Source organism: Mus musculus, chromosome 3, assembly GCF_000001635.26.
Source record: "Mus musculus strain C57BL/6J chromosome 3, GRCm38.p6 C57BL/6J".
NCBI lineage: Eukaryota > Metazoa > Chordata > Mammalia > Rodentia > Muridae > Mus > Mus musculus.
In genome coordinates this window covers 81,712,950-81,785,038 of record NC_000069.6, presented here as the reverse complement: position 1 = coordinate 81,785,038, position 72,089 = coordinate 81,712,950, and positions in this window count along the sequence as shown.

Sequence of the window (72,089 nt, the reverse complement as noted above, 5' to 3'; positions counted from 1 at the left end):
CTCTCATGACCTTTCAGTTACCATGTCTAGGCCTTTATTAACCTTAACGATTTGTTTGGGATAGTTGCTTCTCATGGATGTTGGCAAGGGTCTCCACTGTTTGCTAGTGGCAGGGAGCTCAGATTTCTCATTGTCTAATGCTATAATTTTCCAGTTCTTTACCAGGTTCTTGAGGTTTGTGGGTTAGTCGCAAATTTCTCCCAGCTAAGTCCATGTGTTATGAGTTTGGGTTCCAGGTTGGCCTGTTGAGAAATGCTAAAAATAAAATAACAGGGCCTAGCATGATCTCCTGAAGTCACTGACTGCATATGTCTAAGAGTACTGTGGGATTCTCATCTTTCCTTGCTTCCTGTCTTGACCAGAAAGTATTCGAGTCCATAGTGATGCATGACACTCATCCGAGGCTAAGGGCAGTTGAGCCACCCGATATTATATTTGAACCTCCAGAGCAATGTGCTAAAATAAAGATCTCTTCGCTTTTTGATAGGTCCATCTCAAGGTTTGTGCTGTGGTACTTGAAAAGCTAACTAAAACACCAAGTAGCCTCAAAGCACACCGCAGAGCAAGCAAGCTGACTCAGAGTCGGAAAGAGCTCCACCCCAAAGGTACACAGAGTGAAGCACAAGGTAATGGAGTAGAGAATGGCTGAGCATCTTCTTTCGGACGGAAGCTCGGAAGGGGATAGGACTGGGCTCTAACAACACATAAAGATGAATGGTTACAAGACTGTGATAGAAAAGGAGACCTGGAGAACAAGATTTGGATTAGAGGCTTAGCAGAAAAGATTCACAAAAGGGAGCCAGACGAGGAACCACTGGAAATAATATCAAAGATCTTGCGGAAAATACCTACATCTTTAATATGTTTTCTGAGTCTTAATATGGTCCATGGGTTGGATGGCTTTACAGACCCTCTTCCCTCCAAACACATGTTTATTATTCTTAAGATAATTTTCACAGCCTTAAATGATTTTTACTTTTGACTTCAGAGATTGTTTTCCCCCCTGTTTGGAAGTGATAACCCCTGAGAGCCTCTACCTAGTTTTAATCTTACTGACAGGTTATAAGCAATTTCCTATTAAGAATGTTTTTGTTGTGATCATTATTTTTATCATGACTATCATATTATTTCAATATTTTTGTATGGAATTCCTAATGTTTCTAATTGACAGAGCTGTTATTCTACCTCTACAGTGCAGTTTAAATTATAATAACATAAACAGATTATATCTATCTACCTGAAATGCCAAGTGAAATGTCTCATGAACTACAGGCACTTATCTCTTTTTTCACAAGGAATAAATATAGTCGTTCATAGGACAGATAATGACATAAGTTTGAGGTTGACAGAAAAAAGGAGAGTTTATTTGAGGCAGATGTTTGCTATGGAGAAAGTCGCTGGAGAGTCATCAAGGGAACGCTGAATTTCCGACTTACAAATTTGATAGGGCAAGATGACAAGGAAAAATACCATTTCAAAATGGAGGGACTAACTTTACAAATGTGTCAGCCAAGACCCCCTAGTGAGGATCGAGAGAGAACACTGCCAATTTCACTTCCAAACACAAAACAACTCTGTAAACGCCGCAAGATATCTACTTTGCCAATAGAGGGCGCAAGAGACACGCTGAAGAAAAAAAAGGGATTTTTTTTTTTTTTCTTTCTTTCTTCCTCTCTTTTATGCTTTTCCTCTGAGCAGTTTTGCTTTGGCGTTACCCTTCTGGCTTCTGCTGCATTATTCCGTACATGATGTGGGTGTGTGGTGAGAACATGTGGTGGCTTTTTTATCCAGCCACGTACCCAGTGGACGCGGTGACCTCATAGGCTCACATCAAGCCCTATGATCACCTTCAGAAAGTTGTACTTGAAGCGTACTGATACTGAATGCTCCAGGCTTAGAGTCGTTAGCAGCACCAGGACTTCCTCTGTGGCTTTGCTTAATGGGCTGAATGCCCGCACCCAGCAGGCTGGCTCATTTCCTTCCTGTCTGCTGAGTGTGGACCAGCTTCGACCCAGAAACCCCAGTAGCCCCTTCTGCCATCCCGGGAGCTGTAACCACTCCCTCCCAAACAAGCCTCAGGCCTAATGGAACAGGGGATTTTCCTGACCAAGTTTGCCCTTCCTGTGGGCAGCCCAACGTCCTTTAAATGCTATCACTACATCTTTAGAGTTATTCCTCATAGCTTATTGTCTCCGTAATATCGAGTTTCTCCAGTGAAATCTACTCTGCTCTATCTGTTTCCCAATGAGATCAAGGATGAGACAAGAATTCATAATTTAAAGAGCCTTTATTTGCTATACATCTCTGAATCGCAAGGAACTAAACCAGGGGCCTCATGTAGCTTACCATGTGATGTGATAGTTTGGGGACTAGGGAGAAGACATGTCACTACAGTCACTATGACCCATTAGAATAAAACTATGCGGACTGCGCCAGGAGAGGGCCTTCTGTTCACAGTTCTTTACTTGTTTGGCATTTCCTTGTACTCATAAACCTGTTGCTGACAATCATTTGATCAGTTTAATTATCTAGAAATTACTTAGTAAAGGGACTGAGAAAGTACATCCAGAGTTCTGAAAAACTGTATATCCAGAGAAGAGTTAGTAATGAGCTCAGAGCAGAGACCATTGGCTGGCCTTCCAGGGGAGGTTGCCCCGTTTCTAGTGTTTGCCAGTTTTGCTAATATAGCTTCTCTGGTGAAGCTTACTGTTGTTGGAAACGAACAGGCACAACGTTGAATACAGTGTTAAGACTGCATCCTTGTATAGAACTTTTGATGTGTGAATCCCACACACAGAAATAACTCGAAGAACAGATGGTAGCCAAAAAACACAATCACGCAAAACTTAACGTTTCCCATGAGTGATGCTTCTGATTCAAATATGTGTACCTATGAGTTTGTATAATTCGCTTTTTAATAACGTCTGTGTTTCCAGCGGACATTTCCTTCTTCCTTCCTTCCTTCCTTCCTTCCTTCCTTCCTTCCTTCCTTCCTTCCTTCCTCCCTCCCTCCCTCCCTCCCTCCCTCCCTCCCTCCTTCTTTCTTTCTTTCTTTCTTTCTTTCTTTCTTTCTTTCTTTCTTTCTTTGTTTCTTTTTCGAGACAGGGTTTCTCTGCGTAGCCCTGGCTGTCCTGGAACTCACTTTGTAGACCAGGCTGGCCTGGAACTCAGAAATCTGCCTGCCTCTGCCTCCTGAGTGCTGGGATTAAAGACGTGTGACACCATGCCCAGCAGTCCAGCTGACATTTCCAACCCAGAAGCTATAACTAATTGATAACCACTCATAATGAAAATTAGTTGTCTCCAAAGGTGTCTAATTGGGCATACAAACCACTTTTAAGGCCAGGCCAAATCCCATTGTAGTTTTGGAGGGTTTTTGTTATTGTTGTTGTTGTTTGGATTTGGTTTTGTTTCTCCATGTGTCTGAGCATTTTATTTTTCATTTTTCTTTCTTTCTTTTTCCCTTTCCTTGTAGGCATTTTGTTTATATAACTTGGTATCTGATTTTGTGTTTTTATGAGATTTCTGTGTTTGCCAGTGTGTTTGTCTCTACATCAATATATGTTTCTTTTGAGTTTTCTTTGTTCTTCTTGTGAATTTTTCTTGTGTTTGTTTTTGTTCAGGTTATTGTTGTTATTTTAATGCTAATTTATTTTCTATTGAGAGGGAGCAAGAAAGGATGTGGATGTGGGTAGGTAGGGATATAGGGAGGATCTGGGACTGTTTGGAGAAGGAAAACCATAATTAGGATATATTACATGAAAATAACAAAAATATTTTCAGTAGAAAGAAAAAATAAGACTCGAGCCCCGAGGTACCTTGCCAGCGGACTTGCCCAACACCCGCAAGGGCCCACACAGGATTCCCCATGGGATCCTAAGACCTCTGGTGAGTGGAACACAGCGCCTGCCCCAATCCAATCACGCGGAACCTGAGACCGCGGGAAATAGGGTGGCAGACTACCTGGGGCCTGACCTGGGGCACAAGCCCCTTCCACTCCACTCCAGCCCCGAGGTACCTTGCCAGCGGACTCGCCTGACACCCGCACGGGCCCACACAGGATTCCACACGGGATCATAAGACCTCTGGTGAGTGGAACACAGCGCCTGCCCCAATCCAATCACGCGGAACCTGAGACCGCTGGAAATAGGGAAGCAGACTACCTGAGCCTGACCTGGGGCACAAGCCCCTTCCGCTCCACTCCAGTCCCAGGGTACCTTGCCAGTGGAGTCGCCTGACACCCGCAAGGGCCCACACAGGATTCCACACGGGATCCTAAGACTACTAGTGAGTGGAACACAACTTCTGCCAGGAGTCTGGTTCGAACACCAGATATCTGGGTACCCTCCCTGCAAGAAGAGAGCTTGCCTGCAGAGAATACTCTGCCCACTCAAACTAAGGAGAGAGCTACCCTCCCAGGTCTGCTTATAGAGGCTAACAGAGTCACCTGAAGAGCAAGCTCTTAACAGTGACAACTTTAACAGCTAGCTTCAGAGATTACCAGATGGCGAAAGGCAAACGTAAGAATCCTACTAACAGAAATCAAGACCACTCACCATCGTCAGAACATAGCACTCCCACCCCACCTAGTCCTGGGCACCCCAACACAACCGAAAATCTAGACCCAGATTTAAAAACATTTCTCATGATGATGATAGAGGACATCAAGAAGGACTTTCATAAGTCATTTAAAGAATTACAGGAGAGCACTGCTAAAGAGTTACAGGCCCTTAAAGAAAAGCAGGAAAACACAACCAAACAGGTAGAAGTCCTTAAAGAAAAACAGGAAAACACATCCAAACAGGTGATGGAAATGAACAAAACCATACTAGAACTAAAAGGGGAAGTAGACACAATAAAGAAAACCCAAAGCGAGGCAACACTGGAGATAGAAACCCTAGGAAAGAGATCTGGAACCATAGATGCGAGCATCAGCAACAGAATACAAGAAATAGAAGAGAGAATCTCAGGTGCAGAAGATTCCATAGAGAACATCGACACAACAGTCAAAGAAAATACAAAATGCAAAAGGATCCTAACTCAAAACATCCAGGAAATCCAGGACACAATGAGAAGACCAAACCTACGGATAATAGAAATTGATGAGAATGAAGATTTTCAACTTAAAGGGCCAGCTAATATCTTCAACAAAATAATAGAAGAAAACTTCCCAAACATAAAGAAAGAAATGCCCATGATCATACAAGAAGCCTACAGAACTCCAAATAGACTGGACCAGAAAAGAAATTCCTCCCAACACATAATAATCAGAACAACAAATGCACTAAATAAAGATAGAATATTAAAAGCAGTAAGGGAGAAAGGTCAAGTAACATATAAAGGAAGGCCTATCAGAATTACACCAGACTTTTCACCAGAGACAATGAAAGCCAGAAGAGCCTGGACAGATGTTATACAGACACTAAGAGAACACAAATGCCAGCCCAGGCTACTATACCCGGCCAAACTCTCAATTACCATAGATGGAGAAACCAAAGTATTCCACAACAAAACCAAATTCACACAATATCTTTCCACGAATCCAGCCCTTCAAAGGATAATAACAGAAAAGAAGCAATACAAGGACGGAAATCACGCCCTAGAAAAAGCAAGAAAGTAATCCCTCAACAAACCAAAAAGAAGACAGTCACAAGAACAGAATGCCAACCCTAACAACAAAAATAAAAAGAAGCAACAATTACTTTTCCTTAATATCTCTTAATATCAATGGACTCAATTCCCCAATAAAAAGACGTAGACTAACAGACTGGCTACACAAACAGGACCCAACATTCTGCTGCTTACAGGAAACCCATCTCAGGGAAAAAGACAGACACTACCTCAGAGTGAAAGGCTGGAAAACAATTTTCCAAGCAAATCGTCTGAAGAAACAAGCTGGAGTAGCCATTCTAATATCGGATAAAATTGACTTCCAACCCAAAGTTATCAAAAAAGACAAGGAGGGACACTTCATACTCATCAAAGGTAAAATCCTCCAAGAGGAACTCTCAATTCTGAATATCTACGCTCCAAATACAAGGGCAGCCACATTCATTAAAGACACTTTAGTAAAGCTCAAAGCACACATTGCACCTCAAACAATAATAGTGGGAGACTTGAACACACCTCTTTCATCAATGCACAGATCATGGAAACAGAAACTAAACAGGGATACAGTGAAACTAACAGAAGTTATGAAACAAATGGACCTGACAGATATCTACAGAACATTTTATCCTAAAACAATAGGATATACCTTCTTCTCAGCACTTCACAGGACCTTCTCCAACATTGACCATATAATTGGTCACAAAACAGGCCTCAACAGATACAAAAATATTGAAATTGTCCCATGTATCCTATCAGACCACCATGGCCTAAGACTGATCTTCAATAACAACATAAATAATGGAAAGCCAACATTCACGTGGAAACTGAAAAACACTCTTCTCAATGATACCTTGGTCAAGGAAGGAATAAAGAAAGAAATTAAAGACTTTTTAGAGTTTAATGAAAATGAAGCCACAACGTACCCAAACCTATGGGAAACAATGAAAGCATTTCTAAGAGGGAAATTCATAGCTCTGAGTGCCTCCAAGAAGAAACGGGAGAGAGCACATACTAGCAGCTTGACAACACATCTAAAAGCTCTAGAAAAAAAGGAAGCAAATTCACCCAAGAGGAGTAGACGGCAGGAAATAATCAAACTCAGGGGTGAAATCAACCAAGTGGAAACAAAAAGAACTATTCAAAGAATTAACCAAATGAGGAGTTGGTTCTTTGAGAAAATCAACAAGATAGACAAACCCTTAGCTAGACTCACTAGAGGGCACAGGGACAAAATCCTAATTAACAAAATCAGAAATGAAAAGGGAGACATAACAACAGATCCTGAAGAAATCCAAAACACCATCAGATCCTTCTACAAAAGGCTATACTCAACAAAACTGGAAAACCTGGACGAAATGGACAAATTTCTGGACAGATACCAGGTAACAAAGTTGAATCAGGATCAAGTTGACCATCTAAACAGTCCCATATCATCTAAAGAAATAGAAGCAGTTATTAATAGTCTCCCAGCCAAAAAAAGCCCAGGACCAGACAGGTTTAGTGCAGAGTTCTATCAGACCTTCAAAGAAGATCTAATTCCAGTTCTGCACAAACTATTTCACAAAATAGAAGTAGAAGGTACTCTACCCAACTCATTTTATGAAGCCACAATTACTCTGATACCTAAACCACAGAAAGATCCAACAAAGATAGAGAACTTCAGACCAATTTCTCTTATGAATATCGATGCAAAAATCCTCAATAAAATTCTCGCTAATGGAATCCAAGAACACATTTAAGCAATCATCCATCCTGACCAAGTAGGTTTTATTCCAGGGATGCAGGGATGGTTTAATATATGAAAATCCATCAATGTAATCCATTATATAAACAAACTCAAAGACAAAAACCACATGATCATCTCGTTAGATGCAGAAAAAGCATTTGACAAGATCCAACACCCATTCATGATAAAAGTGTTGGAAAGATCAGGAATTCAAGGCCCATACCTAAACATGATAAAAGCAATCTACAGCAAACCAGTAGCCAACATCAAAGTAAATGGAGAGAAGCTGGAAGCAATCCCACTAAAATCAGGGACTAGACAAGGCTGCCCACTTTCTCCCTACCTTTTCAACATAGTACTTGAAGTATTAGCTAGAGCAATTCGACAACAAAAGGAGATCAAGGGGATACAAATTGGAAAAGAGGAAGTCAAAATATCACTTTTTGCAGATGATATGATAGTATATATAAGTGACCCTAAAAATTCCACCAGAGAACTCCTAAACCTGATAAACAGCTTCGGTGAAGTAGCTGGATATAAAATTAACTCAAACAAGTCAATGGCCTTTCTCTACACAAAGAATAAACAGGCTGAGAAAGAAAGTAGGGAAACAACACCCTTCTCAATAGTCACAAATAATATAAAATATTTCGGCGTGACTCTAACTAAGGAAGTGAAAGATCTGTATGATAAAAACTTCAAGTCTCTGAAGAAAGAAATTAAAGAAGATCTCAGAAGATGGAAAGATCTCCCATGCTCATGGATTGGCAGGATCAACATTGTAAAAATGGCTATCTTGCCAAAAGCAATCTACAGATTCAATGCAATCCCCATCAAAATTCCAACTCAATTCTTCAACGAATTAGAAGGAGAAATTTGCAAATTCATCTGGAATAACAAAAAACCTAGGATAGCAAATACTCTTCTCAAGGATAAAAGAACCTCTGGTGGAATCACCATGCCTGACCTAAAGCTTTACTACAGAGCAATTGTGATAAAAACTGCATGGTACTGGTATAGAGACAGACAAGTAGACCAATGGAACAGAATTGAAGACCCAGAAATGAACCCACACACCTATGGTCACTTGATCTTCGACAAGGGAGCTAAAACCATCCAGTGGAAGAAAGGCAGCATTTTCAACAAATGGTGCTGGCACAACTGGTTGTTATCATGTAGAAGAATGCGAATCGATCCATACTTATCTCCTTGTACTAAGGTCAAATCTAAGTGGATCAAGGAACTTCACATAAAACCAGAGACACTGAAACTTATAGAGGAGAAAGTGGGGAAAAGCCTTGAAGATATGGGTACAGGGGAAAAATTCCTGAACAGAACAGCAATGGCTTGTGCTGTAAGATCGAGAATTGACAAATGGGACCTAATGAAACTCCAAAGTTTCTGCAAGGCAAAAGATACTGTCAATAAGACAAAAAGGCCACCAACAGATTGGGAAAGGATCTTTACCTATCCTAAATCAGATAGGGGACTAATATCCAACATATATAAAGAACTCAAGAAGGTGGACTTCAGAAAATCAAATAACCCCATTAAAAAATGGGGCTCAGAACTGAACAAAGAATTCTCACCTGAGGAATACCGAATGGCAGAGAAGCACCTGAAAAAATGTTCAACATCCTTAATCATCAGGGAAATGCAAATCAAATCAACCCTGAGATTCCATCTCACACCAGTCAAAATGGCTAAGCTCAAAAATTCAGGTGACAGCAGATGCTGGTGTGGATGTGAAGAAAGAGGAACATTCCTCCATTGTTGGTGGGATTGCAGGCTTGTACAACCCCTCTGGAAATCAGTCTGACGGTTCCTCAGAAAATTGGACATAGTACTACCGGAGGATCCTGCAATACCTCTCCTGGGCATATATCCAGAAGATGTCCCAACTGGTAAGAAGGACACATGCTCCACTATGTTCATAGCAGCCTTATTTATAATAGCCAGAAGCTGGAAAGAACCTAGATGCCCCTCAACTAGGAATGGATACAGAAAATGTGGTACATCTATACAATGGAGTACTACTCAGCTATTAAAAAGAATGAATTTATGAAATTCCTAGCCAAATGGATGGACCTGGAGGGCATCATCCTGAGTGAGGTAACACCTTCACAAAGGAACTCACACAATATGTACTCACTGATAAGTGGATATTAGCCCAAAACCTAGGATACCCAAGATATAAGATCCAATTTCCTAAACACATGAAACTCAAGAAAAATGAAGACTGAAGTGTGGACACTATGCCCCTCCTTAGAAGTGGGAACAAAACACCCATGGAAGGAGTTACAGAGACAAAGTTTGGAGCTGAGATGAAAGGATGGACCATATAGAGACTGCCATATCCAGGGATCCACCCCATAATCAGCATCCAAACGCTGACACCATTGCATATACTAGCAAGATTTTATCGAAAGGACCCAGATGTAGCTGTCTCTTGTGAGACTATGCCGGGGCCTAACAAACACAAAAGTGGATGCTCACAGTCAGCTAATGGATGGATCACAGGGCTCCCAATGGAGGAGCTACAGAACGTAGCCAAGGAGCTAAAGGGAACTGCAACCCTATAGGTGGAACAACATTATGAACTAACCAGTACCCCGGAGCTCTTGACTCTAGCTGCATATGTATCAAAAGATGGCCTAGTCAGCCATCACTGCAAAGAGAGGCCCATTGGACACGCAAACTTTATATGCCCCAGTACAGGGGAACGCCAGGGCCAAAAAGGGGGAGTGGGTGGTTAGGGTATTGGGGGTGGGTGGGTATGGGGGACTTTTGGCATAGCATTGGAAATGTAAATGAGCTAAATACCTAATAAAAAATGGGAAAAAAAAAAGAAAAAGAAACACATAAAAAAAAAAATAAAAGTCTGTGTTTAATAATGGGTTATTAGAAGTTGTAGCTGGCCAAGGACACAATGTGATTTTGGGGACATTCTAAAGGAAATAAAGGAGGTAGTTCAGTATACTGTTTGCCCTTTAGGAAAGAAGAGAGTGAGATTTAGGAGCTACCAACCAGGATAGGACACCAGAAATCACCTGAGAAAGAGACCAGTAGCCTCAGCGAGCCATCTTGGCTATGAGCAGTGTATTCTGTGCAGAGAAGGCAGAGAAGGAACACAGAAGCGTAAGGCCAGGGAGCCTTCAACCCAGAAGTTCCTGCTGCCAGCATTAAAAAGCACACAGAGAAACTACATACGATCCTCAATTGCCATGTATAATACATGAAGACGCTCACATATTATCTCAAAAAGTAGTCCTACAAAAAAAAAGCATTGCTCTTATCTTTACATCAACAATTATGCACACATCCTATGTGAGGCCTAGGAGGTACACTTAATATGCACAATGCTTTAAGAACTATTAAGCTGAGGAAGGAAGAGGTGTGGGGTGAAAATTTAGTCTAGTGACTCTTTCAGTGTATTATGTTCAGCTCTCCATGCAGAAGTCCTCGAGGTAGGAAGTGAGAAGCAATGCTGGTGTGTGTGTGTGTGTGTGTGTGTGTGTGTGTGTGTGTGTGTGTGTGTGGTGTGTGTACGGGAGTTCTGACCTCACTTTAGACAGGTGTGGCCAGAAGACTAGGATGGGAGAAGGTTTATCCACCTATCTGTGGTGCTTACTTTATTCACCTTTTCAGCCCAAGAAAAGACATTTTATCCTTTATTTGTCCATGGTAAAGAATCTCTGGAGGAGATATTTTGATTTCCTTTCTTTCTTTTTTTATTGGATATTTTCTTGATTTACATATCAAATGTTATCTCTTTTCCCAGTTTCCTTTCCTCCCAGAAACACCCTATCTTATCCTCCCTCCCCATGCTTATCTGAGGGTGTTCCTCCACCCACCCACCCATTCCCACCTCCCCAACCTCAGTTCCCCTACACTGGGGCATCTATCCAGCCTTCATAGGACCAAAAACCTCTCTTCCCATTGATGCATGACAAGGCCATTCTCTGCTACATATGCAGATATAGCCATGTGTACTCCTTTGTTGATTACTTAGTTCCTAGGAGTTCTGGGGGGTCTGGTTGGTTGATATTGTTGTTCTTCCTATGGAGTTGCAAACCCTTCAACTCCTTCAGTTCTTTCTCTAACTCCTCTATTAGGAACCGTGTGCTCAGTCCAATGGTTGACTGCTAACATCTGCCTCTATATTTGTAAGGCTCTGGCAGGGCCTCTCAGGAGACACTCATATCAGGCTCATTTCAGCATGCACTTCGATTTTTTTCTTAATCCTTTGTCAACACGAATGACCATTATGGTGGAAAGTGTGGACAGTATGGCCTATCACACTTGCACTGGGCTTATATTTGGTTAGATTATTTAAAATTAATCATTCAATGACATTTTATCTGTTTTTGTTTGATGATGTAATTGTCATCTATAACACACAAGAGTCTTATGTTATAGTTTGAACTCTTCATGAATTATATAATATCTCAAGAAAATCTTCCTCTCCCTGTCTTTTTTTAATGAAAAGTGATGAGTCAGCAAACTTGAGGCTAAAGCAGGAAGGTAGTGAATTTGAGGCCAGAATAGACTATATTGCAAGCTGACTCTCTATCCATTTCTCTCCCCTGTCTATATCACACACACACACACACACACACACACACACACACACACACACATACACTTCTATATGATTATTAGTAGTTTTCAAATGATAATTTTTCCTTATCAAGATATAAATATGTCACAAATGAGATTTTTAGGCAAATATTGTGAATGTTCTATGAAAAAAATCACTACATCTTCTCTCCACTTGCCCTTGGTTTTGCCTTTTAATGGATAAAAAGAGGAAGATAGGTCTTTGGTATTTTTTTTTAATGTCACCAGAATGGCCTAGAAAGAAAGAAGCAGATCTCGCCATAGTAAAACCCAGAAATGTCTTGAGTTTTAGCTACCCAGATTCACTAGCAGACAGGTAATTTATTTTAAATTATCTACCTATATCCTTTTTTGTTATTATAATGCAGATTGACAATTGCGGAATAGATTTTTTTCACAGAAAATTCATGCCCAAGAACATGTCATGTGACTTATTTACATATTGATCAGGAAAAATTAACCATTGAAAAACTACTACCAGTCATAGAACTTGCCCCTCATGTCCTAATAATCTCCCAAGGGTCCTTCTTCAAATACTAATACATTAGGGGATTACAATTCCAACATAAAAATGTTAGACAGACAGAAATATGTAGTCTATAATATCCTCTCTCTTGTTTCCTACAATATCCCTGTGTCTTGTATGAAAACTATTCTTTCCCGTGTTGCCCGACTCACTCCAGCCTATGGTCTCAGGTCTATATTCACAAAGCATTTAAATTACTTAGCATAGAACCAGGGATGAAATGCATCCTGTGAGGAATCCTTCCCAGGTAAGAATGATGAAGACAGAGGAGGTCTATGCTTCCAAATATAGTTGTGTGTTGCAGGATACATGATCACCCTGTGATCCAAAAATAGCATTATTTACTACAAAAACTTGTTGTTAGTTGTGGTGCAGCTCAGCCTTAGCACACATTTTTAACCCTAGACGTTTCTGTTTGAGTATTTTAAACAGGAGTAAACAAAGTCACCTATAGGTCAAGAGGAGAGAAATCACCCGGCTGGTCTTCCTCATCAGCTCACAGCCCAGAAACAAAGCCCTACTCTCAAGGCATCTCAGAAACCTCCTTCAAACTGCATGTTCCCCATTCTACTTCCTGTCCTCCTGACTCCCTCTTACTCTCTATGTTTTTAATTGTAATAATCCTATGTTCGCTTCCTGTCAACTGGTTACTGCTCCAACTGGTTGCTATCAAATGGTTGATTTTATTTATTCCTCTTTACAATATTCAAACAGAAAACTCTCAGATTAAAGGTATGTCCTAAAGTTGAGCCATACCATAACTAATAACAGGCTTTTCCAGTAAATAACACAATCTCAGGATTCACAGTGTGATCAAATATACTGCAACTGTTGTGGGTAGCTGTAGGATAGAATCAATCCTATTCCAAAAGGGGAAAATTAAAAGAAAAAGAAAAAAAAAGAAAGATTGTGTCTCAAGGAAGTCTAAAACTTGATAGGCTAATGTCATTCTACTTTTGAACTGTAAGCCTTCAGAATAACCCTTTGTTCTGATGCTCTGCCTCCAAGACCCAAATGAAAGGATTTATGTAAGTACCCAGCTTGGAAACCACCACCCCCCACCCCCTACCACCTGCACTCCCAAGTCTCTGCTGTCCCTTTGCTAAGCTGTTCTGTTGGGTTGAGAAGCCATGCTCACTGAGCTCTCAGGATAGTACCACATCTCTGCTTCCACATGGTGTGATCCTGGAAAACCAAAGCAGATGCAGGCATTAGTCACACAACCTGTGCGTTCTTGACCTGTGATGACTATAGCATCCTTAAGGACCCTTGCCTCATTTTCAGGCTACTTTTCCACAGTTAACTAACACATTTAATGTATTCATTCCTTTGCTTATTTTAAATGGTGCTAGTAATCAAACTTAAGGCTTCATGCATGCTGAACAACTGTTCTACCAGTGACTTGTGCATTATATTCCACCGTTTTAAACATAGTGCCTGACTTCTTTTGAGGTATCTGTTTCCTCTTAATTCATTTATCAAATGGCCACTTAGCCACAGCTCAGTGTTATCTTCCTCCTCTTCCTCCTTCCTCCTCCCCCCTCCTCCTCTTCTTGTAATATGAATGGAATGAGAGTTTTCTACAGTTTTAACTTTTGTCTTTGCTTAACACATGCATTTTAAGTAATGTCTCTCTTACCGTGAGCTTTCAGTATGAACCCCTAGTACAAGCCAAGCTTCATCTTCAATAATTTTATTAGACTATCTTCAATTAAATATTCACTTTCATCAGTCTGAACAACTACATTCCACAAAGTACTAGAATATTGATTCAGGTTGTCACTGTACCATAAGGATTGCCACTCTGTGAGAGTCTAATAGACAGTACCTCATTTTCTCTTGAGACATCACCAAAACGCCCTTTACCACCCATATTTCTATCAACTTTCTCACAGTGTTTAAGTGTTCTCTACATTGCTCTCTCTGTGAGTGTGTGTTGTGTGTGTTTGTGTGTGTGTGTGTGTGTGTGTGTGTGTGAGAGAGAGAGAGAGAGAGAGAGAGAGAGAGAGAGACAGAGACAGAGACAGAGACAGAGAGACAGAGGCAGAGACAGAGACATGTATTTACATGTGTGTGGGTATGCTCACCCGTGTAAAGGTGTGTGTATCTTCATGTGTGTAACCACCTTCTAGACTGTGGGCAGATATTTGTGTGCATGCACATATGTGTGGAGGTCAGAGGGCAACCTCTGGTTGTTTCTCAGGTTCAACCTGTGATTTCTTGAGGCAATGTGTTTCCATTGTCCTGAACTATTGTCCTGAAACTTGATATTAAACTTAGACTGGCTAGTCTGAGAACCCTAAATTCTACCTATTCATATTATTTCAGTGCTAGGATTACATGTTCTCGTTATCATACCTGTTGGTTTTTGTTGTTTGTTTTTAAATGTGGGTTCTAAAAATCAAATTAAGGTCTTTAAACATTTTGCCAACTGAACTATTTCCCAGCCCAGTTCTGAAGCATCCTCAGAACACGGAGGCTTTTCTAGACTCTGTTCTTTTCTGATTTCTCATTAGAGATCCTTCCAAAGATAACCTCATGGTAATATGGGCTTTTCTAACATTCACTTAGGAAACTGTTGTCACATAGCCCAGTTCCAAAGCTAGGTATATTTCAGGGCTTTGTTCTAGCACACCTGCACTTCTCTGTGACAATTTATCTCTTAGATCAGCTGTTAAAACATCCAACCTGGGTTGCTTGTAAACAATATGACATCCATTTCTCACAATTCTGAAGTCTGAGAAATTTAGAATTAAGGTTGGCAGATCAGATGCCTGGAGACAGCTCACTATATGAAGCAATCTTTCTTACTGTCCCTACATGGGGGATGGGCAAAGAAGTATATACTAGTTGCTCTTAATGTTTCTCTTCCTAATGCTGTAACTCTGTTTCTCATGTTGTGGTGACACACAACCATGAAATTATTTTTGCTGCCACTTTATAATTATAATTTGTTACTTTGTAATTGTAATTTGCTATTATCATGATTTGTAATGTAGATATTTATGGAGATAGAGGTTTGCCAAGTGAACCTTGAACTTTCCCACTTTTCTCTTTCATTGCTTAGTTTGTTTTTTTTTTTTTTTAACATCTCAAAAACCTAGCCCTTGTGCTCTGTCCAATGGATGATTGTGAGCATCCACTTCTGTAGGATCCAGAGAAAGTATCCAGGGAGCTGAAGAGGTCTCAAGCCCCATAGGAGGAACATCAATATGAATTAACCAGTACCCCTAGAGCTCCTTGGAACTATAACACCAATCAAAGAAAACACATGGTAGAACTTGTGGCTCTAGCTATATATGTGGCAGGAAATATCCTAGTCTGTCATCAATGGGAGGAGAGGCTGTTGGTCCTGTGAAGGCTCTAGGCCCCAGTATAGGGGAATGCCAGGACCAAGAATGGGAGTGGGTGGGTTGGGGAGCAGAGGGAGGAGGAGGGGATTTAAAGAGGGGAACCTAGGAAAGGGCATAACATTTGAAATGTAAATAAAGAAAATATCTAAAAAACAAAACAAAACAAAACAAAACAAAAATACAGCCCTTCTACTTCCACATAGGAAGGGTTTATATAGGTAGGCCTCAATGAGAGAAGATGCACCCAACCCTTGAGACACTTGAGGCCCCAAGGTGTGGGGAGACCTGGAAGGGTGTGTTGGGGTGTGGGGGAATGGGAGGTGGGGTGAGTGGAGTGGGGAGGTGGGGAGGGGTGAGGACATCCTCTTTGAGACAGGTTCAGAGAAGGATGGGATGAGGAACTATCGGAAGGGGCACTGGGAAGGAAATAAGAACTGGACTGTAAAAAAAGATTAAAGATAAATATATTGAAAAAATAGACAGAAATCATATCTGTGGTTGGCAGTGTTGTCCTTCGATTCTTTACTTATATTGATCTCTAACCTATGGGCATGCTACTGGAAACTCACCTATGATCTCATGTAGATTTGAAGACTGGTGTTTCCTGCTGCATTTCTAATCTTCCTTCAAACAGACATATGAGAGTTGAGTCCTGCATTGTCTTGCTGTGGTCATTGTCTTTGTGTCAGTTGCTATGCTGACATCTGATGGATGGTCTTCCTGAAATTGACTCAATTTTCAGTTCTTATTCTCCTTTCTTGTTTTTCCTTTCCTTTTATTGGATATTTACTTTATTTACATTTCAAATGTTATCCCCTTTCCCAGTTTCAAGCAAGCCTCTATCCTATCCCTCATCCCTGTGCTTCTCTGAGGGTGTTCCCCTACCTACCTACCCACTCCTGCCTCCCTGCCCTGGCATTCTCCTACACTCAGGCACTGAGCCTTTACAGGACCAAGGGCCTCTCCTCCCATTGATGACAAACAAGGCCATCTTCTGCTACATAAGCAACTAAAGCCATGGGTCCTTCCATGTGTACTCTTTGGTTGGTGGTTTAGTCCCTGAGAGCTCTGGAGGGTCTGGTTGGTTGATATTGTTGTTCTTCCTATGGGATTGCAAACCCCTTCAGCTCCTTCAGTCCTTTCTCTAACTCCTCCATTGGGGACCCCGTGTTTAGTCTAATTGTTTGCTGAGAGAATTCACCTCTGTATTTGTCAGGCACTGGCAGAGCCTCTCAGGAGTCAGATATATCAGGCACCTGCCAGAAAGCACTTCTTGGCATGCCCAATAGTGTCGGGGATTGGTAACTGTACATGAGATGGATCTCTAGGTGGGGCAGTCTCTGGATGGTCTTTTCTTCACTCCACACTTTGTGTTTGTATCTCCTCCTATGAGTATTTTATTCCCCCTTCTAAAAAGGACTGAAGTATCCTCACTTTGGTCTTCCTTCTTCTTGAGCTTCTTGTGGTCTGTGAATTATATCTTGGTTATTCCGAGCTTTGGGGCTAATATCCACTTATCAGTGAGTGCATACCATGTGTGTTCTTTTGTGATTGGGTTGCCTCACTCAGGATGATATTTTCTACTTCCATCCATTTGCCTAAGAATTTCATGAAGACATTGTTTTTAAAAGCTGAGTAAAAGCTCCATTGTGTAAATGTACCACATTTTCTGTATCCATTCCTCTGTTGAAGGGAATCTGGGTTTTTTTTTTTTCTTTTAAGTACAATCAATACCTTCTCTTTCTTCTGGAACAACCATAATATGCGCATTACTTGAAGATATTCATTACCCATGAATTGTGGCATCTTCCTAATTCTCTGCTGTTTCCCCACTCTCTTTCATTCTCTTGTCTATGTTCCTTTTGGAATTTTCAAGTGTCACCTGCTGGTGTTCACTGATGCTTGCTTCTGGTTGATCAAATCTTTGTCCCTTCATAATGTTCCAGTTCTCCTATTTCCCCTCATTACCATTGGTGATTATTTTGACATTTATGCTCATTTTTTCCAGAAATTCTTTTGTCATTCCTATTTGATGTATCATTTTTTTCTGAAATCATCAACAGTTCTTGCTTATTTGACCTAGCCCTTCATACAACTCCAGTTGTCAAGAATTAATTTCTGGAGAGTCATTTTGCTTCCTTTTGTCAGTTTTTCTTGTTTCTTTATGTCTTATAATGTGGTGTTTTTAGTCATACACTTGAAACACAGACAACTATTCTAATTTTATGTGTTAGATTTGTTCAGAGAAAGGCCTTTACCAATCAACTTGGCTAGCTATTCTGAAGGCCTCTCAGATCTTTCCTAACTGCAGAAACAGACTTTTCCTCCCAGGAATCTATGATGATTCATTCTCTTTGAGGTCTTTACTATATTATCGATTCTCTGAAGGTACAGTGTGGTAATTTGAATAGGAATGGTCCCCAGAGACTTAGGTGTTTAAATGCTTGGTTCATAGGGAGTAGTGTGATCAGGAGGTATAGCCTTGTTGGAGGAAATGTGTCACTGAGTAGGTGGGTTTTGAGGTCTAAGAAGCTCAAGTCTGATTAGTATGGTACACAACCTCCTTCTACTGTCTGCTGATTAAGATGTAGAATTCTCAGCTCCTTCTCCAGTACCATGTTCTGCCTGCACACGCTGCCATTCTTTCCCACCATGAAAATAATAAACTAAACCTCTGAACTGTAAACCAACCCAATTAAATGTTTTACTTTTAAGAGTTGCTTTGGTCATGGCGTCTCTTCACAACAATAAAACCCAAACTAAAACACACAGCAGAAGTCTCAGCTGTTTTATCTTTATTAGCAGATCCAAAATATCTAGAATATGTTGAATCTCTTCAGCATATATTCTTGAAATAGTCACTTGAGTGGCCTCGTGAAAAATATGACATTCTTCAATCTTTTCTTAACGTATTCAGGAAGAATGAATGAAGTAAGGTTGCCCCACTTGAAGTACCTCTGCTGTTGATTTTGTAACTTTCAGGTAAGAAGAATTCACAAAGTCAGGCAAGCACTTGTAAAGTTGCAAAGCAGGAGAAGCGTTGTTCTGTTTCACTCTCCTTGGAGAAACTGGGAGTTGGGTATTTCCATAATAGTACTGTAGAAAAACATAGTCCAGATTTCTCAACAACCTTTGCTGTGGTTAACTTCCACACTTTTCTTGTGTAGCAGTCTTGCTGGCTTTTTGGTTCCTAAGAAACAGTCTGAGTATTGAAGCTCTGTTAGTAACATTCTTCTATAGCAAAAGAAAACCAGAAACTTCCTTTTCTTTTATCTTGCTAGAGCTACTTAAGGCTCTGCATTTTAATAGAACTGATTGTCAAGACCCCTCAAACAACATAGTGTGTGACTGCATGCCAATTAGTAATATAGAGCTGATGGCTGAAAATACATGTATGTCTAACAGTTAGAAAGATCAGTAGAGTCATGTAAATGTATACACATATAAATACACTTGTCTGCACATCATATCATATTCTTAAAAGTAGAAAACAGATCATAATCATTTTCAAACTTAAAATAGAAATTTTACATAATTTAATTTTTCTTTCTAATTATATGTGATCTTCATTTTTGTAATAAATTTCAGTTATCTTTTTGCCTTGAAATGTTACATGAAGATATATGAGAAGAAACTGGATTCCCATAAGCCCATTTTCAAGGAGGAAGCCTTTAATTATTCTAGATCATTAATTCATTTGTCAAGTCATATCACAGCATGACATTTGTGGCTTAGTCTTTTCTCATGCATATGGAAGCACAAGGCAGAATAGATAGAACACAGCCTTTAAAATGTATTAGAGCTAATAATTTTTTTGTAAATATGGGGAGTGGATGGCTCCCGAATCTGAGTGTTGAGCCATATACTTCGGACACATCCTTTTTCCTTAAAGAAGCAGTTTATCCACTTCTTTTTTGAGCTTGCTGAGAATAGCTGCCGGGTAAGAAATGCTGGTGACATTTTCCTCATGAAATGTTGTGTCTTTACCATGGAGATGGGGGAGAGCAGCATACTGTTTTGTCTTTCAATGTTTTGTGCTAACAGGGTGCATTAGCATGCATCCAAAGTGCTATGGACTAATGATGTAAGAAAGACTGACACTTCCCAATGTATGACAAGGCTTGTCACACTGTTCACACAGAATTATTAGAATACAAACACAAATGCAGGTACAAAACGACACTGGTAGCTAGCATAGCAATCATTTTGGCTGTTTTTAATGCATTATACAAGATGAAATCAGGACAATCAAGTTATGCATTATGTTTAAAGGAATTTTCATTTTTCTATAAGTTAAGAGAACTAGTTAAAATATAAATGAAAAATATAAATGTAGCAGACATCCTTTGCCTTATCACAAAGTGTGGTGTGGAGGTTTTGACTTATAATTTGAAATTATAATGAGCCAACAGCAAAATGAATATGACAAACTAAAACCTTTATCTTAGTAGTGACATCAATAATCAGAAACTTCAGGAAGCTGCAGAAGTAAGTAAGCAAGCAGAAAACTCAGTCATCTGTTTAATGAGGGGACTTTCTCAGAGGATTACAGTGTTATTCTACAAGCTACACAAGAGCAGTAACACTGAATCAATGAGAATGTTTCCCCTAGGGATCCTGCCTTTAAAGAAGATGCTGCTCACAGAATGATTGGAAAGAGATAATATACCACAACCCAAATTAAATGCATTTCTCTAAACTTATAGCAAAAATCAAGCAAGCTATATTTTAGTTGAGTAAATTGCCTATGCCCCATGACTTTACAGTCTGTTTCCCAAAGCTTTCTAAAAACCGGATTCTGACATTTACTCTGGTGAATTCCTTCACTTTTCATTGTATATTTCTGAATGGATTGTTGCATCAACTGCTCCTTCCATCTCTGATGTCTTTTCCTTTGTAGACTTGGCTGTGGACCATTCTCTCTATGCTTCCTTTTGCTTGCTTGATTCACTCATTTCCTATATTTCTGATATATTATTTCATAGCATCTGAATTTCCCCACATTTTCCCCTCTGTGGTTTAGAAGCTTTCCTCCAAGTTGTTACTTCAATCTCCTGAGTTACCTTGTTCTTACCTAGGTCTTGAGTTTATAGATTTACCGCAGTTTACTGCTCACTCGAATTCCCTGTGTTTTCACTAATCCTTGTTAAAGAGTTGGATTCTAAAATAGTTATTCTGATATTTCATGTACCTTATTGTCTTTTGTTTTCAGTATTGAGCAGTTGTGAGTCTGTGTCAGCCTCTGAGTGGCATGTTCTCATATGTTTGTGCATGATTCTTTAGAGTGTTTTGTACATCTGTGAACTAGAATATGCCCTTTAGTTTTAATTTTTCACATATTCTTGTTTTTTTTAATTAGGTATTTTCCTCTTTTACATTTTCAATGCTATCCCAAAGGTCCCCCATACCCACCCCCCTAATCCCCTACCCACCCACTCCCCCTTTTTGGCCCTGGGGTTCCCCTGTACTGGGGCATATAAAGTTTGCAAGTCCAATGGGCCTCTCTTTGCAGTGATGGCCGACTAGGCCATCTTTTGATACATATGCAGCTAGAGACAAAAGCTCTGGGGTACTGGTTAGTTCATATTGTTGTTCCACCTATAGGGTTGCAGTTCCCTTTAGCTCCTTGGGTAATTTCTCTAGCTCCTCCATTGGGGGCCCTTTGATCCATCCAATAGATGACTGTGAGCATCCACTTCTGTTTGCTAGGCCCCGGCATAGTCTCACACATATTCTTGTTTTATGTTACACATTTCTTCATGATGCTTAGGTTTCTACTCTTACTACTACTTATGGAAAAAGCCAGTTACAGTATATGTATATACATGGATGCATGCAACAACTTTTAATGTAAAAAGAGGCCATGACTTTGAAAGAAAGTCAATGAGGGATGTGTGGAAAGGATTGGAGGTAGATAATGAAAGTGGAAAATGAAATAACTAAGCAATCCATTCATTCTTACATACATTTTGAATTCATTGTTTACTAGGAACTAAAGTAGTTGATGAATATGTCTTTTGTTAAAAAAATAAGTATCTTGGAGTCTCTAAAAATGTATATGGAGATCAATGTGAACTATAGCAAGTTTTTCTTGAGGTACGACATGTCAAAACAATAGAAAAATACATGGTTAATAACACATAGTTTAACTCATGCATATCATAGAAAATAAGTGTGGATACATAAAATAATAAATTATTAACAATTTGTCATCAAATTAATAAAGTCTACAGAAGTTTATAAATTATACTTAACATTAAAGGGTTCTGGGAAGAATAAAAACTATGTTTTGTATTTCTAGGGAGGCAGGTGGTAGTGACTAGCATTTAGTCACACTTCCATTCCTGTTGCATGGACACAGACATTATGTATTCCAATATTGTTAGCTATCTGAAAACAAAAATCACAGAAATATCCTAGATGCCAATTACTGTGAGATTTCATAAGTAAATATATTCATGCAGTGAGACTCTGGGGAGGCCTAATAAAGACTGAGGTTAAATATCTTAAACTACTCTAGAAACAAATCTGCAATATTTTACCAATTAAAATCACATTGATTTCCATGTAGTCTTATACCTTTTAAGAACTTGTGTGTTCAAGAAAGCAGAATCATTACTATGCTCAAGTGAATGTAGATTTAATGAAAACCTACCTGAAGACATCTATAATTACCTTCAGTTTGAGAAGCCCTGGTAATAGAGACGGTGTACTGTGTATTTTCACGTTGTGTGTAACTACTGCTTGTCTGTTTAATATTACACAGATGCTATTAGTTTCTGATGTTCATATTGTATGTAACCACAAATTTTCTTTTTAACATTACGCAGATATTATTGGTATTCGATGCTGTATTTGGTGCCGAGTTTCTTTTTATGGATATTCATCCATGTACGGTAGCTCACACCCTGACCCTCATATTCAGGCTACAGAAGAAACAGAAATGCTATGAGTGTGGTCCAGGATGAGCCACATACTGAATACTAGGTCAGCTTTTGCTACAAAGTAAGACCCTATCACTTTAAACCAAAACCAAATCTCTTCTCCCTATATCTATACAGCCATTTTATAATGAAAATAACTTTAAGATATACTAGTTTTATTTTAATAATAAATAAAAATAATAAATAAACTATTATTGTGTTTTAAAATTGTCATCTCGAGCTGGAGAGATAGGTCAGCTTTTAAAAATGCTTGCTATTCTTCCAGAAGACCCAAGTTCAGTTCCCGGGACCCATGTTGGGGAATTCACAATTGCCTGTAACTCCAGCTCCAGGGGGCCTGACACTATGTGCTAGACTCCATGGACCTGCATAACATGGCACACACACACACACACACACACACACACAAACACACACACACACACACACAGAGAGAGAGAGAGAGAGAGAGAGAGAGAGAGAGAGAGAGAGAGAGAGAGAGAGAGAGACAGAGAGACAGAGAGAGAGAAACAAAAATAAAGCTTGAAAAAACTGCCATCATACCTAGATAATGACATTTTAGTATTGTTTTTACACATATTTAATATTCAATTTCATGTTTTTTTGGTTTTTAACTATCTACATTCCTATCTTATAACTGTATTAATATTGTACATTTGAAGACTATATTTGTGTGTAAAATGTACCCTGCATTGCCATGCAGATATTCTAGAATGTGACCATCTTTCTACTAGAATAAAATTTTAGCATGAGTATTACATACAGAGGTAATACATTTGATGGTTATTAATATTCTGAAGTTATCTCATTGTGATATATACTTACTGGAAGTACTTGGTTACCATATGGTTAATACAGGTTCTAAGCCCAGGGGTCTGTTTATTTCCGTAAAACTTCTGCAGTTACGTTATGCATTACTAAATGGTGGCCTAATATTACTCAGTACCTTTTGATAGTTAATTGACTCTCCTGGGTAAGCACCACACTCAGGATGTAGTTTATGTAGCTTAATTTCTCGGAAGGCAGCAGAGTGCTTATAAAGAGCTCTGAGCTCCCACAGTGAACTAGTGACATCATGAAAGTCAGCCAGGTGGTTTTGTTTAGTGTGCTTTTACTGGTTTGTTAGGCAGTCTGTGCAAGATCCACAGCTCATAGCCAGCATGCAAATCAGCTTTCACTTTCGAGTAGAATGTGGCAGCTGAAACTGAAGCAAGCTTCTGCTCACCTCTAGCAAGCACAGATTATCCCAAGCACATTCATTATTCAAGTGTTCCTAAAGCAACTTCACAAAGCTGGAGTCTAGCTCTCATGCAAATATCTTTCTCACTATGTGACAGCATTCTAGACTAATCAGTTTGCAAGTTTGTTATAAAGTTATTTTGTTATAAAGCTACTATTTCTGTAAGGCACGCGTGAGAATCTACGCTGAAGAGCAGAATAGAGTATTAGCATTCAAAGAAGCTTTAGATGACAGAGTTTTCTGGTAATTTTCTCTGAATGTTCTGTGTATGAACCTACATACTGGCAATATCGATGTCTTACTTTAAATGTCAGTCTTTTCCAATCAAAATTTTAATTTTTTAAATTTATTCTTCTTTCATACTTGAGTGCAGCTTTCCATCTGTCTGCTTTTCCCTGCCCCATGCCCCACCTCCTTCTCTCTTAGTTTCCCCACCCCAGTTGTCTACACCCAGAAAAGAGCAGGCCTCCTAGGGATGATTGAGAGTCAATCTACAGTATGGCAGATTCCACAAAGCACATTAAGATACAATAAGACCAGGCACAAACCTTCACATCAAAGCTGAACGAGGGAACCTAGTAGAACAAAAAGTCCCAAGAGGAGGCGAGAGAATCAGAGACACCTCACTCTCACTGTCACGTGTCAAAAGACACCATGCCACCAATCGTTACACGTATGCAGAGGGCCTAGCTCAGATCCATGCACAAAGCAGCTCCGTGACAGCCATAGCAGTCTCTATGAACCCCCATGGACCCCGCTTAGTTGATCCCGCAGGTTATGAACTCCCTGTGTCCTTGCCACTGCTGACTCTCACAATTCCTCCTCCTCCTCATTCACTTACTGGTTCCCTGAGCTCCAAGATAGAGATCTGCAACCTGTGCTCACTCTCCCATGAACCCTCAATGTTTGGCTGTAAGTCTCTGCATCTGCACCCATCAGCTGACAGAGGAAGCCTTTCTGATGAGGACATTAGACACCAATCCATAATTATAGCAGAACATCCTCATTAGGAATCATTTCATTTTTGTTGTGGATTGTTTTGTTTTTGTCAGTCATATTTGGATCTACCCTAAGTCTCTGATCCCAGCCTCCAGTTCCTGACAATGAAGGCTACGTGGGCCTCAAAGTAGATAAGTCATTGGTTGGCTACACTTAGAAGTTCTGTCCACCATTACCTCAGCACATCTTAAAGGAAGGTCAGATTGCAGGTGGAAGGGTTTGTGGGTAGGTTTTTGTCCCAGTGACACTGCTATAACCCTTGTCTGGGTACAGGAGAGGGACAGTACAGGCTCTGTATCCTCTATTATTAGTAGTCTTCTTTAGCATCGCCCTCATAGATTCCAGGGAGTTTCAACTGCACTATGTCTTCACATTATCTCCCAAATGCCCTCCAATTCCAGACCTGTTCCTCTATGTCCTCTTTTCAACAACCCACCACATGATTCCTCCTGGTCCACTCCCCACCCAGCAGCTCCCAGTCTTCTCACAGAATCCATTCTATTTTCTGTTCTTAGGGAGATCCGTGTGTCTCTCAGAGACATCCTTATTACTTAGACTCTCTGAGTCTGCAGATTATTTCATGGTTGTCATTTAATTGATCCAATTCAGTTTAAAATAGTTCGATTTAGAATTATTATTTTTGTGCAATAAGGTGGGATGATGTTGAGTGTGATGGAGGCATGCCTGTTGTCAGGATAATGGAAGTCACTGACGTATTATGAATGTATGGCTATTTAATATGCATTAGCAAATAGTGGAGCTTGAAATACTATCAAACTCATCAGCCCAGTCACAATGCAAATAATTCTTTTAAGGTAGGATGCTTTGCTAAAGGCACATGACATCAATTTCTAAAACAGTCCAGGGCTGGGACTGTAGTGCAGTGGCAGAGTATTTGCATAACCTGTGTGAAGTCCACAAAGATTAAAAATCAAAAGTCACACACAGCTGGCTGGTTCAGTGTTGAACATCCTGATTATTACGGCAGTAGTCACGATTCAACTAATATTGGATACGTACAAGGAAACATTTTTGCAAGCCTCATTTTTAGATCCTGGGAGGAAATTTTACACAAAATGTAATTCATAATTTAGTTCCGGGTAAAAATGGTGAACAATATAAACAACATGTGGTGCATTAAACCTCGGCAGCACAGAGAGATTAGCATGGTCTAGAAAACAGGACAAGTAGCTTCCTTTGCTTTATTTATTTAATGTTCAATGTCATTAATGGGTGTATGCAATTAATGGGTGGTTTCTGCTTTATATTACTGTATAAAGACACAAAGCATAGTAGTCCACTTCTTTGGATTATGATTCATAACTTGAAGCACAATATGAGAACTAATAAGGCTGTGAAATATGCCCATGTTGTCCTCAGCCTCTTTTTTGAACATAGATCATAAGTGAATATCTGCTGGTGTAACAGGTCTTTTTAAAATTCACATCTTTATTTCATGTTTGCCAGCTTTACTTGTGATACAGTTGACAAATAACTGTGTGTAGCATACAAGGTTTGATATAGGCATATATCCAGAAATGACCACCAAAGCAAAGCCAAGTAACATATCTATCACATTAGATGGTTGGCACTTGTGTGTGGTATCTGAAAGAACACATACAACTTTCTCAGCAGATTTTAACTGTGTAACATGGTTTTGCTGACTGTATTCACCATATTGTAGACTGACTCTCCAAAAACCATCCATTTTGTCTCACTAAAACTTCCCGTCCCATCCCCTAGTCACAGTCTTTCTGTAAGATAATTCTATGATTTTGGTGTTGGCTTGTCTTTCTATGTCTGATTTATCTCACTCAGCATACGGTCATCCATACTCACCAAGGCACACTAGATGATCTGGCCAAACCCTTTCCTGCTTAAGCCATATCAGTCTTTTCTTTCAAGAAACTAAATGTGGTACCTTAAGTGAAAAACATGCAAGAGCAGTCTCCAGTTTGAAGATTTGTTTTGTGTGTGTGTGTATATATATATATATATATATATATATATATATATATATATATATACATATATATATACATGTATTGCAGAAAACATATATATATATATATGGAAATTTGTCCTAATATTTTCAATTACCAACCTTGTCCACTCATAGTAGAAATATTTCACATTCTTCTCTCTTGGTAGCAATTAAAGACCAGCTTTTTCTGGGTTACATGATCAAAATTATTTGCTTCCGGGATTAAAGAAATGCGATCTGAATAGACTAAAAGGGTTAGAGAGGTCAGCAGGAGCTTCAAGATCATAAGTGCTGCCTTACTTTAAGTTCCTCAAACTTCTCTCTGAGTCCTCTAGGGTAGCAAAGTTTTATTGAACCTTATTTCAGAAAATAATATATCTTTGCTTCAACCTTTATTGTCCCATAATGTTCAGATAATAAAAGACCCAAACTGTGTATATAGTTACTACCAATTCACGAGTCACAAGTAGCTACCATGTAAAGTAGCTACATGAGCTAAAGCAGAAAGAGTAATTTATAGGCAGACATTTTGATTTTCCTCTGTGAGATCTCCTAAAACTATACAAGGTCTAAGCCCTGTAACATCTGAATCCATCCAGGTTCAAGGTATTAACAGTGCAAAATGACTAGGACTAAAAGTAAAGGCAAGGTTGTGTGGTGGGAATCCTCCAAGGTCTACCGAAGATGAGACAGACACAGCATCTCTCAGCAAAATCCCTGGGCACAAACAGAATTTACTCAAAGGGTGAAGATCAGCCTTCTCTTTCCAAATACCAATGTGATACTTGTACATTTTATGTTCTTTATTCAAATATATTATAGGCCCAGGGATGATCAGTGGAGGGAAAAATCTAAAGGAATCTCTGACAGTATATTTCAGCAAGACACCAACATATTGTTGACAGGTTGGAGAGACTGCACAGCTTTTAAAGACTGAGGCTTACAAACAAAACATCATGAACACTGGAGAAATTAGAGAACCAGTTTAGTCCAACAGAAGTAAATTTCTATTCATAGCACAGTTAAATTTACTGCTAGTTCAGTTAAAAAAAATGAGAAAAGATCATCAACTTAAATCCGAATTGCTCACAAAAATAAAGACAGAGAGGTTTTGTTTTGTTTTGTTTTGTTTTGTGTGTGTATAGTAATTTGGATTTGTGAGGGTATTTTTGCTTTTTTAATTGTCAGGTTAGGAAAACCTCACCATAGCCAGCTGTGATCTCATAGACTAACAAAGAGTGTCTGGACTCCTCACCCATTTGGTGCTGGCTGCCTGCACCTTTGAGGACTGACAAAGGTAGCATTTGGGGCACAACATTGTGGTCAGGTCAGGAAAGGAAGGGAGCAGGGCCAAAGGCAAGCAAGCCTACACTGCCAGATAAAACTCGTGCACAAGGTTTCCTTCAAGTTTAAGATGAAAAAATGTTATCCTACCATGAGCAATCAGGAACAGAGACAGTGATCATCATAAAATTCACTCGAGTTACATAAACGGGAGCTTTTCAATTTCCCTCAAGGAATGGCTTGTTAGAGCTAAACACTGGGTGCCTGCCTTACTTTTCAGTTTAGGATGTTCTGATGAACACATTGATTCCCGTGTGCACCTTTGAACACCACATCCATTCCTCTTGCTTGCTAACACTTAGGCTAATAATTGTTTTCTTCAGTTTACCAAAGATCACCCATCACAAAAGAAATTGTTATCTGGCTTAAAATTGTACGCTCGAGCAATCTGCCTATACATTTTACTTTATTCATTGTTTCCTAAAACTTAGTGCTTGATATTCTTGAAGATGGTGGGTTTAAGAAGGTTCTTTATAGGAATTTTTGGTGATTTATGTTTTATTTGTAGTCTGTTTTTAGTAGAAAATGGACCAGTGGTTCCAGTGTTTGAATTGGAATTTGGTTTTCTGGCAGTAGAATAATAAGCATCAATCTTAAAGCTACAGTTTATTCTTGTTATCTTCATTATCTGGATGTGAAAAAGGTCCATAAAACCGAGAGTCCACAGAGCATGGTCAGAAGCTACACAAACTAGCTTTGCATTCTATACGTTATACTCTGTGATTTTTACAGGCTTGCAGAAACTCTCTGATTCAGTTTAGTCATCTGAGGAAAGTGTAATAATGGCTTATGTGGATGAATTTGGGTTTTTGTTTTTAGAATAGTTAATAGAATATTTGATGCATAGTAAGCTCTATAACAAATTTTTGTCATTGTGTCCATTGTTACTGTTACTTCAGTTGTGGAAGAACTAAATGAATTTGTGTCTAATAAATGGTTTCATTATATCAGTAAGATAGTTGTATACATGTGTGATCCTGAAATATAAAATAATATAATATAATATAATATACTTATATATTAATTCTCCTGAATATATGCATTTATGTATACCAACTATTGAAAGAAAGCAGTTATATTCAATTGTATAGTTCTCAACTGATATTGTGACTGTAACAATGCAGTTTAGTCCAAACCAGAACTCCTAAAGCAATGTCTCCATCATTTTAGCATTGTTTAGGACAGATAGAAAGAGCAACATCCTTCTGATGGAAAGTAAGTTACAGAAGTCGATGTTAGGTGACTTGAGACTGCAGTGACAGGTGTAAACATCTGTATTTTATTCTTAGAAGCAGGACAAGTGAACTAACTGTATGCATGTTAAGATCATCTGTCTGAGACAAGAGTGTCTATAAGACATTGTCTGTAATAGAAAGCAGAGTAGAATCATGACTCTATTAAATAGAAATAATATCTTTATAAAGTAGTATCTGTAAAATTGTAGTTTTATTAAAACATTTTATACAAACTTTCTCTCAGTCTTATTTCTGGTTTTCTACTTTACATTTTTTTCTAATATCAACTAATCAAATATTCACTTTGCTTATTATAGTTTCAGATGCCAAAAAATTTTAAATTTAATCTTCATGGTAGAAAGCCTAATTTTTTCTTCTATTTTAGGCTCTTAAGAAGTAGAATGAGACTATGTCTGCTGGTCTGTCTGGAGGGTTCAGTATGACAGGCAAGTATAGATGTATATGTTTGAATTTCTCTATTGCTGATGCTGAGAGAACTGAGATTTACTGACAGGCTCCTCAGCCTCTAAAGGGTTTTCCCTTGCTAAGTAATTCCTTTACATCATCTGTGTTCACCTCTATGCATCACGGAGAGATGAATTTGAAAATACATAGCAGTGTAGGAACTTCATCCACAAGGGAGGATCTTGGTATCTACCACATAGAAAGGAGATTGTGGTGTTTGTAGCTTTTTAGCAAACAATGAGATAAAAGCTATATCCCCTTCCTGAATTAGTCAGAAATGAAAATATGTTAAATTGATGATGAGAGATTTGTGAAAATTATATAGAAATGTGGAAGCTGATGTGAGAGAAGTTAAAGGATACCTGTTGAAAAAAAATGTCATAAGTAAACAAAGAGTTTTTTTTCACAAAGAGCCATCGTGTTCTTAAAAGAAATCTAGGAGAACAGGACACATCACAAGCATACAAGGCAAGAAAAAACACAAAAAGCCAAGGAATGATGTAGATGTTGCTTGAAGCTTAATGTGAGAGGGAGAGGGCCAAGGGGTGTAGGCTTAAGGATCTGATGGTATTGTCCAGGTGAGGGGATGGCCAACTGTGGCATGAAGCCTGTAACATAGCCATGCCTGTTCATTTACATACAGTGCATGGTAGCTTTGGTTGAACTAGAGTTGTGTAGCTGGATTGTAGAGATTGTGGTATACTGTTAGTACTTATTATATGAATCCTCACAGAAAATATTTGCTAAGCATCAGACTAATTTAGTCTTTCCATAGTTTTGATTTTCTTCTTTCTAAAAAGCAACTGAATACCTTTAGTCCTCTGTGTACAATATACTATGAAACATTAAATGTAGATGAGTAGATTAAAAGGAAAAAGAGATTGTCCAGGACACATAATAGATAAACCTGTTCTAGGACTCATGCAAAGAAAAGCAACACGGATGAAAGAGAATGATTGACTCAAGAGACTCATGGGAGTTGATGACTAATTGAAATATGGCATCTTCTAAGAAGAGTACCTGATAATGAATAGATATTGGAATAGGACAACAAGGATATGTTTGAATTTATTAAGAAAGGAGATTCAGGAAGAATGGACTAGAAAGAGCACTAAAAGTGCATCCACTTGTAACCTAATGAATTTGAGGAAATTATGGCAAAGTACATGACAAAGAAAACATCAGACATATGCGTAGAGCTGTGGTCAAAGAAAAAGTATAACAGGTTAAAATAACTGAGTCAGATGAGTTTTGCACATAATAGAAATAGCAAGCGGGTGTGATCCACAGATCTTCGAGATGGAGATCTTCATGAACAGACGTTCTCAACTGTGCTAACAGAAGACTACAAGGTGTGAAAGGGACCAGGAGTGCACTTATAGTAACAAGAGCAAGAGACTACCTGGGTAACAATCAAATCAAGACATGCTAAGGAGTGCAAAGCAGAAGAGGCAATGCCGAAATCCTCTGCAGTCACAAAGTTTGCTGTGAGAAAGTAGAGACATCAAAGTAGGTCTTGAAAAAGAAACATTTGGCCAAGGTTTTAGCTGGGCATGCAGCACTGCTAAATGAAACTTCAGAGTCTGCGAGTCTTGCTTGTCTTCTATGGAACCTTTAACTTTCTGTTATAGGACTCACTGGATTCTTCTGAGTTTCAGGTTTGTCTGGTTGCAAAGTAAAGACAATAATTTCCGTTTTGCAGACTTTATTTAAAAAAAAAAAGCCAACCAATTTGGTGATGTAATGTCTGCAAAACACCTAGCAACATGCCTGTCATACAGAGAAGGTCCAAAAACGACGTGTTTTATAGCTGAGCACAGTGGCACATGCCTGTTATCTCAGCTCTGGAGAAGCAGGAGGAGGAATATCAAAGGTTAGAGTCTACATAAGATCATGCCATAAAATACATCTAAGTATACATATATACATATACACTATTTTTTAAAGAAACTATTTTATTATTCCCATGGGAACAAGTATAGACGTATCATGTTGAAATGATCAGTCTCAGGCAATTTAACAGTATCTAGAGGCCAATATCTCAGAAACACGTAGTTCAGAAAGCAGCATAAAGAAAGAAAAGAGACTTATAGTCACCTTGAGTGATGGACTACAAAGCTATGTCCAGGAGATGGCAACATGAGGTGAGACTCAAAACAAAGGCTTTTGGGGAAATATCCAGAACTAGCCAGGGTCAGCACAGGACTCTTAGTTTTGGTACCTTCATTTGGAATCGTCTTTCTCTCTGGCCTAGTTTGTGCTTGATAATTGCTCCTGAATTTTTTTGTTTGCTTAGAATGATAGTCTTCCTACCTTCAAAAAAATCTGTGAATAGGCTCTACATAAGAGCTTGCAACTTCTTGGTTCCGACAAAGGGGCAGAAGGAAACATGATATTCATTCCTGGGTTTGTTTATAAATTATTCTCAGGCCATGAAAATAACATGGTCATGAATTCATCATTTTAAGGAAATTCCTTTTGCTTGAAAATAGAGTATGTTTGGTCCCAGTACTAAGCATATAAATCCTTATGATTCCTTATTTGGAATTATCCTTCTGAGTTAAACTAGACCATAAAATGTTTAATGGGTCAGACCAAACATGAACAACACACTACTGCTATCCCCCCCAAAAAAGGGGGGGTGTTCTTACTGTGGTCTCTCAGGAGCAGCAAATAGTCTACTACAAAGTGAGTCAGGCATCTTAAACCTTTCTTACTTTTGATTCTTAATTTTGGATTGAGTTCAATGTCATGTTAACAATTAAATCTATTTTATGTTTTATTGATGCAATTCTCTCTATTGTAAATGATTTTCATTTATAAGATTCTGTTATGCTGAAGAGAACTTTTTATGCTGTCTTACCATCTGCTTTATAAAGAAGATAAATATGCAAAGCAGGGATGCCAGAAAAGCTGCCTGTGTGTGGTCTAGGGCCTGCTTAATGTAGAATCAGAGGCTTGGATTCAAGGTGCTTCCTCCCATCACCTCCAACAAGAGATTCTCCCACCTCTTCTTGCCTAGTTTTAATGCATACCGACTGTTGCTGTGCTGTTTATCATCATTTTTGAATCTCTATTATGTCCCTTATCAAAGGAACCCGAATTCTCAATTTTAACCAGAAATGAATGATTCCCAGATATTCAAAGCATTACTGTAAGTTCTAACATTCATCTGTGTGACCTGTCACAAAACAATCTTAGTGAACATTTCCAATGCCAGCAGAATCTTTAAGAATGAAAATGTAAATAAGACAGATACAGACCATGATACAGATCCTAGCTTTCCTGGATGTGTGTGTATGCACATGCTCTCAGGAACAAGAGGCTAAGTCTATGAGCAAAAAAGGCAGCGCATAGTGTGCTGCCATAAACTCAAATGCTATAAGAATCTTAAAAATAAGAGAGGATATTCATCTTCCAAAGCATCTGCTTGCTAAAGAGAGGGATGAGGTAAAGAGATGTGTACTTAATTTGTTTTCATATAACTTTCGCAGAGCACACAGGGTTTGAAGTTTTACTGTTGGAACCAGGCTGTGATCTCATTAACAGAAAACGGGTTTCTGCAGCCTTCTGGCTTACAAAGGTATATGGAAGACCAGGCAGTTAGCCCAAGGTGATCAAGGGACCAAACTTCCTCTTTTGAAGTCTTTTTGATTGTAGTGCATTAACAGCAAAACGTCAAAGACCAATGTTTTGTGTTTTATGATTCACATGCTGTATCCAGCCTTAGTTTCCATAGTGGTAATGTTATAAAGAGAATAATTTAGATGCTGCCAATTAAGGTTTGCAGATGAAATTTAATGTCCAAACCCTCAGCTGCCTATAAAGTGAGCTGGCAAAGTTTGGAGAGGCCTGTGGCTACTTTCTTTGAAGTTCAATTTGTTTTCCAGTGCATCTCAGAATTGAATTAAGTAGGCAACTGGCTTGGGATTATACTTTTAAAGGCAATATACTCTGTATCCAAATAATTTCTATTGGACAACATGCTTTTCAAATAGCAGGATGGAGTTATATTAGGTTAAAACTCCTTCAACACATTCCCTCACCACCCCTTTTACAAATAGACAGTCTCACATAATTGAACTGTAGAAGTGAATTGAACTTCCAAATTCACCTGGAATATGCTGTTTGTCCAATTTGAGATTTCTTGCGGTACAAAATCCCCATTGTACATGTTTGTCTCTTTGTCTTCATAAACTTTGGAGAAGAACGTTTAAAAGTTGCATTTTAATGAGGTGAGCAGAGACAAGAATTATAAAATCAGATTACAGGGAATCAATAAAAAGTCAGACTGCAAATGAAAACAAATGGGCTCCATTTGATCAAATAGCACACTGAACAAAGTTTTCACTCTGTAATCCAATTAGATGCTCAGATGTGAACACAATCTCCATGTGGAAGCTTGTGACACTTTTTCAACAAGAATGGGCAAATAAGTACAGGAACTGACCTATTAATTATGAGTCTATAAATGAATGCCTATGTTTTAATTTTGTAGATTAAAAAAATATACTGACAGTCTGGCTTTAGTTTCTAGCAAACATGCTTTGTAGTTTATTATGCAAATGCAGCACAAGGCAAATGTTCGGTTAGAGACATGAGGTCATCACACACATGCATCACTTGACCAGGAATGTGTGCCTCTCCACCCAGGCATCTCCTGTTTTTCTCCTGCTGAGTCTGCTTTTTCAAGTTAAAAACCTCTCAGTTTCTGCAGGTTTGAGCTTCATATTTTAACCTAACACAAACCTGAGCTTGTGACTCTTCTTATAAACTACCATATTCTCATCAGCTGGAGAGAAAAGAGAAAGACAAGCCAGTTAGAAGCCAAGGCGGAGACAGGCAGGAGTGACTATTTCCTGACTCCTCACAAGTGACATGGCAGGTCCACAGCTACTCCAATAAACCAGAAGCAGAAGTAAACAGAGAAGGAACAGGGAGACAAAAATGCAAATGGGGCAACAACAGCAGCAGCATTTTCTACCCTCACTCACATACCAGAAACATAATCAATAAAACATCATGATGAAATGTTCCATTCTACAAGGTAGGACCCCCAGGTTCCTCTGTTGTTTCCTGACACCCTCTGAGGTTTCTCAGTGAGTGAGAGGCTCCTGTGAGCCCTCACCTTTCTCTTAAATTCTCTGTGAGATCAGGCTTTGTCAGTGTGATCCAATAACCAAAGGAAGAGCTGCTATTGGAGTCCTAATTGAATCTCAGAGTACAGAAAAACCTATTGACACAAACACTAGTTCCTGCATGTCTGGAGAGAACCTACCTCTAGGCTTCTAGCTTTGTGGAGTCCCACTACAGGAAGCCAGATTGCTACTAAGAATGCCCAGAACAGGGAAACACTATTGCTCCTCTTTGAAGCCAAGTCTAGTAGCCTCTTTATCTCTCTCTGTTGGTGTCTGTCTCCGTCTCTATCTCTCCCTCCTTCCCTCCCTTCCTATTTCCTTACTTGCGAATTTATAACCTTTATTATAAGAAAAAAAACTTTGCCCCCCCCCAAAAAAAATCAAAGCGACACAACACATACTGATATCAACCATACCAAAAAAAAAAAAAAAGATTTTATTTTTCTCTACTTTGAACCCTCTAATAGTGAGGGTTAGAAGATATGGAACTGATTTCAGAAGTGAAAGGACATTTTCTGAAAGTATAAGATATTTTTGATTTGCTTCTTTAGTCTCCTGTGATCCACTGTCTTTCTGTGATTTGGATAATTACTGGATCTCTATGGTAGATATTTTAAGTAAAATTATATTGAAGAGGCATTTTAAACTAAATTAAAATTATTTATTAGAGCATGGAAACAAGTCATAATATATAATAAAAATGGACTGTTTTCTTAGAAGTTAAATCATTCCCTTGTGTTGTGATAAGAATACACATTAATAGATTTTCTTTCTTCTCTCCCTTGTCTCTCTTTTTGAATAAAATCTGTATCTCACTTTATAAAGGCAACATTAATTTACTAGCAACTTGTATTTACTTGCCTCTTCCAAAATGGAAACATTCCACTCTGGATGAAGCTCCTTAAATAACAAGGTAAACAACTCAAGATAGCTTCAGGAAGTCCCTGAAACTGACAAGATTCACTATGCGCCACCCTACCCCCACCCCATAATAAACAACAAAAACTGCAGAAGAATGTACTTGAACTGCGAAGAAGACTGTCAAAGAAGCCAAGCACAAACAAGGAAAGACCATTCGAACTGCTGCAAGCAGCAGAAACCAGCCAGGCTGCTTGTTAACACATGGTAAGGACAGTCTCCAACTTGTTTGTCCTCCTGCTGCCTGTACATACTCAAGGTTGCTAGGTGTTGTGAACTCTCTCCCACGCTGGGGAGGAATTTGATGATATGGTTGTTTTTAAGTAAGTTCTTCCCCTGTAAATAACCTCTCAATCATGTATCTGTAAGCAACCCTCCAAAAATTCATTAGTTCATAACTCAGATTTCAGTGTTATCCATATTATGGTTTGTTTGGGGACTGTTTTCTAGGGTGAATAGATTTATGTGAGTCTCCCTAGGAAATATTTTGTATTACAACACAACAATGTGTTAGTCAGTGTTCCTGTCCCTGTCACAAAGCACCTGAGACAAACAATTTAGAAGGAGGGAACATTTTTTGTTTGTTGTTTTGTTTTTTGGCTCTACTGTCAGGGTTGATCTGACACCTGTATTGAGGAGAGGCATCATGGTGATGCACACTTCAAAAACAGAAGGAAAAAAAGGTCCTGGATTCCAGTATCCATTCTAAGTCATACCACCAATGACTTGAAGACCCATCACTAGACTCTGCCTCTTAGATGAGCCACTATATCCCTGTATGCTCCCAAGCTGGCAAATAACACATGGGTCTTTGGGGTTCATTTAAGATCCAACCATAACATCTCAACTCTTTAAACTTTTAAAATTCTACTAACATCATGGCAGTGCATTCCACGAGTGCTAAAAATAGGGGTTGCTTTGCCAGTCATCAACTGTATTTCAACAAAGGTGGAATTCACAGCTCAACTGTATCCTAAAGCAGACTGTAGTTGTGCTTGGCTATGTACTAACATTAGCAAACTCAAGCAGCGCTTACCTCTTGGTTCCTGGCTAAGAATGCCTCCTACTTTAAATGACCAAAGATTAATAATCACTTTCAGTTACTTTAGTTGAATACTCTAACTTGCTAAGAAGTCCCTCCCTCCATACTGAATGATGTTTAAGTATCATACTTAAAGAGGATGTGTTAGTTTTTAGTACTGTGAGGAATATGTGAGATCAATCAATTTAGGATGATCGGGTTTCGTTTGTCTCCTTTAGTGGCTGCAGTCCATTATTTATCATATAGCTTTGGGCTGGTGGTAACACAGTGCATCACGGTGGGAGCATATCATTCTATGTCATGGCCAGGTATAGAAGGAGAAATCCCATTAAAGGTTTCATTCCTCTTGGTCCCAGCTCTTCATTGTTCCTCTACTTGTTAGTAGTTTCAAAAACTAGGAAGAAAGCAGAATGACTAAAACATATAATTTCAGCATTATTTTATGAGCGACAAGTTTTTTGTTTGTTTTTGTTTTTTGGTTTTTTATGTTTGTTTGTTTTGTTTTTTAAATAGGTAAAATATGCTAGGAGAGAATCAGGCGTCGTTTACACACATTCCCCACACTGTGGCTCCTTAGCTTTCTGCAGTTCTCACTGCAGCTATCTTATGCTGCGTGGGGTTATCAAGATTCTGGGACATGACAGATACAATATCACTACTAGCTAGGTGGAGTTAAAGTTAACAAGGAGTTTTCCTCAGTCTAATTATGTGCTTGATGGCTTTTATAACCCACATGCATGCTGCCCTTAGATGCAGATGCAAACACAGTAATCACAGTCCCTGTTTCTCTTCCCTGCTCATTACTAAATTGTATGAATCATCACACTGGTGGCCTGAATAGGCCCAGGACATCTAGTGGTGTCGTTGCTGTTTTGAGACAAAGTCTTACTTAGAAACCAGGCTGCCTTCAAACCAACCTCTTGCCTCAAATTCTAGTATTAAGCCTGGCTTGATTTCAAAGGAATGATGTAATTGGTTCATTGTGTCTTACTTTCTCAGTATTGGTTTATGAGAAGTCCATAGGTTACTGTAGTCTGTGAAACCCATATTGTTCTTTCTAAATATTGAAAAAAAAGTGTTGTTTGTTTGTTTTGTGGTTTGTATTTATATGTTTCCGCGAAGAAGAATGATAAGCTAACAAACATTTTCTCCAAAACATGTGTCAAGGGTAGTTTAAGTAGTCTTTAATTTAATTGTGAGATAGGTTTGCATGTATCCCAGGCTGCTCTGAAACAATATGCATCCAATGATAAACGTGAAATCCTGATCCTCCTGCCCCAGACTCCAAAGTGCTAGAATTATTAAGCCTGAAAATACTTCCTTTTTAAAAAGAGATAACAACCCTGCATTAAGTTTTGTTCTCTCTTTTTTTCCAATGTTTCTTAAGAGACAGGGTCTTTCAATATAGCACTGATTTATCTGGTGTGCATTCTTATGTAGTATATGCCTCAAACTCATGCTAGCCTTCTTCCTCAGCCTCTCAGATGGAGTGCTGAAACTGCAGGCGTGAGCTGCCATGCCTGGCTTGTCATCAGTTTTGATGCTGTTGCTGCTGACGATTGAACTTCTAGTATGGATAGAACAGCTGAAGTATTTACTTGCTATTGGTTATTTTGGTAATTAGTTTGGACACATATTAACATTCAGATCCCTACAAATTAGACTTATGTAAAACATTTGTAACTAACTTTTTCTTTCTTCTTTTCTTTTCCCTTTCCCGAGGCAATGGGAAGGATGTTGGTGGGAATGTGGAAAAGGGAGAGGCAGGCCAAGATGCAGAGTAGAGAGGGGCTGAGGTTGGAAAGGACTGGTGTGATGAATATAAAATAGGAGGAGCTCTGAAATTCAGTCATCAAGATAAGGTTGTAAGGCAACATTAAGAGCAAAGCCAGTCCCGATCCCTCTTTTTACTTTTTGCTCCATTTGTGTTGGATTTCTATGCCGTGTTTTGATTTTCTTTTAAAGCTTATAAATGACTTATTTATTTGTATGTGGGATCAGCACTTGCAAGGGTCAGTTCTCTCTTCCTACCATGTGGATCTTAGGCTATGAACACAAGTTGCCCAGCCCCGTGGCAAGCACCAGCCCCCTGAGCCATCTCTCCAGTCTGATTACCTTAGTTCTATTGAGAACTTCTTTCCAAAGGATATTTTTTTGGGGTTCACTAGGTTTGGAAATAAAAAATTTGTATTAGCTGTACCTATCTTAGCAAATGTTGTATTACTTATATTTCCCTAAATATTTATACATACATGGTAAATATTTGGCAATATATGACATAATACTTTAAAAATAAGAAAGAGGTGCATGTTTCAATGTAAGAACATTTTCAGAAGAGTTTAACACCTTTTTAAAGTCATGAAAATAATGTAATAAATCTTAAAATCATGAACATTAGAAAAATAAAATTAAGTCAATCATTACACAATCAAAACATGTACATTACAAATATAATGATGTGTTTGTTGGTCTTTGAATTTTCTTGTTTACAAATATATATATAGAAATAATATGCTATTATTTTTGCTTTTCTAAATTATTTATCATCTGAACAGTTTTGAGGCCAGAGCAAGGCAATAAAATGTACTAAGCCCACAGCTGTTTCTAAGCAGCCTCAGGGATAGGTGATTGGGACATGGGCCTAGTTCTGTGAAGGCTCACGTGCTATTTTTGATTTCATCACAGAGAGAATGAAGAATTCAATTAAAATACAAAACAAAAAGCTGCAATGCAAGTCTCATGCTGTCTTAACCAACCTTTCATTCGGACTGGATAGTTGTTTTTAAATACATGTGTGGACAATCGAGGAAGACACCCAATGTCAACTTCTGGCTTCCACATGCTCACACATAGGACTTTGCAAAAACATATGCACACACGTTCATAAAAACATATATCACAAAAATACACAATTTTACACTGTGTGTTCTGTTCCGTTGTTCACTGAGGTTATATATACCTGCTATCACATCTGGTATAGCCCTGCTTTAAAAAACGTTATACATTATGATACATAACAGATTCAAAGTGTTTTGCCATCAAGGAAACTAAGATCACTTAAGACCAGCTTATGAAATTGTATAATCTAGAAAAAATTCTTCTAATAACTTCCACAACTGATCTAAATTCATAGGTAATTTTATATTTGAGTCTAAAATCATAGTTTATAGCAATATATATATATATGTGTGTGTATATATATATATATATATATGCATGTATAACTTAAATTTGTAACTTTCAAATGTTGATTCACTTGTCATACTAGATTCACAAAGCACCAAAGTGATCATGCATTGAGCATGCTCCCTTCTGCTTAGCAATACTGCACTGTTTTTAAGTGGAGAGATGAACAGGAATAAGAGTCCTTCCATTAGGTTAGGCTGTAGAGAATGTGTTTGCAAAGGAAATTAGAGAAATGTATAGCCCAGTGGGGTGGCAAAAGACTGTAGTTAAAAGGTTATATGAGAGTTCTGAGGTGACAGCAAACAAATTAGTTTGACCAATGCAAAGTCATAGACTGGTGATAGTCAGTAAATGCCCAAAGACTTACAGGAAACAGGTTCCTCACAGTTGGATTGGCTTAGGCAACTAATGCTCTACATGGAACATGCACACCTGAGAATCTACATAGATTTATTCAAGTCGTCATCCATATTCACAGTTCATCTTGTGGTATTCTGTTCTCTAATACTAGTTGTTCCTGTCTAGATGTTCAGTTGGTTTTGTGCATGGTTTTGAAAAGCTGATAAACGCCTTGAATTTGATTATGCATAGAACCAAAAGTTTTGCATGTCTCTCCCAAGCCATGTAAGGGTACCATGAAAAACAGAGGTTTTAACACACTTAAGTCCTTAAAGTTTGTCTTCTTGCAAAGATTGATCTTTGTTTTATGAATTTACCTGGTCCCGCTGAACCCCGTTTTCAGGAATACTGCCAAATTTTCAACTTGTGAATTTGACAGTAAAATCCATGGATTAAACTCTATGTATCCTTATGCCCCATGAAACATCTCATAGCCAGGCAACATTCAGAGACAAGATTGGCAATCTTGTTTCTCAGCATACAAAGTCAGGAAGATTTCATGTTCATGAGATAGTATAACACAGTATTATTAGTTTTGCCGTTAAAATATTTTTCTTTTAACAATAATGTATTTGGTATATGTGTGTATGCAGGCCAAATGAGTTCCAGCATTCTCAGAGGCTAGAGAGAGCATCAGATCCCCTGACTCTGGAGTTACAAGTAGCTGTGAACAACTGGTATGAGTGTTTTGAAATGAATTCCGGTCTTCCGGAAAAGCAGCAACTGCTCAAAAGCATAAAACCTCTCCAGCATTTGTTTATTTATTTTTAAACATTATTTCTTTATCTTCATGTCTATGTGAATATATGTACAAGTGTGTGTGTGTGTGTGTGTGTGTGTGTGCGTGTGCGTGTGCGTGTGCGTGTGTGGTGTATGAATGCAGAGCAGGCCAGAAGAAAATACTAAATTTACTCCCTTATCATTTTCCATCTATTCCTTTGAGGTTGGGTCTCTCAGTAACCTAGGCTTTGCTTTTTCTTGTCTATACCAGAAGTGAGAAAGTCCAAGAGATCCTCCTATTCCTTTCTCCCTCAGACACAGCCCTGGGGTTACAGGCATGTGCCAGATGATGATGATGTGTGTGTGTGAGCCATATATAGATGTGTTTGTGTGTGTGCGTTCACGTGTGCTCAAGTGCTCACACAAATGCATGTGTGTATAATATATAATGTTATATATTTAATCTTAAATACATAATTTAAATATAAGTTTTATATATATATATATATAACTTACTCTCTGTGACTTTGGAGTTTGGAGCAATTCAGTTGGTACTATAGTTAGGATTAAACTTGAGCCATCTAGGAATGAAACATCTGTAAGCAATGTAATCAGCAAAATCAAAGCAAAGAAATTAATATCTGTCAACTCAAAAAGAATTGTAACATATTAAAATCTGTCCATTTATACATTCATAATACAAAAATGATTGTACTGTTATTTTTCTGGTAAGACCAAATAAGAAAACCAGTGTTTGATAATATGCTACTGCCCAGGACTCTTGCTCCTGTGATTACTTTTTAATAATAAAAATAAACTTGTATGATATACTGTCATTTTTAATCTTTTCTATTTCAATGCACCCCTTGTAAATTATTCTAATTAATTAGGTAGAACCTTTTAACAAGGGTTTTCAAAGCTTGTTGCATAAGAAAATCCACATGCATTTAAAGAGTGATTGTTACTTGTAAGATGTGAAAGGCCAAGTTGGCTTTGGTCAATAATGTTCTTAGAAAAAGCTGAGCTGAATCTCCTGAGAGCAGCCTTTAGGTACCTGGTCATACAGTTTTTCTTGGCAAGTTGTGCTGTCAGGACAGGTCCAAATATGCAAAGTCAAATTCTTTAAAGGGGTTTCTACAATCTTAACAAAGTGAAACGAATTTTAACCTGCTTTGACAACAAAGCTGTCATTGAAGTAATGTTTGTATAGCTCAGGGCTTGGTTAACCAGTCTGTCCCCAGGATGTAGTCCTCAATATGAAGTCGAACAAGCCAGTGACTGTGCTCTTGACATTCTGCAGAGTAGCTGTGCCTTTGTTTATTTACAACTTTGTTCCGTAGAGGACTTGAATAGGCCTACAAATCTCAAAATAAATAGTGGGTGAGTCAGGACGCTGGAAGTGTGGACAAGAACATCAAAGCCAGGTTTGTCTGGGAGGAAGTTGTACAGCCTGGGACACGGGTGGGTGGGATTTCTGTTTGGGTCTAAGTTTTGTAAGAGAAGAGGAAAGGAAGCATGAGAAAGGAAGGGAGAAGAAAAGAAAGGAAAGGGAAGAGGCACGAGAATGGAAGTGATAGGAAGAGGGAAGAGGGAGAGGGAGAGGGGGAAGCATATGGGGAATGGGACAGGGAGGAGGGAGTTGGATGGGGTCTTGGTCAGGGATGGAGACAGTAGAGGGAGGAATATGCTTTATTGTTTCATCAAAGTTACTTTAAGAATTAAATCAGCTAGTCATTTAGACTTTAGAACACTCTTATAAGACCTGAATGGAGAAACATTCATGTGATACTTTATGAACTTCTGGCAATATTGAATCTTATACAAATGAACCCTAGCCTTTCTCAATAAGATGGCTGGTTGACAATGAAGGCAATTCTCCTACAGTCTCATTATGCACTGTAATTGCTCTGAGTCCATAATGTCCAAAAGGGACTTCCTGAAACTTCATTTCCTTTTTATGGAAGTCCCTTTACTAACTAATGATAATTTAAACCACTGGCTCTAAACAACCTTTGTATTTGGTAGACTGAAGTCAGTCTTCCTAAAATACGGTTAGCATGACCAGATGATTGGCAGTAGCATCAACACTGTCTATAGACAATGCATGTTGACAAGAGAGAGCAAAATGTTGGTTGCTTTCTTTAGCTATTTGCAGTAACTCAAAGATGCTAGGACTATAATTTTAGCAACATATATTAATTATTATAGTTAATTTATATTTGTCTGTTACTTTTTAATCTGAATACGTATTTGTTACCTGACTTTCAAACGTTTGTAAAGAACTGAGAATTGATAAAGGAACCTTGCCAATTATGGTTCTCCACAGTTGCCATGCTCTTTACAGAGCTCATTTTCATTGCTTTGAGCTATCAAATTTAGTGAATTTTATGCATTAAAATGAAACTCGGAAGTTTCCACATAAAGTGGAGGAAAATTTAGTTTTGGAGAAATTTCTCTTTAATCATCTCAAAGCTTTCAAAGGATGATTAATCATGTCGCAGTAAAGTCTGTAGTTATAAGCAGATAAAAATGTAAAAGCCAGTCGCCTCGATGCTGTTTAATTTATAAGGGTTAGTTAACAGTAAATCTTGCTTTTCTTTTATATTATCCTTTCTATACACTAGCTGCTAAGAATATTCTTTGTGGATATCTCAATAACTTTTCTTTATAATGAATACCAAATTATTACTAAGAAAAGACTGTCAGTTTCAGTGACAATAAATGATATGGAAGAGATTGAAAATTGGCCTTTTTGGCCATTGTGTAGAGACTGAGGCTCCACTTTCTACACTCATAAATACAGTACAAGACAGGATGTAGTCAGTGATTGGTCTGACCATCCTGAGAGGCAACTGGCTACCATATCACACATTACAATTGATTGACCCAGGGATTATCACTTGGTACAACATAGGCAATTTAATAGACTGGACAATGGCCCATTTTGTTTTGTGGTTTAACATGGAAATTATATCCTATGGTATGGATCTTGAGTGTCATGCAAGAGAATATGTATGAAAAGTCTTCCTCAGCTTTGCAGTTGGGAGGTAGTGGAAACTTTATGAGATGGAACTTGGTTGTAAGTACCCAAGTTTGAGTCCTTCAAGGAGATTGTGGAGGAGGTCCCCTTCCTTTCTGTGCTTTGTTTTCAGGTTTTCCTAAGGTGAGCATGCAAGGGTCAAGGTTGTGATGAACATGGGATGGATTGTACCTGGAACTGGTAGTCCTAAGTGGATCCAATTCTAGCCTCTGCAATGTTCCAAAGATTGTAATTGGGTCCTACCTCAATTACAGGAATAGTCACCACAACTGCAGACAAGGCAAACATGTATGGGGAGAATCTGGAACACACACACACACACACACACACACACACACACACACACAATTTGATTTGTAAATTCAGATATGGGATAAAATAAGCATAACATTATGGGAAGTTGATTTTAAAGCAGAGAAACTGAGAGAAGCAATTGGCTTTAAAGTCCTGGTTCTAGAATAATCAGGCTGGGAACCTTTAAGTATAAAAATAGTATGAGAAATAAGCACTCAGCTCTTAGAAATCACTAAGTGGATTAGAGCATAACAGGCCGATATAAATTCAGAAAACCTTGTTCTTTCGGTAAAGGGGTGTGATGATTTGTATATGTTTGGCCCAAGGAGTAGCACCATTAAGAGGTGTGGTCTTGTTGGAGTAGGTGTGGCCTTGTTGGAGGAAGTGTGTTACTGTGGGCATGAGCTTTAAGACCCTCTTCCTAGCTGCCTGGAAGTCAGTGTTCCACTCACAGCATTTAGATGAACTCAACTCTGCCTGCCTGGATCCTGCCATGTTCTTACCTTGATGATAGTGGACTGAACGTCTGAACCTGTAAAGCCCAGTTAAATGTTGTCCTTATAGGAATTGCTTTGGTCATGGAGTCTGTTCACAGCAGTAAAACCCTAACTAAGACAAGGGGCCAGTTCCTAGATGCTAGAAGAGATCAAAAGAGAAAGATTTTACCTTGATATTTCTGTTCTGGAAATCCTTCCAGACATAATGTCTTTACTCACTTTGCCTTGCACCTATTTTTTACTTCCTATTCTCCCTCCCTCCCTCCCTCCCTCCCTCCCTCCCTCCCTCCCTTCCTCTCCCCCTCTGTCTTTCTCCTCTCTGTGTGTATCTCTGTCTCTCTGCCTTTGTGTGTGTCTCTCTGTGGCCCTGGCGCTCCCTCTCCCCCTTCCCCTCCCAACCTCTGCCTCTTGGGTTTATGCATTGTTGCTATGATTTAATACTTGAGTCTTTCATAGCCTTTGTTTTCTTCTTCCCTGCTTCCAGAAACTCAGAACTGTTAGAAGCCCTCCTCCTTTGAGACAGAGGAGGTAACTGGGCCTCCTCCTTAATAAAACTAAACTTCAATTAGAAATTCATCAGTAGGGATCAGGCATAGGAGCTATGAGAATGGTTTTCTGTTCTTTTGGCAAAGCAATCTAATGACCTGAACAAGACAGAAAATAAGTAAGAAACCTCAAAGTTGTAGATCAAACCCAGAATAGTGGTAATATTTTATAAGCTAGTATAGTTACAAGCACATAACTATAACATACATACACAACCATAATATACACATAAGCATAACATACATGCAGATGACCAGAATACATATGAAGACAGAAAATACAGCAGTTTCATACACACACAGTCAGAATGCATACAAGCAGAGATAATATACACAACCATCACACAGTCACTACACAGGGCATGCACATAAAAATAATATTGAAAATAAGTAAAATCTGTTTATAAAACATAAAATTAGTAACCAAAACACCATTTAATGATGATGATGATGATATTGTTCATTTAAAGAACATTAGCAACTGACTTGAGATGAAGTCATTTAAAAATATTGGTCTCATGTGAGAAGAGTTTCAATAATTGTAGAGACTCAAGTCTTTTAAATGGTGGAAGACCTTTTGTACTACTTAAATAAATAATCAGATTGGGTAATAAAACATATGGATATTTATTAACATCATTCATCAATTATATCCTAATAGATAAAATAGAATTACATTTTGTGGGCAGACATAGAATTATAAAATTTATATTGCTTAATAGTTTCCCGGTGATGTTGCACTCTGAATGGTCATGATGAACCATAGTGAAGACATCTATATTGTGGGGGGGTTTCTTTACCCCTCTATTCACCAAAGTTTCACTATGTGTGTGCTATTTTCAAGGAATACCGAACAATGTTCCTGAAGCTAATAATATCTACTTCTGTAATTGGACAGTTTGGGGACAGTTTTAATAAAGGAATGATTTTAAATAAGTCTATTTTTGCCTACTATGATGGTTTGAATATGTTTGGCCCATGGGTAGAGGTACTGTTGGGAGGTATGGACTTGTTGGAATAGGTGTGGCTTTGTTGTAGAAAGTGTGTCAGTGTCTAGGTGGGCTTTGAAAGCTTTGTTCAGTGGGGAAGAGAGAGCCTTCCCCTTCATTGTCTTCAGATCAAGAGTTAGAACCCTCAGCTTCTCCTTCAGCAACATGGCTGCCTGCATGCTGCGATGTTTCCTGCTAGGATGATAATGGGCTAAATCTCTGAAATTGTAAGCCAGCCCCATCCAAATGTTTGCTTTTATAAGAGCTGCCTTGGTTATGGTTATCTCCACAGAAATGACCTTTGTACTACATGCATGTTAAGGCACCTCTTATGTTTTAAAACGATGAATTTTGATAAATTTTAGTAAGATGATTTCTGTCTCTATTTGAAAAAATATCCAATCAGTTCCTGTGTATTTGAACTCATATGATACAGAATAGTTAGCAACTCTAGAGTTAATCATCAAATCAGAAATCTGTAGCCAGCTTGGGAATTAATAATGAAGCAAATTCTGAACTAAATATGTTTGGAATGTCATTATAATTGGATTCATTTAATTACCAGATTTGGATTAATATACCATGAATAATTTCTACTTAGGCTTTAGAAAAAAATCTATTACCTAATGCATTACTAATTTTTAGAAGTTTTCATGATACCCAGTTTATAATTGATAAAAAGCTTCACACATACTATCATAAAATTATATATACTAGTGAGCTACATTGTGATGCTTTGATGTATAAAAATACATTTTACAATGTCTAAATCTGACAAACATCACTTCAAACATCATCAATTTGTTACATTTAAAACACTCAAAATCTTCCTTCTAGCTCTGTGAAATGGGTAAATCTCATTGTTTACCACATTGGCACCCCCATAAAATTGCACCGTACAGCTCCCTCCAGTAACTTGCCCTCAAAATCTGAATACAACAGCAACTGATAATGAATTTATTAAGGAATGTTGGCAAATTCAATTGTTGTCTGCCAGTAGAGAGTTCCTTGTGCACTTTGTTGATGGGTAGTTGGGGAGTGGTTCATAGTCTCTTTCACTCAGTGGGGAGACTTCTGCTGTGCTCTCATTTGAACAGAAGCTAAAGTGAAAGAGCATGAAATAAACAAATGATAAAGAACATTTGGAGAGGAGGCACCCTTTGTGAGGATCACAGACATTGGCAGGGTAAAGCTTGGCTAGCTCTCTCACCAGCCTACACACATACACAGCTTCACTACTATAGAACCAATGTTCTTCAGTGAATCTGCTGCCTGGCCTCTCCAATGAGGGCAGGAGCACATTCCTTCAAGGGTCTCTCCAATGATGTCTGGAGCAACTTCAACCATTTAGCTAGACCTTGTGAGTCAGAACTGTCAGTTTTTGGGTAGCTTCCAGAAATAATTTTGTTAAATAAGTTGTTTCAATAGAGATCCGAGGAAATTTCCGATGGATGAATTCTGGTATTGTTAGAAGAGTTTATTTAATTTCTCTTCTGTATAGACCACAATGAAATCTAAAATTAAGCTAAGCTCCCTTTTCTCTAAGATTTTTCGTATTCAGTGTGAATCCTGTCATAGGTAAAACTTGACTTCTAACCATTGTCTTGTATAAACTTTTGCATCCTCTGCCAACAGCTGTTATCCAGTGTATATAATGTAAGTCCCTATATTAATCCCCATTTTCCTCTTATATTCACCAGCAATTCATAGTACATTGTATGAAGGTTGTTTCTTGTTTACTTTTGTTTTGTTTAGTGATGGGAGTTGAATCTAGGGTCTTGCACGTGAGAGCCAGTTATTCTAGCAGTGAGCTACATCCTAGCCCAAGTGTGCTCATTTGTGATGCCTTAAATCATAGAATCAGTTTGATATTTACATAGAGTACAAGGTAGAAAATGCTTTTAAATCCTAGGACTAACATAATTAGATTTGTAACAGATAACGTCAACATAATATGACAAGAAAAAAAAAATCATTCGTTCCATGCTTGGCTCCCCTGTTTCGGGTGGCAACAACACACATCAAAGAAAGAAGTGGGGGGTGAGTTATGATACCTGAGATGAGAGTGCTGAAGCTGGAATGAATGAATGGGAGGCTGCGGTTGTTACCTTAGAACCTGGAGGAAGTTTGTTGGAGCTTTCATCCTTTGCTTAGAGTCATACTGATTCAGGCTGCAACCATATAGTCACAGTGGAAGAGCTGTTAGCCACTGCAGTTTGTGCCCAACGCTAGCTGTTCCATTAACCTACCATGAACCTGAGAGCTGAAGATTTCCATAGTTCAACATTGACATTGTGCAGGTGTGTGAACAGAAGACCTCCAGGAATCTTAAGGTCAGTTTTATCTCAGCTCTGCCTTCTATGCGGAACCTCCGGGGAGCCGTTTATAACAAGTGATGAAAAAGCAAGGGTGCCCTTACTCCTGCGCTGTGAAAGGCACTCACTCACCCCGAGAAAGACATTCAAACTTCCAGCTCTGCAAGGCACACTTTGCTAATAAGCCTGCAGAACACCACGGGGCTTAGGAAAACATAGATCAGTGCCAGCTGCTTTATTACATGGCATTGCCAGTAGCAGACACCTGCAGTGAAGTTTTCTGTTTTTAGAATGCTTTTCTATTTTTACACACTTGTGTCTGTGGATGAGAGATTTTATACCAAGTTGCCTCCCACAGCTTGAGCTTCATAGCTGAGCCCATCATTCGTATTCCAACCGCATGCTGTTAATTGGCAATGCTGAAGGGCTCTTTAACTTGCCAAAGAAAAACACAAACTAATCATTATTGTGAAAAATAAAAGATAACATTTATTCTTGATATTTCCTCATTGTCTTAGAATAAACCACGAGGTTTCTCTGAATGTTTCCATCATTAATAACCCCCAAATCGCTAGAAAGGGGGCATTCTAGGTACATATTATTCTTTCTTCTGTGATGATTTTATATTAAATACAATGCTGACAAGTTAATTTTAGAAGAATTACTAAGTCATATTTTAATGATATGAGTACATGACATTAAATACTTTGCTGCAGTCAATAGCCTTGTAGACTCTATTTTAGCCTCCCAGATCTCACAGTTAGGGGAAGGCCTTGATGAAGGATTTCTACATGTACATCCTTGTATGGAAATTGTGACTGGATGTTTACTTTTATACATTTGCATAAAAATTCCAGAAAGTCAAGCCAACCTCCTGTCTCAAGTGTCATTAAAAATGTTCCAATGTTTGAGAATGTTCTTACAGATGTAATGCTTTAATCCATGAGATGACTTTAAGGATAATAGAGATGAGTGTTTGTATCTATTGGTATGTGACTTCATTGGCTGTTCATGAAGAATAGCACTTTTAAAATGAAGAGTTTAATCCTGGCAGTCACTCAGGCACAGTCTGCTAACTTCTCAAGGGGCAGATAGCGGTTTCAAGGCTCAATAAATAATGCAGGCTTTTAACCTTGTTTTCAATTGAGAACATTTCTCTTCTAATAAAAATCTACACATTGTGTGCAGCCCCCTAGCTTCCCCCATCTCCATCTAATCCTGAGCACACTGTGGAACCATGTAGATACCACACACTTTGACATGTAACCATCACCCAGGGAACCAGAAGCATCTTCCTCACCCTGCACTCAAGAGGCTCCCTAACCTGCATGTTCAAGTCCAGACAACTCCCCAATGGACCTCCACTAATACGGAAACAATCGGCCCAGGTTCTAAGTTTTCATTGTCATGAATGTGTAATTCATAGGAGATGGTCCCAGCTATGACTAGTTATTACATATTTTGTGCAGCAATTTATGTTTTTCTCAAGAAAATATGTGAAGGAAATACTTTTATTTTTGTATCTATTTATTTCAAAATGTGTGTGTGTGTGTGTGTGTGTGTGTGTGTGTGTGTGTGTGTGTGTGTGTGTCTACCTGGGTTTGCCCTCATGAACGCAATACCTACAGAGGCCAGGAGGTGTCAGATCCCCTGGAGCTGGAGTTCTAGGCAGCTTTATTCCTTCTTAAGAAGCTGCCAAGACCAACAGTTAATGAGCGCATGTGTGTTTTTCTTAGTCTCTCCAACAATGACTACCATCCTTAAGAGCTGTCATAATCTCAAACAAAAAGCTATTAGCTCATGAGTTTGCATTGTATTTCCTTGTATAAGAGTTTTTTTTTTTTCACATATGTCAGCATTTTTATTCCTATGATTATTCTGTTCATGTTCAAGGCTCATCTTGCCAACACTTTAAAAATAAGTAATTTTTATTTTTAACTGACTAACTGAAATCCATTTATAATTATATATTAAATATTGTTTTGAAATAATGTGCACAACCTGAAATAGTTTAACATACCTAATTAGCACATGCAGTTTCCTATGTAATCTCTGTGGTTATTAATTATACTTGAAATCTACTTCTGAGCAATTTTTCAGAATATCATACAGTGCTATTAACTATGGTGACATTGTTATACAATAGTTTCTTGAATTTATTCTTCCATCTAAGTGAAATTTGTACTGTTTAATCAAATAATACCCATAATCTACCCATTCCCACCATAGCCAAAGCCTTAGTAGCACCATTCTCTTGCATGTTTCTGTGAGATAGATCACATGATGTGTCTGTGTCTGTGTCTGTGTCTGTGTCTGTGTCTGTGTCTGTGTCTGTGTCTGTGTCTGTGTCTGTGTCTGTGTCTGTGTCTGTGTCTGTGTCTGTGTCTGTGACTACCTTATTTCCCTAAAGAGAATGCCTATCCAGTTGATCCATGTTACCCCAGAGCACAGATTTTCCTTTTGAAGGAAGTATGACATTCTACTTTTAATGAGAACTTAAGGTTGATTCTAAATCGTGGCTACTGTCTGTAGAGCTGCAGTGAACATGAGCATGCTGATACAATGTGCTGATGTAATCATCTTTGGAACAATGCCCCGTAAGAGGTCTGACATTCTATGGTATATGGTATATGGTTTGGTCATATTCTCTTATTGCTCACCCTACTTTTGCTCTGTCTCCAATACTTGATATCCTCTTAAACATTTTTTTCTTTTATCTTTTGGCATTAACTTTGCTTATAAATTCAATTTGAAGAAGTTCTGCTACACAGTTTATGTTCACTATTTGATGAGTAGTGGTACTAGACATTTTTTCCATACACCTTTTGGGCATGTGTGTGTCCTTATTTGAGAAATATCTTTTATCTATCTAAAATCAGAGTGTGCCCTTATCACACATTTTAGTTATTAACATACAAGGACCATCATCTCCGACATTCTCTTGAGAATAATAAGATGAGGGGTTCCCTTAACCACTTCCAAGATATACTGAAATGTTGCAACTATTGAAACAGTTAAATACTAAAATAGGGCTAACAAATCTATTAGGAGATAAGAAAGAGAGCCAGAAAAATGAACATTTTTTCATATAAATGTGTCTACACGTGACTTTCCTTGTTTCTCCTAATATCTCTATATTAAGGTTTACCTGAGGTTTACTAAGATATGACTTCTTAGGTAATTAATACTAATGAGAATATTTGTCATCTTTTTGCATCTTAGTATCTTTGTGTTTTAAGTCAAATATCTCATGGACAACGCAGAGTTACACTAACTGCCTGATAATTACTAAGTCTGACAGTTTCTTCCTTTTATTATAGAATGTACATTTTTGTGCACTTGGATTTTAAGCATATTAATTTTCTTTATCATTTTACATTTATCTGCTTCCCTTTTTCTCTTTTGCTGCATCCTTTTGAATCACTTTTTGATTTTAATTATTTCTTTAAATCTATTTTATGCAGTTGTATTGATTATACAGTTTATGGTGGTTGCTTTGGTGCAAAGATAAGGTCAAATGCAGCTTGGCATCTATCCTTGCAGGTTAGACTATCCTAGTGGAAAGCCCTGGCTAGTTGTGAACACAGCCAATGCCTGCTGGCTTTGTTTCAATACTAGAGGTGAATATATAGACACACCTGACCCAAGAAACCTGAATTATAATCTTTTGTGACCACTGCTGCAGATCCTCATTGGTCCGGCACCTCTGCTTCTGAGAATTTAGGAATGGATCTAAATTATGAAAAAAAAAAGTAGCAGGTGTAAAAATCTTCATTTATGCAGAGTTTTAATTTAGGAAAACCGACTTTCTTGAAATGTGTAAAATTGTGACTTATTTTGTTTTCTTTTATCATCTTAAATTTTTTTTTTTTACTGCATTTATTTTGAGTCTTTGCTTTCAGTAGAATGTTCAACATGGAGGTCATGCATGGTGTTTTTGTTTGTTTATACTTATTCCTAAAGTTTTGTGTGAGTGCAATATCAATAATTATTCATATTACTATACCACAGTGTACAATACCCTTTTTTCTTAGCAGCTTCCATTTTTTTCTCCTGTTAAAAAAAATGGTCATCATAGTGTTCCCTTCCTACACATGAAAACCCGTAGGAGACACAGAAGCTCAAGCCAAACTACATCCCAACAAGGAGAATGGGAAGGAAGCACAAAGCCCTACCTCTTCCAAGGAAGCTATTTGCAGTATATAGACTCTAAGGAAGGGAAAGTCAGGTTATCTTTTCAGTGGTGTGACAGTGGATAGATCGAACATAGCCCAGGGCAAGCTCTGTGCTAAGAGCAGTTGGACAGTACAAATTGGATGCCATGTTTTGTGTGACTATGCTTTTTGCCTTTTGTGTTTGTTTCACTACTTTTATTTTTTTTTACAGTCCAGTCCTTGCCCCTCCCAACCCCCTCTGTCCTGGTCTGCCCTTCCACAGTTCCTCATCCCATTTCTCCTCCCCCACGCCTCTAAGAGGATGTCCCTCCCCTTCTCACATCCACCCCTGTCCCCACCAGGTCTACCCACTCCCTGGGGCCTCAATTGTCTCCAGGGTTATGTGTCTTCTCCCACTGATGCCAGAGCAGGCAGTCCTCTGCTGTATATGTATCTGTAGGGAGCCTCAGACCATGGCTTTTAAGAGAGGAATGCACATCAATGTGGACGATTAGGGAGGTACAGGAGGATTTGGGAGGAATTTGGAGAGGAGAAAGAATATCATGAAATTATGTTCCATGAAATTCTCAAAAACATAAATAAAAGTATTAAAAAAATAAAAAGAAACCCACAGAAATCCTTCCCTCGAGCTTACTACCCTGATGCCCAAAAAAATGCAGTGACTAATCTTTCAGCCTCTTTTGCCATTGTCTGTGACTTTCTTTACCAATTCTTACCCATGAGAAAGAGAATCTGATGAAACACCTAGATTCTTTGTTAGAGAGAGCAGGTAACAATAGGAGGTCAATGGAGTATCCCATGGAAACGTTTTTTGTTTTGTTTTATTTTTGTTTGTTTGGTGTTTTGTTTGCTTATTTTTGTTTTGTTTTGTTTTGTTTTGTTTTGTTTTGTTTTGTTTTCCCCCTGAATTTATGAAAAGTTAAGTTGCTTTTTAGCTTTCCCTCTGCTTTTTCAGGGTCTTTCAGAAAGCTACACTGTGGAATTCTGTTGGAACTCGGCATGGAGGAGGTAGGTGATAGAGAGGGAAGAACTTTCAAACAAGAAGAAGATGTAATAGCTATTTGGGGTAACCAGCCTAGTGCACTTAGGTGAGTATGCGATCTAGGTCTATAGGGAGCTGGAAAAAAATTTCCATTCTAAGAAAGAGATGCTGGCATAAACATGTCCCCCAGGCTAGCACACTGCCTTCCCTCAGTCGTTGGCCCTGCTTTTCATGCTAAAATGAGTTTCAAATTGTAAACCACACAGGAGATTCCCTTAAAGAGAGTATTCTACAGCACATCTCCAAGGATACCACAGTCTGCTTTGTTGTCTTCTTTGTTTCTATCTGGGCTGACTCACATTAGAAAACCCTGTTCTCACAAACCATCAAAATCCAGGCCATAACTCGATGAAATTGAAGAGAATGCTTCTGAGTCCACTGCGTAAACCACATGGATCTATTTTCTGCTCTTGTTTAGTGAGCAATTTCTCCATGGTTCCAGTGGCTCTCTCTTTTTTTTTTCCTGTGAGGAAATTTAAAACACTTTAACTAAATGTAACTGAATCACTGCCTGTTTCTATCTCCACAGTGGATCTCAGCACGGCTACCAGTATGCATAATTTTTCCTTTGACACTATCAAGTCACAGTTCTCCTTATGCTTAACTGTCACCTTGACAAATCGTATTGCTTGCTCACGTGATGTGGGCCTAAAGTCAAGTATGAGGCCGTTTCTTCCCTGAAGATCTGAGCCTTACAAACAGTAGTTTCCTAAGTGTGATGCTGCACATAAAAAATTTCAGGTACTATGGGTCTTGGGAGTACCAAAACACTTAGCAGAGCATCACACAGTAGATTAGTGGCTTATACCATGTAACTAATAACTATAAGTTAGGAGCTTAAAATAGCAAGCATGTATTTCCTCACAGTTTTCATGGATTGGGTCTCGGGCATGGATCTGTTGCATTCTCACCTCAGCATTTCTAGTTAATGGTCTTGGGTTGAAGAAGTGAGCCAACTGGAGGCCCCCGTAAGCTAAATCTAGCTCCGGCCAGGACATGAGCTGCTCTCACTAACTCTAACTGCTCTATCATTATCTGAGAACATGCTAGGGAAACAGTGGTTTCACTCTTTAAATAGTGACTCGTGCAGGGAGACAAGTTGGATTTTCAATCCACTCTTCTATCTATAGCAGATGCTTTAGTGGAATCTCTAAGCACCGTGCTATCATGACTGTGAACATATTCCTGTTGAGTCTGAAATGACAGAGAAGCATGCCATGAGTCAACAGAGCAGATAATTGACAGAGATGGTAAGAAAGCATGAGAGTTTTCAGTATCATTAGTCAGGTAGGTCACCCACAAGGGCACCACCTATTGGGTTTCTAGGGACATGAAAACTAATGAATTTTGTTTATTTAAATGACTGCATACATTTTAAAGTATTTAACATAATCCAAGTTAAAAAAATGACATAATTTTCACAAGAATGTGGAATTTAATATTAAAGCTGGAGAAAACTGAGAGTTTGGGGCAGTGATAGCATGCTCACAGAGCACGTGCTATACCCATGGTTCCATATCCAGCACATAAAGGACAAATTCTGAATTTGCTCAAAGCATTTTCTAAAAATCACATTTGTTTCCCACTACTGTTGCTCACCCCCTTGTGTGGAGTTACTTCTACAGCTCACCTCAGTGTCCAGAGATGGGTATGTACAGTATCTCTATGTTTCTATTCAACCTATTCTATTCACAATATCAGAGGATATATTCTGCCAAACAGAAGGCTAGTTTAGTCTGTACTTAAGTACGACTGTGTACATAAACCTTTCTCATGTGTGTAATCTTTTTTTTTCCTTTTCCATTTTTTATTAGGTATTTAGCTCATTTACATTTCCAATGCTATACCAAAAGTCCCCCATACCCACCCACCCCCACTCCCCTACCCACCCACTCCCCCTTTTTCTCCCTGGCGTTCCCCTGTACTGGGGCATATAAAGTTTGCGTGTCCAATGGGCCTCTCTTTGCAGTGATGGCCGACTAGGCAATCTTTTGATACATATGCAGCTAGAGTCAAGAGCTCCAGGGTACTAGTTAGTTCATAATGTTGTTCCATCTATAGGGTTGCAGATCCCTTTAGCTCCTTGGGTACTTTCTCTAGCTCCTCCATTGGGAGCCCTGTGATCCATCCATTAGCTGACTGTGAGCATCCACTTCTGTGTTTGCTAGGCCCCGGCATAGTCTCACAAGAGACAGCTACATCTGGGTCCTTTCGATAAAATCTTGCTAGTGTATGCAATGGTGTCAGCGTTTGGATGCTGATTATGGGGTGGATCCCTGGATATGGCAGTCTCTACATGGTCCATCCTTTCATCTCAGCTCCAAACTTTGTCTCTGTAACTCCTTCCAAGGGTGTTTTGTTCCCACTTCTAAGGAGGGGCATAGTGTCCACACTTCAGTCTTCATTTTTCTTGAGTTTCATGTGTTTAGGAAATTGGATCTTATATCTTGGGTATCCTAGGTTTTGGGCTAATATCCACTTATCAGTGAGTACATATTGTGTGAGTTCCTTTGTGAATGTGTTACCTCACTCATGATGATGCCCTCCAGGTCCATCCATTTGGCTAGGAATTTCATAAATTCATTCTTTTTTATAGCTGAGTAGTACTCCATTGTGTAGATGTACCACATTTTCTGTATCCATTCCTCTGTTGAGGGGCATCTGGGTTCTTTCCAGCTTCTGGCTATTATAAATAAGGCTGCTATGAACATAGTGGAGCATGTGTCCTTCTTACCAGTTGGGGCATCTTCTGGATATATGCCCAGGAGAGGTATTGCTGGATCCTCTTACATTTTGCTTTCCATAGTTATATTATATACAATGTATATATACAAGCCACTGGAAAGTAGTAAAAAAAAATTATACTGAGTAGGAGAATTATACCTGCCAACTAATATTGCCTGCCATTGACTCTGAGGTTTTTTTTTAACAACTGTATTCAAGTTGTAAACATAATTATCATCAAAGAAAAATGGAATTCAAATGAATATTTTGGAAAATGAAACTACTCTCTCATTCTGCAAAGTTATTGTCATGATAGATAAAAAATATAAGACTAAGAAAATTACTTCATTTTATGGTGACAGATCATAGAAGGGAAAAAAGAATCACCAATTCTTCCATGGAAGAAAATGGGAAATTTCTCAATTTAAGGAGGGGTGTGGTTTGAGTAAGTAATTTGCTATGGTTCACAGAGACGGAAAGTTCAGAATCATTTAAAATGAATAAGTGAAAACCAGGCTCATAAGTACATATGAAAGGAAAAGCAGAACTGCAAAAAGAGTAGGGAGTAAAACTCAGGGGTTCAAAGCAGAAGATTAGGGTAGGATGTCAGTTTGGGGGAACATACATTTATACATTATACCTTTCTGTATTTTCAAAAACTGTGAAGCCAGCCTACAGTTGAATCTACAAATGAATGTATAAGAAAACATGATATATACAATAAATACAACTTCATTCAGTCATTAAAAATGGTAACATCATATTTGCATGGATGATAAGAGAGAGAGAGAGAGAGAGAGAGAGAGAGAGAGAGAGAAAGAGAGAGAGAGAGGGAGGGAGGGAGGGAGGGAGGGAGGGAGAGAGAGAGAGAGAGAGAGAGAGAGAGAGAGAGAGAGAGAGAGAGAGAGAGAGATCATTGTGTTAAATAAAATAAGACAAACTCAGATAGGTACTACACACTTCCCACCTATGTGGATTCTAGATTTTAATTTGTGTATGTATGTATATATGTGGGAGGGAGGAAGGAAAGATAAGACCTCAAAGAAGTGTGGGAAGAAAGCTTACTGTAATATATGTGATACGAAGGATGAATGTGTATGTGAGGGCAGAGACCAGCAGGAAGGGTGTGGAGGAAAGACGTGGAGAAAGGAGAACAAATACAAACAAGTCCTGAGAGCGTGCTGTAATGAAACAATATGTTGCACACTAAATTTTAAAACACAGAATATACCTAAATTACTGTAACAATTTTGATCCACATTAAAACCACCAAAATATGTCAGAGAGAAATAATTAATTTCATGGTTCATATATCCTGTAAAATTCTTTCACCTTGCTTTCCTCATGTCATTATATAGAACACATCTGATGATAATTAATCCTGGTGAATAATTTATCATTATGTTTTTCTGCACTCTGTGATTATAAAAAATTTGCCTATGCTATTTACATAAAAATCAATACATTTTATGTTAGCACATAGTTACTATTTCTGTATCCTCCCCTTTAGTAATTTGATAAAGCACTAATCACTATTCCTTTAGCTAAGTTTTATATAATCAAGTGGCCACACACAGCCATATGTTTTGTCTTTACATTCCCTGACTTTAAAAGGATGAAAAAAAAGGAACCTTCAATTAATAATATTATGAAGTCCCATTTCAATGCCATATAAAATAATTTCCTTCCAATTTTACTTCTCTTTCAGTAGGGTGATAGAAATTCATAATGTACAAAAAATTAATTCCTTTTAAAATCCCTGAAAATCATTGTAAAAGTATTTTAATTACCAGCTATTAGTTTTGTAAACAGTACTTGATTTTTCTGAGGTTTTCTGTTCTTGATGAAACAGTCCTCTTCTAAAGTGCTAAACCCCCAGGGCAAGCTCTACAATAAGCCTCACTTATTTTAATTATTTGATTGACTTTCAACAATCAAATTAGAATTCTCCGTTTCAGTTACTAATTGTGCAGCTTAGAGTTTGGAGATGGAAAAAGTTTAGGATTGTGTGAAAAGCCTTGGCATACGATAATAAATAATGGATAACACTCAACAGAATTAATTATTCAAATTCCCAGTGATTATGTCATCATGATGGATGAGAGGCTCATGATTGCCTATTTGGTATGTGTTCCTCAGTTATTTCTTCTGAGGTCTGTGGATTCCCACCTCTCACAGTGTCCTAATAGCCCCTCTTCTGAGGTCTCCCTCTGCACTCCAACTTTCATTTTCTTATGAAGAAAAATATCATTATATTCAGGACTAGCCTTGTTTAACCTCAATCATCTTTGTAAAGTTTCTTTCACCAAAGGCAATCACATTTAGGTATCAAAAATTAGAAATTTGTTTTGTCAATTTTGTGAGGGTCATGATTTAAACATGGCATTGCTCTGTGTGTAAGATTTGTGATCTTCAACATCCTAAAAAGAATACATTTGCAGAATACATTTTTTCTCTTTCATGAAGTTTTGAGAATATGTTCATGTGAATTTGATAGAGATCACATTTACCAATATAAAAATTTAGTGATGATCTGGGCGGTGGTGGCACACGCCTTTAATCCCAGCACTTGGGAGACAGAGGCAGGTGGATTTCTGAGTTCAAGGCCAGCCTGGTCTACAGAGTGAGTTCCAAGACAGCCAGGGCTACACAGAGAAACCCTGTCTTGAATAAACAAAAAACAAAACAAAATTTAGTGATGAAATTTTCTGATTGCATTTGCAGTTCCAATGGTTTCTGATATTTTCTGGGCTATGGCTGATTTTTCTGATATTTTTCAGTGCCACTCTGATTTGAGTTTATCTCTTTGTCTTTAGTTTTGTCAATTATTGTTCTGAACTTTAGAGGTAACATTGTTGAGTCTATATACATTCAGAACTATAGTTTGGTACTTGAGTTTTGAAATGCTGCATTTAATTAATTTTAATTTTGATTTTTCTAAGAAGGAGAGAACAAAAGAACACACAAACACACACTTGTCCACTCTCTTGTCTGCCATGTGAGGTGATGTATGTCCTTAGGGCAAGTGAGAAGACTAGCGCCAGATGTAGGACACTGATCCTGGGCTAGCACAGTGGGTCAACAGAACCTTCCTTTCTTTGTAACTCAGTCTGGTGGTGACAACTAGTCATCCTGATTCAGTGACCACACTCCATCTCATCTGAATGGCCATACTCCACCTCATTTTCTGAATGGCCATATTTCATCTCATCTGAATGACCTTACTCCACCTCATTCTCTGAATGACCATACTTCATCTCATCTGAATGGCCATACTCCACCTCAAAGAGAGAATCAAGTACAATTTGTCCCCTTCTCTGGTAAGTTTAATCTCTATGAATAAGACCAGTGCTTAGTCACTGAGTAAAGCAGATGATAAAGGCTGAAATTATGGTCCTAACTCTAACCAAATTGCTAGTGTTCCTATCCTGGGTCACCATTTACCCATTTAATCTACCGCTATCTATCTATGTTTCTTTCTTTCTTTCTTCTCTTCTTTCTGCTGTTGTCTTCTTGAGTTGGGAATCAGATGTAGCTAGATGAAAATAAATATATGACTTAATTAATGATTCATTCATTCTTTCGTGTCTTTGTTCCTAAGACAGGATGGCTATTAATGGCTTCTTCTGATATACCATTTTCACAGTGGAGATATGTGGGAATGCCAGGGTGGGTGGGTGGGTGTCTTAGTTAGGGTTTTACTTCTGTGAACAGACACCATGACCAAGGCAAGTCTTATAAAACAACATTTAATTGGGGCTGGCTTACAGGTTCAGAGGTTCAGTCCATTATCATCAAGGTGGGAGCATAGCAGTATCCAGGCAGGCATGGTGCAGGAGGAGCTGAGAGTTCTACATCTTAATCCAAAGGCTGTTAGTGGAAGACTGAATTCCAAGCAACTAGGGTGAGGATCTTATGCCCACACCAACAGTGACACACCTACTCCAACCAGGTCACACATATTCCAAGAAGGCCACTCCTCCAAATGGTGCCACTCCCTGGTCCAAGAACATACAAACCATCACAGTGGGGGAACATCCTCATAGAGGCAGGGAGAAGGGGATGGGATAGGAGGTTTCTAGAGGGGAGACCTGGAAAGGGGTTAACATTTTAAATGTAAATAAAGAAAAATCCCCCCAAAAGAAAAAAAGAATAGTCATCACAATTCTTAGAAAACTTTAAGTTAAAACTATGATGATCTAAAATATCACATTGTTTATTAGAATGTGTAGTGAAGAAATGGAAACCTTATGACAAGAATATAGAGAAAATATAGCTTCAAGGTATTGATAAAAGCCAAAAACATCATGGCTGTTATGGAAACCATATAACCAGTTTGCAAAGTGCAAAATAAAATTCCATATGAAAATACCGCAGCAAACCTATTTATTATTCTCCGTTGTAATTAAGAAATGGAATAAAAGTGAAAATAAATAATTTTTATATGACACACACACACAAGTGCACACACACACAAACACACACATGCACACACACACAAGGAATAAAAACAATTAGAAGTTCTAGTTAACCTCTGCAGGCACCTTGCTTAAATGGGGCAGCCCCATGTGTTTGGATTCTGGTGAGGGCTGGACGTACTGATGCAAGTGACTTGTTTAGCTCATGAAGCTTGAAGCAAGTAAATGACTGAACAGGCCAGAAGCCCATCATTCTTTGGAGAGACCCATGTGAAGATTTAAAGACCTCCTACCAGGCAGGCTCTTTTTCCTAAAGGTTCAGTCACTTCCCACTTGGTAAATGGGAAGCTCATGGATTCTTGACATAACAGATTGGGTTACAAGTGACTCTTTTTATGTCTTATCTCAAGCATTCTGATATCTTGGGCTACTGTCACTATCCTGCACTTTAGAGTTTGCAAAATGGAATGCAGGCATTAAATCTGTGTGCCTTTAAGTTTTAGGCAAAGGTCTTAAAACACTCAAACCTTCCTTTGAATTCACCATGCTTTCCTCAGTGCTGCTAACAAACAACTCATATTGAATTCATCTTGTTTCTCTGTTCAGGGGACAGAGTGAAAATGCACATTCATGTTTCTGAAGCTACAGTTGTCTGCTTGGGTTTTGTTGAGCTCTTTTAGGAGGGCATTTGCTTGGTAGGCATTATAGGAGAAGCACAGCAAGAAGACATATGAATCCAGATTCCATTTAGAACTCTACTCAGATCTGTTTCTATTTCCATTTTCTTTTTAAATGGGGTATTTACCATGTTGTAGAAATTATTTAATCCTGACACAGGGTTTCTACCCTGCCTTTGACCATTTAGTTCTTGGATACTAGACACACACTACCTTTGTATTATACCTTATATTTACAATAAGCCTTAAACAGCACAAGAGCAGGGCAGATACTTACCCTCTATGTTATAAGAATCTAATTTTCTACTGATTACCCCGAGTTATTACTATGTTTCATATGGGTTGCTCTTAATGCCTATTGGCCAGCCCTTGGGGCCATGTCTTCATAACCCTAACTCACTTTTCGGCTTTTCCTTCCTCCTTCTGCAATTTTCTTTATTCTCCTCATGGTTCTCCTCCAAACCAATAACCCAGAAATGTAAACCCCACTTATGTTCATTCTGCCAAGCTATTGGGTGCAGGCATCTTTATTTACCCATCAGATGTAACTTGGGGAGCAGAGTCACTTGTGGCTACATATAGAGTCTGGGTCTTGGGGGCCTGCACTTACTTTTACAATAGACAGCAAGTCCAAGTCTCAACATTTCTCTTTTATGAACCAGTTTGGATTTTGTGAATGGAATTATGTAGGTGATCTCTAGAAAGGCCTTTGGTGATTTTAAGTTTCCTACTATTCAACCCTTTGCAAAATCTACTCTGCTTGAGTATAGATAAACTACTAACACATTTCTACTGACTATGGCACTACAGATATGAGGAGACATTATGACATGCACATGGTTACAAAAATACAATGACTTCCCTCCTATTAAGCTGTTGTAATCTGACCTTATAGAAGTCAACTGCCATCGTTTGAGCATTTCATGCTCAGGCCCTCAGGGGACTAATCTGATGTCTCCAGCTAATGCTCAATTGTCTGGCATCACATTGATGACTTTAGAAGCAGCCTATTCCTGTATGAAGCTGAAAGGGATTGTGATGTTCACAGACAACTTGTAGGGATGTGAGACTGGCCACCCAGGTAACTAGTATGTTTTAACTTATAGAAACAGGACTAAAAATGTTTATTTTGGTGACTTTTGTGGTTTTATTGTACAGGAACAATCAAATACACAATGTTTTTAACAGTAGTAAGTCCACAACCAAAGAAAAATTCTAATGATACAAAATATTTTCTTTTTCTATTCACTACTCTTTAAAAGCAGTATGTAATCTTGAATCCTAGCAGGTTCAACAGCAGAAGAGAATTGCCTGTAGTCAATAGCAGAAGATCCTGATGAAGGGATGGGGGCATTTTAAAGTACTAAGTCTATGGGATGGTATTACTTCTCTTTGTATCAGTTGTCAGTTAGTTTTGTGTTACTATCATGAAATACCAGAGATGATTAAATTGTAAGAGGAAAGGGTTTTATATTTTAATTATCATCTTATTCATTTGGATCCTAAATGTTATCCCTCTTCCTGGCTATTCTTCTCAGAGTTCTTCATCCCATTTTCCATCCCTTTCACTTCTGAGAGGGTGTCCCCCACTGCATTCTGCTTCCCTGGGCTATCAAGTTTCTATAGAATTAGGTATGTCCTCTCATACTGAGGCAAGGCATGACAGTCCTCTGCAAATATGTGCTGGGAGCCTCAGACCAGCCCTAACCTATACTCTTAGGTTGGTGGTTTAGTCTCTCAGAGCTCCCAGGGGTCTAGGTTAGTTGACATCTTTGGTTTACCTATGGGGTTCCCATCCCCTTTAGGTCCTACAATCCTTTCCTCAACTCTTCTATGGGGTCCCCAACCTCAGTGCAATGGTTTCTGTAAGTATCTGCATCTGTCTCAGTCAGCTGCTGGTAGAGCCTCTTAGAGAACAGCCATGCTAGGCTCCTGTCATGCATGTCCTTTGGGGTCTGGGTTATCACACTTAGGATCACATTTTCTAACTTCATTTATTTGCCTGCAAAATTCAGGATATCTTCATTTTTAATAGCTGAATAGTGCTAGATTGTGTTAATGAACCACATGTTCTGTATTCATTCTTGAGTTGAGGGACATCTGTGTTGCTTCCAGTTTCTGGCTATTAGGAATAAGGGTTCTATTCATGGTGGAGCATGTGTCCTTGTGGTATGGTAGAACATCATTTGGGTATATACCCAGGAACAGTATAGCTGAGCCTTCAGGTAAAACTATTTCCAATTTTTTTAGGAACCTCCAGATTGATTTCCAGAATGGTTGTACCAGTTTGCAAACCACCAGTTAAGGAGGAATTTCCCCCTTTCTCCACATCCTTGCCAGCATGTGCTGTCACTTTAATTTTTCATCTTACTCATTTTGATTGGTGTAAGATGGAATGTCAGGTTTGTTTTTACTTATGGTTTTAGAAATTTCATTCCAAGACTAGATGGGCCCATTGCTTTCAGAGTCTGATGAAGGCACCAAGTGGCAGTGGCAGGAAACGTGAGCCAGATTAAATGACCCACTTCACAATCTAGAGTGAAAATAGATGAGAGAGAAAGAGAGAGAGAGAGAGAGAGAGAGAGAGAGAGAGAGAGAGAGAGAGAGACTGACTTTTGTTGCAGAATCCTATTTGATGGCATGCTTCCAACATATTATGCATCTTTTAATAGGACCCACATATCCTAGAAGAATTATCCTAGTGACAAAGCATTCTGTGCACAGACCTTTGGGAGATATTCAGCATTCAAATTATAGTAACCTCTCTATGGACAAGAATGCAGACTCTCCCTTGACAGTGTTATGTGAAATTAAGACAAAGAATCACAAAGATATTGATGGACACTCTGAAATTGATATTCTTTTTAAGCTCTGGAAGAGTAGGAAGTGGGATGTGTTCTTTACTGCAGTCCTTCTATTTCATAAATATTTTATACTTTCTCTCCCATCCTGGGGATTTTCTCAAAACTCTGAAGCAATAGAAAATTCCCCTTATCCCACAGGCAATAAAGGCAGAGATTGTGCAGACTGTGAAGTTTCTTTTCTACAGGGAAACTTTAATGAGAAATGGTAATCTTTGGATCTTTTCCTAGTTTCTGACAAGTGTTGATCAGAATACTGCATGTATCTATCATGACTCCGCCCTGCATTCTGCTCTGACCATTATCTCTAAATGCTCTTGGCCAGTCAGGTGCCTTCCCTCTCTTTCACACATTCTCACCGTTCCACTTCACTTCCCAGTTCTCAGTAGACCCACAGTACTCTGTTTTTGCTGTCATCATAGCATCTCAGTTATACTCTTACTTCCATAATGCATTCTCACTTGTAAACCAACTGGATAGCAGGGTTTCTTTTCAGTAATACCAAGGTAACCATGTTTGTCCTTTCGTATTTTTACTGATTGTTGATCTTGTGTGTATTGTGTAAGGTTTAGCTTAAAGTTTTTTTTTGATGGTTAGAGCCATAAAAATTAGATCTATGGTCATATTACTTATAATACAATCTACAGTGCCTAAGAAGTGATTATCAAATATTTAGTAATATTTTTGATTCATTGAATCAAATATCATACATCATACCATGAAAGTCATATCTATTCCGGTTGCTTACTCTGGTAAATACCTAAGGGTTTTGGAAGATTAATACTATCTGCTGCCACACAAGGATAACTAGAGAATTGTGAGCTAGTGTTACATAATTGGTTTTCTCTAGAGATCTGTGTCTTTTTCTATGCTGAATGATTCCCACTCTGAATTCTCAGCATGGAAAAATGCTTCTTTGTCCCCAACTAAACACAGATGGAATCCTTGGCCAAGTGCTGAGTGGGTAGCCAGTCAGATCATGGACATACAGTAGAAATATGCAAAGGGTTGGATAACCTTATTTTTTACTTAAAGTGATGAAATTTTTCCCAGTACAAATTACAATAAAGAAAGGCAATATCAATTGAATACTGCATTTAAATGGACATATTTCTTCTTTTCTCCCTTTAGCTCTACTTTTAGATAATGATGGCATATGGGTAAGAAAATGTCATCGTGAAACCCATTACAGTGAATGTTAATTTAAAAATGGGTTAAAAATAAGGAAAAATGGGTCTATCTCAGAATTTGCATGTGGATTTATCCTATTCCAACCTCTGCATTAGTCTTACCTCACTTACTTGGAAAGAAAGAAATGGAAAGAAGATTGTTAGCTCAGAGGCATGTGATTTCCCTAGCATGTGCAAATCACAGTAAGCATAGAGTAGAGTGTGAGGTCCAAAGCCTTCATACAAAAGCACATTACTATATGCAAAAACAAAAACAAAAACAAAAATAACAACAACAACAAAAAAAAAAACAGTCAGCAAAAGGGAAGATTGGGAACTCTTGACTGACTGGAACAGGTATAGAGGCACCTTAGAGTGTCCAGTGTGGTGACCTCCGTCTCATTATCATACTAAATACACACTCATTTGTGGAGACTTAAAATGCTAAGGAGACATGTGATACATGACATTGTGTAAAGAACTATAGGGAAGAGTATACACATGAAAGCCTTACTATACAAATGACCCATAACACTAGTCATATGCCTTATAGCACTGACTGATCTGTGGAGAGCCGTGCCACGAGCAATCGCGTGCGTGCTGTGAGCAATCGCCATTATAAGATGGCGCTGGCTTCCACTGCGCCTAACTAGTAAACAAGCCTTATGCACAAGTGCAAAAGTGAACTCACGCCTAGTCATTGCCCATATTGCGGTGTAGTAATGGGGTGATGGGCGAGCAAGGAATCAGGAGCTGTCACGCCACATCAGGTGCTGAAACATCACACTGCAGGCTATATAAGCAGCGCCATTTTCCCGGTTCGGGGTCTTCCCTCCTGATAAGTAAGCAACATAAGCTTTGCCACAGAAGATTCCCATTGTCCTGAGTGTGTTCTTGCCGGCGGGGACAAAAGCTCGGGCAATACTGATCTTTTGTCCTGGTGGGCTTTTGAACTACAAAACTATTTTCCTCTGCTCCATTGACTTCCTCCCCGATCTGTGGTGTTGAACTAAATGGGTAGAGTGCTAGTGTAGTAGTAAGTACAACTAGGTAAGTATAGTACTTACTCTGGAAATGTGGAAATTTGCGTTCCCAACTCCAGCACCTATTTAAAAGGCCAGAGTTTGTAAAACCCTCAGAAGCAGAGACAGGATTGTCATGGGGACCGAGTGATTTGCATATCTATCTGAATGATGAATTTCAGGCCCAGGCAAACACCCTGGTTTAAAAAGTAAGGTTGAGAGAAGGACAGCGAAGACACTCAGAGTTGACAAAGGACTTGACACATACACAAACATTTGCTCATACACCTTCATACACAATCACTCTACCTCAATGTCTCTGCTTTTTTTGATCCATTTGTATGAAATCTCAGCAGACACCAAGAAGAAAACAACAGGAGTAAAGGGGAAAGAAATAGGAAACACAGAGCAAAACAAAATGAACAACAACAAAATAATCTCTTCTGACCTGATTATATTGCCATAGTTATTAAGATCAAAGCCTGAACAAGCTTGCCTCATCCACCTGTCTTCAGTAAATTAATTACAGACACAGTTATAGTGAAAAGGAGGGATTAGTTTCATGTAGTCACACTAGGAACAAGAAAAAAGAAATTCAGAGAGTTCTGAGTCAACATCTCACACTCAGCCCCTTTATCAGACTCAAAGACAAAAATATATTCTTAAGTAAGCATTCCTGCCCATCTTAGATTCGTCACTGTCCTATTTTCATTTTTCCTGTGAGTTGGTCTGCAAGACATTAAACATGTATGGAATCTCTTCAAAGCTCTTGGAAAACTCCAATTCCTTGGGTTCCATTACTTCAGTCTTCTGATAGCCAAAGTGAAGAAAACAAATATCTCTAGAATCTCTTCATTCCTGCCAGACCATTTACAGTTTTTTTTTCATTTAAGAACAGAATTAAGTGTTTTTGTATCATTGTGTTCAACGTTCATGAGGGAAATTCATGTGTAATTCTTTCATTGAGTTGTACTCTTTGGGAATCAGAGTGTCTGAGGACTCATAAAATGAATACAGCTCTGTTCCTCTGTTTCTACTTTGTGGAATAATTTGAGGAGTATTACCTCTCTCTGAAATTCTGGTAGAATTATGCACTAAAACCTTCCAGCCTTTGGCTATTTGGGGTTGGAAGATTTTAATGGTTGCTTCTATTTCCTAAGGGGTTTATGTCTATTTAGATTGCTTACCAGATATTTATTTAACTTTGACAAAAATTTGTCCATTTCTTTTAGATTTTCCAATTTTGGGAAGTATAAGATTTTCACAATTGACCTAATGATGCTTTTGATTTACTTGGTCTGTTGTTATGTCCCCCTTTTTGTTAATGATTTTTATTAAGATGTTCCTCTTCCCCATCTTTCTCTATCTGTCTATCTGTCTATCGGTCTAACTTTTAGTTACTTTGGGTAAGGGTTGACTTTTTTCAAGAACCAACTCTTTGTTTCATTGATTCTTTGAACTTTGAATTGTTTGTTTGTTTGTTTGTTTTTTATTTTGTTTTTTTTTCTAGTCTATTGAGGGCTGACATGATGTCTTAGTTTGATTATTTCCTGTTAATCACTCCTCTTGGGAGTGTTTGCTTCTTTTTGCTCTGGAGCATTCAGGTGTGCTTTTAAGTTACTAGAATGAGTTCTCTCTAATTTCTTTATGTAGGTGCTTAGTGCTATGGACTTTCCTCTTAGCACTACTTTCACTGTGTCCCCTAGATTTAGGTATATTATACATTCATTTTCACTGAATTCTAGGAGGTCTTTCTTTCTTCATTTCTGCCTTGAACTAGCAGCCATCCAGTAGAGTTGTTTACTTTCCATGAGTTTGTTGGCTTTCTGTTGTTGAAATCTAGCTTTAATCTTGGACTGAGAAGATGAAAGCAATTATTTTCTTGTATCTGTTGAGACTTGCTTTGTGGTCAAGTATATGGTCAATTTTGGAAACGGTTCCATGAAGTGCTGAGAAGAATGTATATTCTTTTATATTTGAAAGAAATGTTCTATAGAGATACTAGGTTCATTTGAGTCATCATATCTATTCCATTATTTCTCTGTTTAGTTTCTGTCTGGATGACCTGTCCATTGGTGAAAATGAGATGTTGAAGTCTCCCACTTCACAATGTGTGGGGTGTGATTTAAGCTTTAGTAATGTTTCTTTTGCAAATGTAGGTGGTCTTGTATTTGGAGCTTAGATGTTTCAATATGAGATGTCTTTATAGTGGAAAGATGTACCATGCTCATGGATTGGTAGAATTAACATAGAAGAAATTGACATTTTACCAAAAGCAATTTATAGATTTAGCACAATCCCTATTAAAATTTCAACACAATTCTTTACAGACTTTGAAAGTTCAATGGAAAACAAAAAACTCAGGATAAGGTAAAACAATCCTGTACAATAATAGAACTTCCACAAGTATCACTGTCCTGATTTCAAAGCTATACTACAGAGCCATAGTAATAAAAACTGCATGATATTGAGATAAAAGAAGACAGGTAGAACAGTAGAATAAAATCTAAGACCCAGATATAAACCCATACATCTATTGACACTTGAGTATTGACAGAAAAGCCAAAGTTATATGTTAGAAAAAAGAAAGTACCTTAAAAAAAGATGGTAGTCTAACTAGGTGTCAGAATGTAGAATAATGCAAATTAGACACATATTTATTACCCTACATAAAACTCAATTCTAAGTGGATCAAAGACCTCAACATTAAAACAGCTACTCTGAACCTGATAGAAGAGAAATAGGGAGCAGTCACAAGCACACTGGCACAGGAGACAACTTCCTAAACAGAACACCAACCTGGAAGACAGGCCTTAAATCAACAATGAATTAATGGGACTACAAGAAACTGAACAGCTTCATAAGGCAAAGGACATCATCAATAAGGTAAAATATGAGTACATAGACTTAGAAAAGGTCTTCACCAAGCCCATAATCCACAGAGGACTAATTTCCAAAATATACAAAGAACCTAAGATAGTACATATCAATAAACCCAACACAACCCAAACCAAACAAACTAAACCAATCCAAACAAAACAAAAACCAAAAAAATCCCAAAACAGCAACAACAATAACAAAAGAGTTCAAGCAGGGTTATAGATCTAAGCAGGTAGTTCTCAACAGAGGAATCTCAAAAGGCCATGAAGCACTTAAAGAAATGTTCAATATGCTTAGTCATCATGAATAGACAAATTAATATGACTCTGAGATTCCATCTTACACCTGTCAAAATGGCTGAGATCAAAAACACAAGTGACAGCTCATGCTGGCTAGGATGTGGAACAAGGGGACCACTCCTCCATTCCTGGTAGGAGTGCAAACTTGTACAGCCATTTTGGAAGTTAATATGATGATTTTTACAGAAAATTGGGACTCTACCTCAAGACCCTGCTGTACTGCTCTGAGGCATATATTCAAAGGTGCTTCATCTTATCATAAGGACACTTGCTCAACTATGTTCATGACAACTTTATTCATAATAACCAGAAACAGAAAACAGTCTAGATGTCACTCAACTGAAGAATGGATAAAGAAAGTATGATACATTTATACAGTGTTGTATTATTCAGCTGTTAAAAACAATGGCATCATGAAATTTGTAGGCAAATGGGTAGAACTAGAAAAAGATTCATCCCAAGTGAAGTATCCCAGACCCAAAAAGACAAACATGGTATGTACTCACTTATAAATAGATATTATTTGGAAAGTAAAGGATAACCATGCCTCAATCTATAGACTAATAAATGCTAAGTAACAAAGAGAGCTCAAAGGGAGATACATTGATCTGCATGGAAAGAGGAAATAGAATAGACATCCTGGTGAATGGGAGAGGAAGCAGGGCTCCAAGGGATTAGGGAGTGGACTAGATGGGGGAATGGAGGAAGAGAGTAAAGGGAGAACACGATAGAAAGTGCCTGGGCATGTCAGGAAGTAGTCCAGTGGAAACTTCCAGGAATCTATGAGAGTGGCCCTGGCTAAGGTTACTAGCATTGGGGAATACAGAGCCTGAACTGGCTATCCCCTGTAACCAGGCAAGAATTCCTGTGAGTGGACTGAGACACCATCCCTGCCACATAACGTTTTCATACAACATTCCTGCCTTCCTATGTGCTGGGTAAATAGTGGCACAAAAATTGTGGGCACGACCAAGCAGTGACTGATCTAGCTTGAGACATTTAAGGAAGCCCACTGCTTGGATGGCTAAAATCCAGAGTCTGGATAGCCCAGAGATCTATGACAGAATGAAATAGGACTGGCAAAACAAAACAAAACAAACAAAGCAAAACAAAACAACAAAAGAAACCAGCCACAATGAAAAGAATCCTAACAACATTCTGCTATACCAATCAAAGATTGGTGCCTAGAACAATTGTCATTAGAGAGATTTATCCATCAACTGATAGAAACTCAAACATTAGGCAGAGCTTTGTGAATCCTGTGGAAGAGGGTGAGGAAGGATTTTAGAAGCCAGAGCAGTCAAAGATACCTCAAGAAATCAACTTACCTGGGCTCATAGGACTCATAGAGACTTAATCAGCAATCAGGGAGCATCCCTCTTTCTCCACATCCTTGCCAGCATCTGCTGTCAACTGAGTTTTTGATCTTAGCCAGTCTGACTGGTGTGAGGTGGATCTCACTGTTGTTTTGATTTGCATTTCCCTAATGACTAAGGATGTTGAACACTTCTTTAGGTACTTCTAGGCCATTCAAGTTTCCTCAGCTGAGAATTTTCCTTTAGCTGTTTCCCTTTTTTCATAGGGTTATTTTGTTCTCTGGAGTCTAACTTTTTGAGTTCTTTGTATATATTGGATATCAGCCCTGTATCCGATGTGTAATTGGTAAAGATCTTTTCCTAATCCATTGGTTGCT